Source organism: Rhinatrema bivittatum, chromosome 8 (genome assembly GCF_901001135.1).
Source record: "Rhinatrema bivittatum chromosome 8, aRhiBiv1.1, whole genome shotgun sequence".
Lineage (NCBI taxonomy): Eukaryota > Metazoa > Chordata > Amphibia > Gymnophiona > Rhinatrematidae > Rhinatrema > Rhinatrema bivittatum.
Window position 1 is genome coordinate 158,475,505 of NC_042622.1, and position 68,998 is coordinate 158,544,502.

At 44.2% G+C, this 68,998-nt stretch overlaps 2 long non-coding RNA genes across 2 annotated transcripts; both read right to left on the minus strand.

The window, feature by feature from the left end:
* Positions 1-13,072: 13,072 nt before the first annotated feature.
* Positions 13,073-49,978, minus strand: LOC115097791. The gene is made up of 3 exons (XR_003858334.1): positions 49,884-49,978; positions 31,340-31,494; positions 13,073-13,174 (listed from the first exon to the last, which is right to left on the minus strand). It is a non-coding gene; the product is annotated as an uncharacterized LOC115097791 (long non-coding RNA).
* LOC115097790 lies at positions 44,904-48,796 on the minus strand. The gene is made up of 3 exons (XR_003858333.1): positions 48,643-48,796; positions 47,163-47,302; positions 44,904-45,508 (listed from the first exon to the last, which is right to left on the minus strand). It is a non-coding gene; the product is annotated as an uncharacterized LOC115097790 (long non-coding RNA).
* Positions 49,979-68,998: the final 19,020 nt, after the last annotated feature.

A 68,998-nucleotide genomic window follows, 5' to 3' on the forward strand; every position in this document is an offset into this window, starting at 1 on the left:
CTCACACATGGAAAAACATTTTTGGGTGTAAGTTTTAGGTCCCTTTCTTGGGCATTTCACCTCATCATCTGAGCCAGCTAGCTACAAGCAGGGCAGCAACATTTAGGACTCCAATTTCAAACAGCACGCATTGATGTAAACTATGCGGTCACTTTTAGCATGCATGTTCTATGTGAATTTTCAAAGAGAAACTTCCTTCTTTGAAAATTTGTGTAAAGCATGCACATTAAATGTGGCTACAAACTTTGTTTCTGCTTTTTCTGTGGGCTAATTTTGGCTGGGAAATAGCACACTTAGGGCCTGATTTTAAAAAAGCATTTACTAGAGTACGTGGGCTTTTGAAAATTGCTAAAAATATATAATCATTTAATTGTCCATAGGATTTACTCAAGTAAGTTCACTTTACTCAAGTAAATGGCTTTTGAAAATTACTGTGATAGTATGTTACATTTACGCACGCAACTCCTTTGAAAATTATCCCCATACTTTTGAAAATGTCAAGTATGCACACTGATTTACTTCCCCGAACACACCCTTGGGAAGGCCTCTTTTTAACCAGGCTAAAAGTAATCATGTTGTAGAAGCCCTCATGTACTTTTGCCTGGGCTGAGTGTGAGCAATTTTCAAATAGCCCTTTTACTTGAGTAAGTCAGTATTTAACCTGATATTATTTTAGTATTTATTAAGATTTATTGTCCGCACATGTCACATAAAATAGTTCATGGTGAATTACAGAATTAAGTCACATACATTATCATAACAAATAATAAAAGCATAATTTAAAATAGAACAGGCAAGACCAGACAACTAATAATAAAGATAAGAACTTTTAAAACTTGTCCCCTTAGAGCCACCAATAATCCAGCTCAATGTATATAAATGGATATGCACATTGGGGTAGATTTTCAAAGGGTTGCGCGCATAAGATACGCGTGCCACCCCCGAAAACCTCCCCCTGCCTCCTGCCGACCCTGGATTTTATAACATGCGCATGGCAGCGCGTGCATATTATAAAATCGGGCATAGATTTGTTTGCGCCGGGTTGCGCGAACAAATCTACGCCCGCGCACATGTTATAAAATCTGGCCCTTTGTATCATCCAGCTAAGCTTTACCTGTTGATGGGAGCTCACAGATGAACAGATTGAGGTTATCGCAGTTCCAGTCTTTCCACTGATTGCCAAAGAATCCTAGTAGTTGTACACAGAGCGCAGCATGTGGGTAACCATACAGCCAGTTACTGAACAAAGAAACAAAAAGAAAATAAGGCCTAGAAAGCAGAGATTTAGTTTACTGCTATGCTCAATAGTGCAGTTAGCTGCACTTTGAATCAGGAGGGTTTCAGAAGGTGGGGAGGGTTTGAGGGAGGGGGTGTTACAGAAACATTCTGAGGTATTCATAGTAATATTGACACTTGTTTTACAAATCAACTCCTTTTGTTATATTTTTCCTTCATTATAATGACTACAAATGTTTAGTGCTGAATACCTCAGAATGTTTCTGTAACACCACCCCCAAACCCTCCCCGATTCAAAGTGCCTGTCTACAGTAGTACATATATAGAAAAGTGTCAGACGCACTCTACGCAGAGGTGCTCTCTCTCTCTCTCTCTCAAACTCAGTATGCAAAGCAAAAAATAGTGCAGGTGAGATTCATTTATCACACCTTGCAGAACTCCCCCCCCCCCTTTTTTTTTTTTTTTTTTAAATCGGGGGTACTATTTCTGCTATGTTTATAGCATTTTGATAAATCTGGGAGTAAGTTTGCTAGCTGGACTATGTCTGAATATGGACCTCATGATGTTTCCCATCCATCCCTCTGCTGTTTGGAGCATTTGATAGCTGCTTATTGAAATGAGAAAGACCTACTATTTTTTTCAGCTGTCCTGCGTGGTAAAACAGCTAGCCTGTGGAAGCTTATCATTCACATCCTCACTCAGAATCCATATATATATATTTTTTTTTTTACATTTGCCATACTGGGACAGACCAAAGTCCCATGAAGCCCAGTCTCCTGTTTCCAACAGTGGTCAATCCAGGTCTCAAAAGGTCAATAGATTCCATGATGCTTTACCCAGGGATAAACAGTGGATTTCCCCAAGTCCACCCTAATAATGGTTTATGGACTATTCTTCAGGAACATGTCCAAAACATTTTTAAACCCAGCTATACTAACAGCTTTCACCTTATTCTCCAGCAATTAATTCCAAGTTTATGCAATTAAGTAAAAATATATTTTCTCCTATTTGTCTTAAATGTTATCTCCTTGAAATTTCATTGAATGTACCCTTAGTCTTTGTATTTTTTGAAAGAGTAAACATCTGATTTGTGTTTACTCATTCCACTCCACTTATTATTTTATAGACCTCTATCATATTCCCCCCCTCTCCCCCCCCATCTGTATCTTTTCCAAACTGAAGAGCCCTAATCTCTTTAACCTTTCCTGATAGGGGAATTGTTCCATCCCTTTTATCATTTTGGTCACCCTTCTCTGTATCTCTTCTAATTCTGCTATATCATTTTTCAGATACGGTAACCAAAACTGCACACATTTCTCAAGGAGCAGTTGCACCATGGAGCGATGCAGAGGCATTATGATAGTCTCTGTTTTAGCCTCCATTCCTATCCTAATAATTCCTAGATATTTGCTTTCTTGGTTGCTGCCACACACTGAGCAGAGGATTTCAACATTTTATCAATGATGTTGCCTAGATCCTTTTCCAGGGTGGTGACTCCCAGTATGGAAACTTGCCTTGTTTAACTATAATTTCATTTGCTCTCCACTACATGTATCACTTTTCACCTATCCAGTTTAAATGTTATCTGCCATTTGGATGCCCAGTCTCCCAATCTTACAATTTCTCACAATCAACTTGTGATTTTACAGCTTTGAGTAATTTTGTATCATCAGCAAATCTGAGCAGCTGAAAATGTATAGTTTGTTTTGTATGCAAGTGAAAAGCACTTATCTTGTTAAAAATGCCTGTACTCTTCCATTTAAAATGATGAGGTGAACTCATATACTCAGCACTGGAAAGAAACTAAAGCCTAACATTGCTTGCAGTGTTTCAAAAAGCAGCATCTAGAATCATGGAGAGGTTCAAAAAAGGCTGTCAGCACCCCTGTTGGGTATTTGCCTTACATCTTTCTCAGTAAAGACTGATGCAAATAATTCATTTTATCTCTCCACTACAGCCTTGTCCTCCCTTAGCATCCTGTTAACTCCTCGATCATCTAATGCTCCAAAAGTCGTACATTCTCAACTCAACGATTATCTTGAGACAAACAACATCCTATCTCCATCCCAATATGGCTTCAGAAAAAAGCTAAACACAGAATCTCTCCTCATCTCCCTAAATGACATTATCATAAGAGGCTTTGACAAAGGTGAAAAATACCTGCTAATCCTCCTTGACCTCTCAGCCGTCTTCGACACAGTAAACCATAATATACTGTTGGAACAACTAAAACAAATCGGCTTATCTGGCACCACCTTACAATGGTTCTCTTCCTATCTATCTGATCGAACATACCAAGTCTTAATCAATAACAACCCTTCAAAAATGAACAACCTTATCACTGGAGTTCCCCAAGGATCAGCTTTATCCACAACCCTCTTCAACATTTACCTTCTCCCCATCTGTCAACTACTAAAAGAATACGGAATCACACACTTCCTCTACGCTGATGACATTCAGCTTCTAAACCCCATACAAAATTCGATCGAAGACACATACAAGAAAACATCAGATCTACTTATTTCTATCAAACATTTACTAAATTCTCTGAAACTCATAATCAATTTCGATAAAACTGAAATAATACTCATGGACAAAAAACCCAATCCTTCTCCACTACCCTTGACAATTCAAGACAATCAAATGAAATCCATAATCCCTACAACCCACACCAGAAACCTCGGAATTATCATTGATCAACAACTCTCTTTCAAGAACCACATAGCAAACAAAACTAAAGAAGGATATCACAGACTCCTAACCCTAAGACCTCTAAAACAATTTCTCAACCCTTTTGATTTCAGAACTGTCCTACAACTACTTGTTTTCTCCACCTTTGACTATTGCAACTCCTTACTAATTGGATTACCATTTTCAACGCTGAAACCACTCCAAATTCTGCAGAACTCAGCGGCCAGAGTCCTAACAAGCTAAAAAAAAAAGCCAACACATAACCTCCATACTAACTTTACTTCACTGGCTCCCAATTAAAGCACGCATTACATACAAATCAATGACCATCATTCACAACATTCTAAACAACGATCATCATCAAGGTCTACACACCTTAAACATAATTCCTCAAAACCCTCCAAGAAACCTACGCTCAAATTACTCAGGATACCTGAACGCCCCCCCCATCAGAGATGCTCATCTGGTATCAACAAGAAAAAGAGCCTTTTCAATTGCCTCCCCTGAACTATGGAATAACCTAACCAAAGATATAAGAACACAGCACAACCTAAAATCATTCAAAAAAGATCTAAAAACACTAATGTTTCGCAAATCCTACACTGACCATCATACGTTTGATAACCCCAACTCACAACTGAACTCTCATCTATCAACCTCAACTCCTTCGCTCCATCCAGAATCTTCACAACCTTCTCATGCATCTTAATAATACCTTCTGGACTTGAATTGTTTAATTACTGTCAAATGTTCACTTTGTTATTCTGTTAATCAAATACTAAGTAAATGTTCATTTTGTAAACCGTTATGATGGCTCTACCGAATGACGGTATATAAAACTCATCAATTAATTAATTAATTAAATAAATAAATAAATAAATAAATAAATTGACTCCCTCAAGGGCTTTTTACTTCAAATATACCTGAAAAAATGTTTATTATTCATTTTTGCTTCCAGAGAAAGTTTATTTGCAAATTCTGTCTTTGTCTTCCTTATCAATGCTTTGCTGCCTGCTTAGGCTATTTCCTGTTTTCTTCTTTCAAATCCCTTTTCCATTTTTTGAAAGATGTTCTTTTGGCTAGAATAGCCTCTCACACCTCACCTTTTAATCATGCTGGTGGTCATTTGGCCTTCCTTCCATCTTTTTCAATATATAGAATACATATAGTCTGGGCTTTCAAGTTGGTATTTTTAAATAGCACTGAAAACACAAAATCTCTCTGAAAATTTGTGTGAGGTAATAGTCGATGTGGACACTGTGAGAAACAAAATGACAAATACCTCTGCCATCTTCATCATATTAGTGCAAAATAGTTATTGTTAAGGTTTAAATACTTACACTGGGCATCATCGTGAATGCTCAATCATATGAATATACTCTGCCATTCTTTATAATCATAGGTCATAAAGATGTTTACTGCAAGGTGCTAAAAATGCTTGCTTGTGATTATATAGTGAATTTCATCTTCATGGTACATGAAATAAATTATTTTACTATTTTAAGCGTAATTTGTATCAACTTCTTTTCAATAATTTCAACTTCATTTCAATGCAAAAAGCTACTTAGTTTATTGGAGGAAACACATCTTAGCCCAGCATTTAAATAGGCTGCTTGTAGAAGTGCCCAACACGGTCCGTGTTTCAGCTGTGTACCTTCTTCATGGGGCCAAAGATATCTATAATGAATTACAAAAATGGTTACAATGTATTTACCACTTAAACAAGGCAAAAGAGAAAACTATACTAACATGTTTAGCTTCAGAGAAGATTAGCCATCAGACCGGTGGTGTGTTCCTTCCACTGGAAAAAGCCATAGGACCGCCATTTTTAAAGGTCTCTCAGCCAATAAGCAACATACACATATTAAAGAGGCGGATACCAACATTATTTGAAAACGGCAATGACAGCATATGTAAACAAAATTGAATGTATATTTGTCTCAAATAATGGTGTAACCATTCGATGGCTAAATTTAAGCCTATGGGATGAACACTATTTAATCAATAAATCCATCGTTGTTCTTGAAGATTTAATAGGCTTTGTGGATCACCCCCCTTGCTAGTAATGTTAATTCTGTTGATAACCCTCCACTTAAGATCCACAAACTTATGCGAGAATTGTATGCAATGTGACACTTTTGGAGCTTGTAATTTGGCAGTGGTTAAGCAACTACAGTGTTCTGTTAGACGTGTGCATATAGGGCGTTTGGTTCTGCTTATATAATACTTGTCACATGGGCAAATTATCATGTAGATCACATGTGAGGTAGTACAGTCAGAATAAGACCTTGCTGAATAAACATTGCCTGCATGATCAATCCATGATTGTCCCCGATAATGTTTGTGCACACATTGAACACTTGTGACATGGCCAATGGCCCAATGGAAGATCTACTTGCGATGTAACTTCAGGTGATAAATAAGAATGAGTCAACAGATCTCATAAATTCTTACCCCGACTATAGGCAATGATTGGTAAATCTGCAAATACTGTATGCACTTTCAGAACATGCCAGTATTTGCAAATAATTGTTGCTATATTAGCAGATTTGGAGGAATATCATAGACTGCAAAGCAAAGGAGACTGATCCAAATCAATGGACTTGTCTAGCAATCGCCATTGCCATTGTGCATTCATGGCACACTTAAGAGCTTTTTTAAACTATGCTGGGAGGATATCCTTGATGGAGTAGTCTGCTCTGTACCAAAAATTTGGCTTTTGTGGAGCAAAGCCAATGAAGACGTAGGACTTGTCCTACTGGTAAATTACTTTTTAAACAATGAGGGTGGAAACTAGAAAAATGTAGCAACACATTTCTGTCTTTAGGTTTTCTGTATATTGTAGTTTCAATTGTGTCTTCATTTTTTGTGATTAGAATATCCAAAAAATTAATTTGTTGTGTACTATATTGCATAGAAAAATACAAATTGGAATCCAAAGAATTTAACCAATCCAGAAAAAGATACAAGTTGGTTTCATCCCCATGCCAAAAGAAAAAAATGTCATCAATGTAACGAGTCCAATAAGTGATCTGCCTGAAAGCTGGTACTGGATATAAGTATTGCTCTTCAAAATTAGCCATGTATAGATTGGCCAAGCTGACCAATTCATGACACAGCCATGGCACCCATGGCTGTGTCATGAATCTGTTGGTAAAATTGATCATTAAAGATAAAGTAATTGTCACAGAGAGCAATTGTAGCTATGAATATAACAAATGATGTGGGGATGCGATGGGGGCGGTGTCTAGAATATCCAACCAAAAAAGTGCAGACAAACAAAGCTCAAGTCCCAATCAAAGGAGTTCCAAACAAGAGGTATATATAAGCAAATTGTATAATTTTATTGCGGCAATTCCACTGCGTTCAGTTCCAAAGGTTACTTTTACAGAAGTCCCCCTACACGGTCCCGTGTTTCGCCGGAAGCTGCATCGGGAGGGACCACCCAATTTATAACAATCTGGATGCAAAAACTTACAGCATAACAGGGAGTGCGGTGTCTAGAATCCAAGGCTTGATGCAAAATTTGCAAGGCTTGATCCTGTGGAATGCTAGTATATAATGCACGTATGTCCAGGGTAACCATCACAGTATCCTTAATATTATGAACCAATGAAAGTTTTTGCAACATAGATTTTGTATCCTTGACATAAGATGACATAAGGGGAATCATAGGTTGTAAAAATTTGTCAACGAAGACCGTCAATGGTTCTAAAAGAGATTCAATGGTAGTAACTATTGGTCTTCTTGGTGGATTGTTGATGTCCTTGTGTTTCTTAGGAACCATATATATATGGATGGAGCTCTGTAAAGATTATTGATAAGAAAATAACATTCCTTGATTGTAAGGAACCCTGTAATAAATCCTTCTTCTACCGTATTCTTTATGTTTTGGTACAAGATCGGTCCAGGGTCGTTAGTAATTTATACAAATTACTCTTAAAATAAAAAAATGTATAACATGTACCATGAAGATGAAATTCACTATATAATCACAAGCAAGCATTTTTAGCACTATGCAAATCGTTACAACCTATGATTATAAAGAACAGCAGAGTATATTCATGCGATTGAGCATTCATGATGATGCCCAGTATGAGGTCATTTAAACCTTAACAATAACTATTTTGCACTAATATGATGTAGATGGCAGAGGTATTTTAGTCATTTTGTTTCTCACAGATTTTTAAATAGTATCCATTCCTGATGTAAACTTTTAATCTTTGCAGCTGCTCCTTTCAGTGTTTCCCTAACCATTTCTCTCATTTTCTCATAGTTTCCCTTGTGAAAGTTAAATGTTATCATAGTAGATTTACCTACTTAGGGCCTGATTTTAAAAAGCATTTGCTCGAGTAAAACTGGGTTTTAATCCAGTAAATGGCTTTTTAAAATTACTACAACAGTAGTTACATTTATGCACACAACTCCTTTTAAAAATTACCCCTTTAACATGTTCTGATGTGATATTTATTCAGTCAATACTGGGGTAATTGAAATTGCTCATTATTACTGTGTTGCTAGTTTTATCTTCCCTAATTTCTGTTAGCATTTCATTACCTGTCTGTTCATTCTGTTCAGGTGGATTGTAATACATCCCCACTGTTATTCTATTCCCCTTCTCACATGGAATTTCTATTCGTATACGCCCAGATTTTAAAAGCCCTGCATGCGTAAAATCTGGGCTTTATGCGCGTGACTGGGCCTTGCGTGCGCTGAGCGAATTTTCAAAGGGGCCTGGCCATGCTCATAAAGCTCAGTATGCACAAAAGTGCTGGACTTCTTCAAAGGGGCGGGCCGGAGAGGCGGGGGAGGGGGGGCCAGGACAGCAACATTGTTCACAGTCCTGAAGACTCATGCGCTGGCAGCTGCCCGGCGCACGGAATTTACTTCAGCTTGCAAAACAAGGAAAAATACAAAAAAAATGGTAGGGTTTTGTTATTATTTAGGAGAGTTGTGGGTGGATCCTTGGACCAGTGGCAGATGACCACGCCCCCGGGGGAAGATCCCGAGAGGGACCACCGGTCAGGCTCAGAGTTAGGAAACAGACACACACTAGTTCTTTTATTAGACAGTATACTGAACCACCAGAGGTGGCAGTAGTGACCTGGAATGCCCAGCTGGGCTGTAGTCCCTCAGATAGTGGAACAGCGATCCCAGGAAGCTGAGCTGTAGAGAAACTGAAATATAGTGAGTATGCAGGGTATGCAGAGTTCATGGACAGAACTGATGGTAACACTCACACAATGTCTCTTAGAAGCCCAGGAGCTGGAATGAAGTAGGCCCTCGAGGAGCGAGTACCTGGTTCCAGGGAAAGCTCTGAGAGAGCAATGGTAACTCACAGATATAGTAGGCAGCGATGACTTCCAGGCAGAAGTGAATACGGAGCAAGTGTGGGAACGTGGGCCCTCGAGCGAGTACCGGTTCCAGACTGTCACCTGAAAAACAAAGGAGAGAGCGAGGCCCCCGAGGAGTGGGTACCCCTGGTAAGTCCGAGGAGGCAGAGTAGCTTAGGTAGTGTAACACGAACCCATACTAACTCAATCTGTTAGCAAATTCTAAGACCTTATATATCCGTCACGGGTGACGTCATATCAGGGGGACACCCCTGAGGTTCGCGCCATCGCCGGTAGTTCAGTCGGGGCCATGCCGCGCACGCGCCCCTAGGCCTCCAGGAAACATGGTGGGTTGCAGCGTCTAACCGGTCCGGGGACGCCGGAGGACTTCAGCAGAAGGACGCCGCGGCAGCCAATCTTCCCGCGGGCAAAGAGGGAAGCGCCAAAGAGGTAAGAAGGACGGAGAGAGGACGTCGGGTACCGACGGACACAACAGCTCCACTACATTTTCTCTTCCTGATGCTATTCTTCCCCAGTCTTATTCAGCTTTTCCTCCTATGTTTCAGCTGGAGTATCAATCACAATCCTGGTCTTCCCAGGCAGCTTTTACCCCATTGGTGCATATCAAACCATTGCCTCTTAACTTATCACTATTCCTCTTCTCTCTCCTTCTTCTCTTCCTTTCTTATGCTTCTGTGGAATGTTCACTCATTTTCCAAAAAAGCTTGTCTATATTCATGACCTCTCTATCACTCATATGGTAAAATCAGCACATCTCACCCAGGTCAGGGACAGGGCAATATCTCTAGCAGGACTCAAAATCTGGAATGCATTGCCACTGGACCTTAGATTGCAGCAAGATTTCAGACAATTTAAAAAGGATTTGAAAACTTGGCTGTACACACAGGCTTTCACACATAAGATAGGAGACTCTTAGGGCAGATACCTTTTACTTTTTCCTACCTATTATTTTATGGTTTTATTTTGTATTCTTAACCCTTTTACATTTCCTGTTTTATGTTTTTTAGTTGCTTTTATACTGATACTGTATTAGTTTTGTAGCACTTATCTGGTATATTTTAATATTTTATTATTATGAATTTCTGTATCTCACATTTCATATTTTTCAATGTGGTAAACCGTTGTGATGGTATTACTAAACAACGGTATAGAAAAGCTGTCAAATAAATAAATATATCCTTGCTTTGACTGAGGCCTGGTTTTCTTCTAAGGACACTGCTTTAGTTGCTGATCTTTGTCATGGATGTTATCTTTTCTCCCATACACCTCGCACAATAGGTCATGGTGGTGGTGTTGGACTTCTGTTCTTCCTCTTCTGTAGGTTTCAAACACTTTTTTTCAATTCAATCCCACTCTTATCCTTCATTTGAGGCCCACTCCATCTGCCTAGTCACCCCACTACCTCTCCAGATAGCTATCATCTATTGACTCTGATAAATCCTTCTTTTCCTTTCTCATCAACTTTAATTCCTCGCTTTTCTTCATACTTGACCCATCTTCCCTTTCCCTTATTTTTGGCACTTTATCTTTTAAATTACTGCAGGGAGGTGGGAGGGGAGGGAGGGGGTAGCCAGATTTGGATGCCAGATAAACATGGGGAAGGGGGGGTATCGGGGACATTTTAACATTTTGGGGAGGCATGGCCTGATAGGGCCCTTATTAGATATTTTGAGGGGAGGAAGGGGGGTGGCCTGCTGGCATAGTTATTTGATATTTTGTTTGCATTTTATGGCAGTATTACTTAGTAGATATCTAAAGGTATCCAGTTAAGCAGCACATTATCCAGCCACCCAAGGCTGAATAACTAAAAACCTACCCAGCTATTTTCAAATATAACCGGTTAGGATTTTTGTTAACAAGCTAAATATAGCCAGATAACTTTAAGGTTATATATTCAGCAGGATGTTGTGTTCTGCACCCACAGCCATCCGTGGGCACGCCCCTCTACCTGAGCTGTGGCGGCCGCGGCGTCGTCGTCAGGGCAGACTGAAATGGAATGTGGGCGAAGATCAATGTCGATGACGTCATGAGCCTCGGTGTTGTAGTAATCAAATCCATCGGTGTCCTCGGTGCCAATGAAGGCACCGGCATCGGTGGGCCCACCGGCATCGGTACAACTACCGGCATCGATGCTGGAGGCATCGGCATCAGCGGAATCGCCGGAAGTGTTTGCTCCTTGAGAGCTTGGATGACTGCTTGTCTAATTAAAGTAGACAATTCCGGCTGTACAACTGGTGGAATCAGAGCAGTTGTAAGCGGTGGTGGAGGCTGTAACATAACATCCTGTGAGGAGGTCTGAGGAGTGTTTGGAATCGATGGAGGTAAAGGCCCAGGTGCCGAAGGGGCCGGTATTTCCTGGTCCAGTGGCTGCTTCGCCATCGACTCGTCTTGGGACATCGATGTGGAGGATGACGGTCGACGATGTCGATGCCAATGTTTGGACTTTTGATGGTCCGCCGACTTCGTCGATAGCACTGACGATGGTGAAGACGGACGATCACCGGATCTGTCAGGACGCGGTTTTTTAATTAGGGCTCTTTTAGTCGCTCCAGCCGGAGACGACCTGGAGGATTTGGAAGGGGAAGGAATTAGTTGGAGCTGGAACAAATGTTCCATTTTTTCCTGCCTAGCCTTCCGCCCTTTTGCTGTCATCTCCGCACATTTGGGACATGTCCCCACATCATGCTTTTCACCGAGGCAAAGGACACATTCTAAATGTGGGTCGGTGATTGACATATTTCTATTGCAAACAGGGCACTTTTTTAATCCCGTCGCCATTTTGTTACCAACAGCCGATGTGAATTCGTGAGAAGGGAATGTTTTGAAAAATGAGAAATCAAGGATGAGGTATTCACCAGCCGGTGAAAAAGAACCCCGAGAGACTTCTATGAGAGAGAATATTGAAAAATATCGAAAAATATGACTTTCCAATCAGAAAAGACTTCGTGAAGAACGCAACGGCTCCTGTCCCGCGATGCGTGAAGCAGCGTGGAAAAGCGAAGACTGAAGAAAGACACCTGTGGGAGAGAATATCATGGCATGCTGGGCATGCTCAGTGGCCTCTCAGGGCCAGTCAAAAGTTTCTAGAAACTTTGACAGAAAGATTTCCCGCTCTGGGCTCCGGTGACGTCACCCATATGTGAGGACTAGCATCCTGCTTGTCCTGGGATAAAGAGAACTACAGGACCTCATGATAAAGCATAAATGAGCACATGCTGAAAAATTAAAGAAATTAAATATAGAAAAAAGCCTGAAGAGGCTCAAACTGTGACCTACAGGCTCTGTGGAAAAAGAGAGTATGAACAGACCCTGTGTGGCTGCTAGGTATAGTAGCATACCCAGTGAGGCTCAGTTAAAGTCTAGAAACTTTGATTTAGGTTTTCTATGATAACCTCCACTGGATAATGTCACCCTTGATTGAGGATTGCCATCCTACCTGTCCTCAGAGAATTAGGATTATCTATCTCTAGTGCATAGATTTACACTTGTCTATATTAAATTTCGTCTGCCATTTAAATGAGAATGTCTCTTGCAGTGCCTCACAATCTTGTGTTTTAACTGCTTTGTATGTTTTTGTTTCATCTGCAAATTTGATCACATCACTCGCTGCTCCTTTTTCCAGCTCATTAATGAATAAGTTAAACGTACTAGGCCTAGTACAGAACCTTAGGGCATTCTCCATTGGAAAAACTGACCATTTAGTCCTCCTCCTTATTTGACTTTATGCTTTGCTTCACTAAGAAGTTATTTTTATTACAGATTTAAAGTCCCCACCTGTACCAGCTCTGAGATATTGATGTTTTGTCAACCCATGTTAGTTCATCTGTTGAAGTCAGACGATATAATCCGATCCAGTATGTGCCCACATTCTTTGTGAGTTTCTCCAGAAAAAACTGCAACAACAAAAACATAAAACTCTGCTCAGATTATTAAAGGATTACTGCATATAGGGCCTCATTTTCTAAGGAGTTACCGCACGCGATAAATTCACACTAACAGCCGTAAAGCGATTTGCAAATGCGGTATTCAGGGGGCGGAGTCTATGTAAAGTGAGAAACAGTTATCGTGTGCAGCGAAACAGCCACAGCTCCAACCCTTTCATTTGTGTTACATACTGTGCTAGAGGGCAGTGCATGACATTTCCAGACAGCCTATTTCAGGAAAGAGAGAGAGAGAGAGAGAGAGAGAGAGAGAGAGAGAGAGAGAGACAGACTTCCTATAATGCCTATGCCCTAGACAGGTATTTGTATCCCTATGGGAGGGCCACCTAGTAACTCGAGGTGGGGATTAGGTATGAGCGTAGGGGGTTGTGGGCCACTTTCACATTCAACATGAGACCTACCGAAAGAACAGTGGTCTCTAGTGAAGATTTGCTGGCCGTCGGAGTGAGGACACTCACTCCAAGAAAAGATTTGGGCAACGTTCTCTCAACCTAGCTTGATGGACCCTCTACCTGGGCAACAACAAGCTAGGTTGAGAGATCGTTGCCCAAATCTCTTCTTGGAGTGAGTTTCCTCACTCCGACGGCCAGCAAATCTTCACTAGAGACCACTGTTCTTTCCATAGGTCTCATGTTGAATGTGAAAGTGGCCCACAACCCCCTACGCTCATACCTAATCCCCACCTCGAGTTACTAGGTGGCCCTCCCATAGGGATACAAATACCTGTCTAGGGCATAGGCATTATAGGAAGTCTGTCTCTCTCTCTCTCTCTCTCTCTCTCTCTCTCTCTCTCTCTCTCTTGTGGACTGTGATGATTCATTGGTTGTTTTATCACGATGTTTTCACGATTTGCGACTCCATGCGTTACCACTGCGATATTGGAAAATGAGGCCCATAGGCAGCTATGACAAAAGAATGAAAGAACCAGCTCAGCCTGTGCCCTTACAGCCTCCCATACACACTCTCTTCCCCAGAGTCTATGCTCAGCACTAGGCAAGCACAGCTGTCCATCTACACTCCCCTAACCCAGCAGCTCGGCTCAGCACCTGCTGTAAGAGCTCTCATAAGAACAAAAGACCTGCCTTATTGGGTCAAATCAAAGGTCCACTAACCCAGAGTCTTATTTCCAACAGTGGCCAATACAGGTCACAAGGACATGGCAGGATCCCAAATAGTAGGTAGAGTCCAAGCAGCTTATGCTGAGGAATGAGCAGTGATTTTCCCCAAGTCTGTTTATGGACTTGTCCAAATCTTTTTTAAACCCATCTATGTCAGCTGCCTTTACTATATCCTCTGGCAATGAATTCCAGAGCTTAATTGTGCATTAAGTGAAAAAAATATTTTCTCCAGTTTATTTTAAATGTGTTTATTAAATTCATGGAGTGTCCACTAGTCTTTTTGGGGCCAATTTTCAAAGAGTTTAGGCTTCTAAGTTTTGGAATTAGGATCCTAAACTGGCCTTTATAAAAATTTACTAGGGCTAAGTTCCAAAATTTAGGTTTCTAAATTAGGATCCTAAAATGTGGGTGGCTACAAGGGCAGAGTTAGGGCATGGAAAGGCCTAAATTTAGAATTCAAACTTTTAGGGACCTAAATTTATGTGAATTTTCAGCTGAAAACTTAGGGAATTAAGTTCAGCTGAAGATAGGTTCCTAATTTAAGAAGCTAATTTAGAGGCCTAAATTTAGGAGCTCAGCTTTTTTTTGAATATGGGCCTCTTTACTTTTTGAAAAAGTAAACAGCCTATTTGCATTTATCCCATTCCACTCCACTCATAATTTTATAGAAACATGATGGCAGAAAAAGAACATGTGACCTATCTAGTCTGTCCATCTGGCTAATTTAGCTTTATAATTTCCATCACTTCTTTAGAGATTCCCTGTTTTTATCCTATGCTGTTTTTGAATTCAAATACTATTTTTCTCTCCACCAATGCCACTGGGGGCCATTAAATACATCCACCACCCTCTCTATAAAGAAATATTTCCTAAGATTATTCCTGAATCTACCCCCTTTCACCTTTATCCCATGACTCTTGTTCTAGATTCTCCTTTTCCATGAAAGAGAATTGCCTCCTGTGCATGGAAACCTATCATATCTCTGATATCTCACCTTTTCTCTAGGGTGTACAAATGTAGACCTTTAAGTCTAACCCCATATCCTTTAGAACAAAGACCACTGATCATTTTAGTAGCCACCTTCTGGCCCAACTAAATCCTGTTTATTATAACCATTGAAAGGTGCAGTCTCCAGATCTGAACACAGCAAGGGATACATTTTTTGAGCCGCTTGTGTCCATGTGCACATGGTTCCTGGTGCGCGCATATTGACAGCTAATTTTATAACACGCGCGCATCACCGCGCATATGTTATAAAATATGATACCTGTGCGTGCAGGGGGGGGAATTTTTTTTAACACACGCACGGAGACGAGATCAGGCCATTCCCAGTTCCCTCCCAATCCAGAACAAGAAAAACAGCTGATTGATAAGAATGCACCAAACTAGAAGTTGTTACTTATAACATACAAATGCATAGTAATGTTAAATACAATCCGCTTAATATGTTCCTAATATTCAAGATTAACTTACACATAGGGGTAGATTTTTTTAAAAAGCGCGATCGCGTACTTTTGTTTGTGCAGCAGGTGCAAACAAAAGTATGCTGGATTTTATAAGATACGTGCATAGCTGCACGTATCCTCTAAAATCCTGGATCGGCGCGCGCAAGGCTGCCGATTTTGGGCAGCCGACGCACGCTGAGCCGCACAGCCTGCCTCCGTTCTCTCCGAGGCCGCTCCGAAATCGGAGCGGCCTCGGAGGGAACTTTCTTTCGCCCTCCCCTCACCTTCCCCTCCCTTCCCCTACTAACCCAACCCCCCCCCCCGGCCCTATCTAAACACCCCCCCCCCTACCTTTAATCCATGGATTTACGCCTCCCGGAGGGAGATGTAAATCCACACGCGTGCCAGTGGGGCTGCTGTGCGCCGAGACCCGACCTGGGGCTGGTCCGGAGGGCGCGGCCACGCCCCTGGAACGCCCCGGCCGAAACCACGCCCCTGGACCCGGCCCCCGAACGCCGTGTCCCGCCCCCGAAACAACCGCGTCGTTCGGGATCCCCGCCCCCGACACGCCCCTAAAAAAAAACCCGGGACTTACGCGCGTCCCGGGGCTCTGCGCGGCCGGCGGCCTATTTGCATAGGCTCGCGTAAATCCGCCTGGATTTACGCAAGCAGGGCTTTTAAAATCCGCCCCATATAGTTTATTATATTAAATTGTTACCGTACTATGATAGCACGATTAAGTTGTAATCTATACCACCCATTTTTTTTTTATCGTGCCTTACTGTAACCGTTGTGATGGTTATCTAACTTAACGACGGTATAGAAGAGTTTTTAAATAAATAAATTAAAGAACGGACTGGGGGAGAACTTCCCTATCCCCCCTAACTAACCTTCCCTCCCTTTTCCACCTCTCCACCCTGACCCCCTAAACCCATCCTACAGTGTTTTGTTTCAAAACTTACTTGCGCCTCCGAGCAGAAGTAAGTTGTACGCGACGGCCAGCTGCTGGCACAGCGCAAAAAGGCACAATCCCATCCGGCCCCGCCCCAACCCGCTCCTTTTCACAAACCTAGCACTTCCACGTGTACCATCAGATATGCGTGTGGCCGGGCCGCTTTCAAAATGTGCTTCCCGCACACGCAGCCCAGCCACATGTATCTGCTGGTATTGGCGCCCAACCAGCGTTTAAAAATTTCCCTGTAAATGAGGTCTCCCTAGGGAGCTATACATAAGCAATATCATCTCTCTTTTTCTTCTGACCAAGCATCTTTCTGGCTTTTACCATTACCTTATCCATAGGTTTGGCCACCTTAAGATCATCAAATACAATCACTACCAGATTGCAATCTTCTTTCAATGCTAAAAGATTTTCACCTCCATACTGTACCTCTCTCTTGGGTTTTTGCATCCTCAGCAGTCTTTTCACTAAGCTGAAGATCTCTAACCTATTTTGGTTTTCCTCTCAGGGCAGACTTTTATCATTTTGGTAATTCTTCTCTGTACCTTTTCTAGTTGCACTAAATATTTTTTTCAAATGTGGCAACTAGAATTGCACACAGTACTCTAAATGTAGTCACACCACTGAATGATACAAGGGATTATGATATTTTGTTTTTATTCTCCATTCCTTTCCTAATAATTCCTTCTTTTTGCTTTATGCTATAAACTGAGCCAAGGATTTCAACATATTGTCCACCATGATGCCTAGATCCCTTTCCTACAACTAAACTTCACCCGGTGTATATTTTTATGTATGTTTTTTTTATCTAGGTAACATTCCTATATACCTGCTTAGCAACCAATTTCCATAATAATTGCCTTACTTATAAATGATTTTATTACTTACAAAAAATTTTTTGGAAAGTGGGAGATGGTTTCATTATATTATATAACACCATCCAGGTGTCAATGTTTTTTTCTTTTAATCATCACACACCTTCCACCTCCAATTATTATTTGAATTTTTGTATTAAATGCTAAGCTGGGTTACAGAGTGTTAACCCCCATTTTTCTTTCTAATTTTTATTTTTCCATTATTAAAATATCTTCCTTCTTTCTGTGGCTAGCACTTTTTTACTTTTTCTTTTCTAGCCGTCCCGGGACCAACCATAAATTACTTAGCTTTAAAGAATGTCTCTTTTACTCCTGACTTGCGCAAGTTTCGACATTTGCTGGTTGCTGTCTTCCTCAGGGGTCTGCTTTTTCCTTAAAAAGTAATTTTCTTCGTAGAGCTGATGTTTTAAATATTCTCCGGAGCTCCATAGAACCTCCGTTTTCTCTACCATTCCCGGCGGCGTTTGTGCTATATATATCCTGTTTCCTGTGTGGTTTTTAAACCCTCCTCTCGGATACTAGGTCGACCTATCAGCTGTTCCTAAATCAGAGAAAACCAATCCAATTGGTCATTAACCCTGTAGGTTGTTCTGTGTGTAGTTTAAATATCCATGACTGTTCTCGGTGGTTTAACACAGATGTCCTCCCCCATTGTCCATGATACTATCAATAATTGTCCATTTCAATTGTTCATATGTATGCTGGCTATCAATACATGTTGAACAATAGGGGCTGTGATAGTTGCGTTATTATTATTCGAGACCGATGTTCTGCTATTCTCAATTTTACTGCTCTTTTTGTACGTCCCACGTATACTTTTGGACAATCACAGACTAATACATATATCACTGCCTTTGTAGTACAATCAGTGTTCGTTTCCTATATATTTTGTACCCCGGTCACCGGATCCGTCCAAGTGTCCCCCTCTATATGTGTTTTCACAAACCGTACATTTACCACACTTTCTATGGTAACATTTTGCTTCCTTCTCATTATTTTTTAATCGTGAATGGATCACCTGATCCTTGATGTTTCTCCCTCTACTAGTTGTTATAAGGGGTACTTCTTGCAAACCACTATGTAGTGCCACTACGTGCCAATGCTTCTTGATGGATTTGGCAATAACTTATACACCGGGTGAAGTTTAGTGTATGTAAATGTATTCATAATCATTTGGTGAGGATCTATATTTAGTTAGATTGTTAGATCCCTTCCTGGCAGGTGACTCCTTATATGGAATCTAACATCAGAAATTGCCATGCTGGGTCAGACCTAAAGGTCCATCAAGCCCGAGCATCCTGTTTCCAACAGAGGGCCAAACCAGGTCACAAGAACCTGGCAAGTACCCAAACACAAGAAGATCCCATGCTACTGATGCAATTAATAGCAGTGGCTATTCCCTAAGTAAAATTGATTAATAAGCAGTTAATGGACCTTCTCCTCTAAGAACTTATCCAAACCTTTTTTGAACCCAGCTACACTAACTGCACTAACCACATCCTCTGGCAACAAATTCCAAAGCTGAATTGTGCATTGGGTGAAAAAGAATTTTCCTCCGATTAGTCATAAATGTGCTACTTGCTAACTTCATGGAATGCCCCCTAGTCCTTCTAGTATTGAAAGTGTAAATAAACCGATTCATATCTATTTGTTCAAGACCTTTCATGATCTTAAAGACCTCTATCATATCCCCCCTCAGCCGTCTGTTCTCCAGGCTAAACAGCCCTAACCTCTTCAGCCTTTCCTCATAGGGGAGCTGTTCCATCCCCTTTATCATTTTACTGTTTCTGCCTTCTGATTCATTGCATGGTTGATGGATATGTAGAGTATGTCCAATGCTATCCCATACATTGCAGATATGGAGGCAGGTTAATATATTTTTAAGTAAGGATAGTATAAATCTATTTCTTGTAACCCCTATTTATACTAATTCTGATATTTCTGGATGTACCTTTTTGCACATGGTAAAAGAGGGGATGACAAGGGCCTGCTCTATGAAGTGCGCTTGTGGGACAAGAATGGTTTTAAAGAGTTTTTCGAGCTCAAGAGTGAATTTGAAGTAGATCCTGGTTCTCGAGCTAGTTACTTTCAATTGCGACAGGCTTTAGAAGGTCAACCTGGACTTGGTGTGACCTATTCGTCCCCTAAATGGTTTGGAAAATTTCGTCACTGGGATGGGCTCTCTCAGGAAGGGATTGCGGTTATAAATTGTAGTATTTTGGCTGATAAATTTAGAAAGGTCACTTCCCAGAAGCTGATTGATGCATGGAATATGGATTTAGACCTACATCTTGATTTTAGAGTTTAGAAGATTATATGGATTAATGCTCATCATAGTACTATTTGTATGAGCTGTACAGAGTTTATGATTCATCTGCTTCACAGGACTTACCGTACCCTGATGTTCTATGCACGGTTTTCTGCTGAAGGGAGTCCAGATCGCTGGAGGGGATGTGGTCAAAGAGGTTCTTTCATTTACTTGTGGTGGTTTTGCCCTGTGGTTTGAAAATTTTAATTCCAAATTGCATAGGAAATTACAGATGTTATAGATTCTGCTGTGCATGTTCGGCCCCAGTTAGGTCTTCTTGGGAAATGGGATGGTCCCTTGGTGCCGGTGAAGTGCAGGAAACTTGTAGGGCAACTGTTGTTGGCGATATGTTTCACAATTGCAACCTCTTGGAAATCTACTCCAACTTCTGACTTATTGGAGAACCCACGTTCATGATATTGCTGATTTAGAAAAGTTGCGCTTTGACCTTAACGGGGAATTTTACAAATGTGAAAAAATACAGGGCTTTTATCATTTACATTATGGGTATCCTATACCTGCTATGTCATGAGGTTTTTTTTTTCTATTTACTGTACTGTGTAAAGATTGTGCATTGAATGTTTATATATGTAATGTATGCCAAAAAAATGTGTTAAATAAAGAGTTAAAAAAAAAAGCTCTGCTGAAATCCAAGTAAACCACATTGAACACTTTTCCTTGATCCTGCTCTTTTGTCAACAAATCAGATTTGTTTGACAGGACCTTCCCCTGGTGAATCCATGCTATCTTAGATTGGATTGGAGTTAGTTCACTATCCTTTCCTTCAGCAGAGTCTCCATTATTTTTCCTACCACTGAGGGTGAGGCTGAGTGGCCTATAGTTTTCACCTTCCTCTCTGCTACCAATTTGTACAGCAGGACCCCAACTGCTCTTCTTCAGTCCTGTGGCACCACTCCATATTCCAAAGATCTATTGAACAGGTCTTTCAGTGGACCCACCAGCACATCTTTGTGTTCCTTTGGTGTCCTGGGATTTACCTCATCCAGTCCCACGGCTTTGTCCACTTTCAGTTTTCCTAGTTCTTTCCATACATTCTCCTCTGTAAATGGGATTGCATCTATCCCACTTCCATCCATAGTCTTGTGAGCCAGCATCATTCCTTCACAGGGGTCTTCTTTAGTGAACACTGAACTGAAGTATTTGTTTAATATTTCTGCTATTTTCATCTTTCTCCACACATTATTTATTTATTTTATTTATTTATGCAATTTTTATATATTGTTACCCCCCGGAATGCAAGGTTCCATCTTTACAGTTTACAATCAATTAAGAACAGAATAATACAATAAAATCAATTAAAAAATATAAAATAGTAAGATTATTAAAAAAAACAAAATTAGCATTAATATAGATAAGACTATAGAAGAAGAATCAATTAAACTGTGAACTTAAATATCAATCTGGGTGTTATTTTCGTAAGCTTGTAAAAAGCACCATGTTTTTAAGTCTTTCTTAAACTTCTTCTTTAGACTGACCTGCAGTCTTAGTTCTAATGCAAACTGTTCCAGAGTTTCGGACCCGCAACTGAAATGGCCCTTTCTCTTACTTCACTCAAATGTGCCGACATTGCTTCTTGTCACCTTTCAATTTTAGTAAGCAGAGTTTCTTAACTGTAACAGGTGTTCTCCTAGGACAGCAGGATGAAGCCCTCACACTTGGGTGACATCGTCAGACGGAGCCCTATCACGGAAAACTTCTGTCAAAGTTTCTAGAACTTTTGACTGGCACACTGAGCATGCCCAGCATACCATAATCCCTATAGCCACAGGGATTTCCCTTCAGTCTCGTTTGTAGCAAAAGGTGTGAGCGAAAAAATAAAATAATAAAACATTTCGGACCTAACTCCACGGAGTGGGTTTCGTGAGGACTACATCCTGCTGTCCTGGGAGAACACCTGTTACAGGTAAGCAACTCTGCTTTCTCCAAGGACAAGTAGGATGGTAGTCCCTCACATGTGGGTGATTAGCAAGCTACAGGCTGACTCATATTTAAATTGATCCAACAGCACACAACTTGTGCAACAGGCAAAACAACTGGTGTACTGTTGGGGAAAAATGAGACAGCCTGAAAATCACAGCAGATGGATGTGAAAGGAGTTGGGATTATACTGGAAATAAGTTCTTCAAGACAGATTGGCCAAAGGCAGAGTCTTAACATCTTTTCTTGTCCATGCAGTAATGTGCTGCAAATGTGTGAAGAGAGCTCCATGTTGCAGCTTTACAGATCTCAACAATCGGTACTGAACGATAGTGTGCTACTGACGTTGCCATGGCTCTTACTGAGTGCGCCTTCACTCGTCCCTGGAAAGGAAGGCCTGCTTTCTCATAGCAGAATTCGATACAGTCCGCCAGCCAGTTGGAGAGAGTTTGTTTGCCCACTGCAACTCCTGGTTTGTTTTTATCGAAAGAAACAAAGAGTTGGGTGGATTTCCTATGGACTGCAGAGCGATCTAGGTAAAACGCAAGTGCACGTTTACAGTACAAGGTGTGTAAAACTCTCTCATCGCCCTGGTGAGAGTAAGGCCTTGGGAAAAAGGTGGGCAAGACTGTAGACTGATTCAAGTGAACGTCAGTAACCACCTTAGGAAGGAATTTAGGGTGAGTATCACATACTCACCTTGTATAAGGTGAGTATGTGATAAGTGCTTGTAACTCACTAACCCTTCCAGCAGATGTAATGGCTACTAGGAAGAGTACTTTCCATGTAAGAAATTAACATCACAGGAGTGCAAAGGCTCAAATGGGGGAGCGCATGAGCCTTGTAAGTACTATGTTTAGGTCCCATTCAGTAACTGATGGCCGTAGAGGGGGGCTTAAGATTGTAGCAGGCCCCTCATAAACTGACTCACAAGGGGTTGCGCTGTTATTGGGGCATCCCCTACTCCCTTGTGGTGTGCTGAGATGGCACTGAGGGGTACCCGTACCTAGGAAGTCTGGAGACCAGAGTCTGAAAGGTGCCAGAGATAGTCTAAAAGGGATGGAGTGGGGCAGGAAAAAGGGTTGATACCTTTTTGCGTGCACCATGTGGTAAATCTAGCCACTTAGAACAATAGGATTTTCGTGTGGAAGGCTTTTGTGAAGCTACAAGCACTTGAGAGACATCAGTTGAAAGATTGAGCGGTTGTAGGATCAAGCTTTCAACATCCAGGCTGTAAGGGATAAGGTCTGAAGGATTGTATGGCATAACATGCCTTGGTTCTGAGTTATGAGAGTGGGTGCTGTGCCCAGGCAAATTGGTTCTCGGATGAAGAGGTTGAGAAGCATGGGAAACCATACTTATTGAGGCCAATAGGGGGCTATGAGTATCATTGACCCTTTGACTTGTAATATCACGAGAGCTTTGGCTATCAGCTGTATCGGAGGATACGCGTATAGGAGGGCCTGTTGTTCCAGGGGCGAGCAAAGGCATCCACGGCTAACATGTTTTGTTGCCGTGCATGGAGCAAGATCTGTCCACTTTGTGATTCAGTTCGGATGCAAAGAGGTCGATTGTTGGAAGATTCTGCTCATTACCACAGGATCCAGAGACCACTCGTGGGGGATGGAAAATGTTGACTGATCAATCTGCTACTACATGTCTGTATGCCTGCCAGATAAGTGGCCGCGGAGAAGATGCATGGAGTTGTGCAAAGGCCCAGGCCCAGATCTGTGCAGCTTCTTGGCAGAGCAGATAAGAACCTGTTCATCCCTGTTTGTTCAAGTACCCACATTGCAACTGTATTGTCTGTCTGTATGAGAACAGTCTTGTGTGAAAGGCAGTCCTGGAACGCATATAGAGCATACATATGGCTCGAAACTCTAAGAAGTTGATCCGAAAATTTGCTTTGAGTTGTCCAAGTCCCTTGAGTTTGAAGGTTGTTCACATGAGCTCCCCAACCCAAGCTGGATGCGTCCGTGGTTAAGGTCACTTGAGGAACTAGTTGCTGGAAGTGTATACCTGTTAGCAAGTTGGTCTTGTGTGTCCACCAGAGAAGCGAGAGACACAGCTGGTTGGATACATGGATCTGGGATGAAAAGAGGTTGAGTGGCTTGTATCCACTGAGATTTCAAAGTCCATTGAATTATTCTCATTGCTAGCCTTGCCATAGGAGTGACATGGACCGTAGAAGCCATGTGGCCCAGCAACGTGAGGAATTTATCTTATTTATTTATTTTTATTTGTAAGTTTTTATATACCGAAGTATTGGTGTTGGCCTTCACTCCGGTTTACATTTATAACAACAGTGTACGTTAAAATCAGAGGAGCACTAGAAATTGATGGGTTGAGGCTGTTTTCTTTGTACGCAGAGAAGTAGCCAGTTTGGAGACTGTGTCCTGCGCAGGTCTTTGGGCAGGAAGGCCTTTGCGACTGTGGTGTTCAAATTTGCTCTGATAAAGGAAAGGAAAGGAGTTAAGATGGATTCAGGTGGGATTTCTGGTAATTGATGAGAAACCCCAATGAGTGTAGCAGATTGATAGTGAGCTTTAGAGCATTGAGAGCTCCTTGCCTGGATTGGCTCTTGATTAGTTATTGCATCCATCACTGCTCTCTCCAACCCTCTTTACCGCTGTGGCAACTCCTCCCTCCGGGCCTGATGGACTGCTAGCTGCTGTGGCGTCTCTTGCCGTCTCCCTCCGGTGTCCCCTGACCGGCACGACGCTGTGGATCCGCCATGTTTCCTGATGACGTAGGGCATGCATGTGCTCCCATTGATGTACCAGCAAGGGTGCGAAACTCGGGGGCATCCCCCGAGATGACGTCATCCCGCTTCCAATAGTAAAAGGTCTCAGAAATTGCTAACAGATCAGTTAGCAAGGACTCAATGGATTCGAAGGACTCGCAAGGATTCTTCTACTACGGATTCATCCTAGCCTTACTCTGCCTCCTCGAACTTACCAGGGGTACCCACTTCCGCAGGGGCCATCGCTCTCTTTTCTTATTTCAGATTGCCATTGGGAACCGGTACTCGCTCCTCGAGGGGGCCATGTTCCTAAACACTCTGAAGATCCCTCTACTGCCTGGAAGCTATTGCAGATACAGACAATTGTGATTGCCACCACTCTCTCAGAGATTTCCCGAGACCAGGTACTCACTCCTCGAAAGCCTAACCCTTTCCAGCTACTGAGCTTTAAAGACCCTTATGTGAGTTGTCACATCTAGTTCTGGCTATGTTCATCGCATACCCTGTCTACTCACTATCTATAGTTTCTCTACAGCTCAGCAACCCTGGAATCGCTGTTCCAGTTCCTGAGGGACTTCAGCCCTGCCGGGCATATCAGCTCCTACTCTACTGCCACTCTAGTGGTTCTACTAGAACATGTCTAATAAAAGACTATCTGTGTCTGTCTCCATACCCAAAGCCTAGCCGGTGGTCCCTCTCAGGATATCCTCCTGGGGGTGCTGTCATCTGCCAATTGGCCCAAGGATCCACCTATCTACATTCCTCTACAGCTGAGTGTCCTCTCCAAGCACTCCACTGGTAACAGGAGTCATAGCATTCAAGATTGCTAGCTCCCTAGCGGTTCACAATAGATTGCCTACTCCTCTTCCTCAGGAGTCATTCTACAGATTCTAACTCCTCCCCTCTGCAGGAGTAAATCTCTCAGATTGCTAAGCTCCTCCCTTCTTGGGAGCAGTTTTCATGCAGATTGATACCTCCTATCTGATGCTCCGTCCACCAGGCATCAGATTTACAACAATTAGCCAGTCGTCCCGGTAAGGAAAGACGTGTATGCTGTTTTTGCGTAGATGGGCTGCAGCCACTGCTAGGCATTTTGTAAATACACGGGGTGCCGAGGCAAGTTCGAAAGGCAGAACCCAGTACTGAAAATGTTGATGCCCCACTATGAAACGCAGGTATTTGCAATGATGTGGGGATATGGGAATATATGCATAGGCACCTTGAAGATCCAGAGAACAGAGCCAGTCTCTTTGCTGTAGAAGGGGAAGCATGGTGCCTAGGGACACCATCCTGAATTTTTCTTTTTGTAGAAATTTGTTGAGATTGCGGAGGTCTAGGATGAGATGGAGGCCGCCTGATTTCTTTGGAATTAGAAAGTAGCGGGAGTAGAACCATCTGCCCTGCTGTGCCAGGGAAACTGCTTCCACAGCCCTTGCGCACAGTAGAGTGGACAGCTCTGACTCTAGAAGACTTGTGTGATCTCTTTGGATCCACAGAGGATTGGGTGGTGAATCTGGGGGGGTACCATGAGAAAATTTAGATGGTATCCTTGGGTTATGATGGATATTATCCATTGGTCTGTTGTAATGCAGTGCCATTTGGGTATGAAGTGGTGTGACCGACCTCCTACAGGCAAGTCTGGTCATGGATTCATAGAGTGGCTGGTGTTCTCTGGACAGGTTTCAAAATCCAGAGGCTGGGCCCGTTTGTGGGGCTGGTTGAGATTTGGAAGTCTTGGTCTGACGTGGATGTCCTATTTGAGGTGGTCTGGCTGGTCTCACGCAAGATGTAGGTAAGTAGTACTTCTGTGAGCGATAAAAAGGTCTTCTTGGATCCCTTCTCGTGGTTTTTCCAGCAGAGGAGGGAGCTTCAGCAGTGACAGTGGAAAGCTGACGCAGGGTCTCATGATGATCTTTCAATTGAGCCACTGCATCCTGTATCTTGCCGCCAAAAAGATTATCTCCAGTACATGGGAGATCAGCGAGCTTATAGAAACATAGAAATGACGGCAGAAGAAGACCAAATGGCCCATCCAGTCTGCCCAGCAAGTTTCACACTTTTTTTTTCTCATACTTATCTGTTACGCTTGGCTCTTAGTAACTTTTTGGTTCTTTTTCCCTTCCACCCCCACCATTAATGTAGAGAGCAGTGTTGGAACTGCATCTAAGTGAAATATATAGCTTAATTAGTTAGGGGTAGTAACCGCCACAATAAGCAAGCTATACCCATGCTTATTTGTTTACCCAGACTAAATAATTCAGTCCTTGTTGGTTGTTGTCTGTATATAGATCCACTTTTCTTCATTCCCCCTGCTTTTGAAGCAGAGAGTTATGCTGGATATGCATTGACAGTGAAGTATCAGACTTTCTTCCCTGCCGTTGAAGCAGAGAGTTATGCTGAATATACATTGACAGTGAAGTATCAGACTTTCTCCCCTGCCGTTGAAGCAGAGAGCTATACAGGATATGCATGATGTATCAGCCTTTCTCCCCTGCCGTTGAATCAGAGAGCTATGCTGGATATGCATTGAAAGTGAAGTATCAGGCTTATTTGGTTTGGGGTAGTAACCGCCGTAACAAGCAAGCTACTACTCCCCGCTTTTTTGTGAATGCAAATCCTTTTTTCCACGTTCCTCTTGCCGTTGAAGCTTAGAGCAATGTTGGAGTCGCATTAACCGTGTGCATGTTTATTGAATAAGGGCATTATCTCCAGGTAGTAGCAGTCATTCCCATGAGCCACCCACTCTTCATTCACGTCCTCTAGACTTATGGATCCACAGTGTTTTATCCCATGCCCCTTTGAAGTCCTTCACAGATCTGGTCTTCACCACTTCCTCCGGAAGGGCATTCCAGGCATCCACCACCCTCTCCATAAAGAAATACTTCCTGACATTGGTTCTGAGTCTTCCTCCCTGGAGCTTCAAATCGTGACCCCTGGTTCTGCTGATTTTTTTCCAATGGAAAAGGTTTGTCATTTTCTTTGGATCATTAAAACCTTTCAAGTATCTGAAAGTCTGTATCTATATCACCTCTGCTCCTCCTTTCCTCCAGGGTGTACATATTTAGATTCTTCAATCTCTCCTCATAAGTCATTTGATGATGACCATTCACCTTTTTTGGTCGCCCTTCTCTGGACTGGCCTCCATCCTGTCTCTGTCTCTTTGGAGATACGGTCTCCAGAACTGAACACAGTGGTGAGGCCTCACCAAGGACCTGTACAAGGGGATAATCACTTCCTTTTTCTTACTCGATTTCTTCCAGCCTTAAATCAGAGGCCTTAAGCCAGGCCCATCTTCTGGCACTGATTCCTGTTGCTGATACACGCGAAGCCATCTCAAAGAAATCATATGCAGCTCTGACCTCAATGTTTCCTGCCTCAAGGCCTTTCTAGAGAATGGCAGTGAAGTTCTCCCTGTTGTTGTTGGGGAAGGGAGTCTGCTATGTCCTGGACTTGCTTCCACAGATTCCTCTGGTACTGTATCATATTATAACCGATAGGCAGCTATGCGTGACACTAGCATAGAGCCCTGGAAGACTTTCCGACCTCGACCATCCAAAAACCTTTGGTCTTTTCCAGGGGGAGCTGAAGAATGAGGGCGCAATCTCTTGGCCTTCTTCTGCACAGATTCCACTACCACTGTTTGGTGAGGTAGCTGTGGCTTCTGAAAACCTGGAGGGTGTTGAACCAGATATGTTGCATCTGTCTTTCTATTAACTGGTGGGACAGTGCAAGGATGCTCCCATAGGCGATGTTGCAGGTCCATGAGTATTTCATGAACTGGAATGTCCATAATTTCCTTGGGGGCTTCTACGAATTGAAGGACTTCCAACATCTTGACACTGGTGACCTCTTCGGTGACCAGGTCAAAAGGGATAGTTTCAGACATTTCTTTTATGAAGTTAGCGAAGGAAAAGTCTTCTAGAGGGGACCGTCTCCTTTCTTCTGGAGGAGAAGGCTCTGAGAGTATGCCCTCTGTGGAAGTGTATGTGTCAACATCCTCCAATGAATCATAAGGGGGTCTCCGGTTGAGATCCCAAGGGAGGAAGAATGACTGATACTCCAGGACATGCAGGCATCGATGGCGGTCTCGATGGCCTCGATGGAGGATGCAACAGCTTTGATGGAGACTTAGGCGGCATTGATGGCATCGAAGGGAACCATGGGTGCTTCGATCCCGAGAGCCATGACGGACCAGGAACTGGTTCCGGCATCAATGGAAGCGGAGATGAAGTAGGACTAGAGCCCATGTCCTCATCCTCCGAGGACCCCAGAATGGGTATTGGGGGCTTCAGAGGTTTGGAAGGTCGACTTCGGTTCCGATGGTACAGGCTGAGTCGGAAGGGCACCAATGAGGGTGTCAAGGCAGTTGAGGCAACGGTGTAAACATCGATGGCTCTGGTGTCGGTGCTGGTATGGGGACCGGCATCGATGGCAGATGCAGGCTCCAGAAGGCATTGAGGACCACCTGGCGGACAAGGATGTTTAACTCCTCCTTGGAAGCTGGTATAGGTAGTGCAGCTATAGGAGGAAGCAAGCTAGGCCATACTGCCACCTCCATAGGAATCTGTGGGGGCTTCATTATCTGTCACAGATATCGGTGGGGAATGCCTCAGAGTCTCGGATGCAGAGGAGGATGGGGCTCCTCTCCCCGGGCCCTCTTCACAACCGGTTCAATAGCCATCGAGGCCGATGCGGTGTCGGTGCCGGCACCAGGTGTGGAATTGTGTCAGTGCCTTTGACAATGTTTCCCTCGATGCTCAGTCTGGTCCTTCTTCAGCACCGAGGAAGATGCTACCAATGCCCTCGATGGTGTCGGTGACGGACGGTCACCGCTCCTTTGCTGCTCCCGACGAGCTTTATCGATGGATTTTGAAGATGTTCCTGCTGGTGATGACTGGGTGGAAGTTGATGGAGTTAATCTTGTTTTAAAAAAAGACTCCATTTTGTCCAAACGGGCACGCCTGCCCTTCGGGGGTCATTTGAGCGCAGCTAGGGCATGTTGTATTGTACCCGAAGCTTAGCCAGAAACAGCAAAGAGAAACTCTCCTGTATAACTCGGAACATGATGGCATCATCTCTCTTCTCTGGGTGGCCATGTGTGCAGAAAAATCACTGAAAAGCAGAATCGTGCATAAACATGGAAATGAATGAAATGAAAGCACATCCCTAGAAATTAGGGATGGGCATTTGGTAGAAACGAAATAGGGAATGGGATGATATTTCCTATTTCATTTCAGATTGTTTCAGAAAGGAACAAATTAAATTCTAGCAAAATTTCATAAGAATCTTGTTTCATTTTGAAAACTTTTTTTTTTAAAAGTCATTGGACGAGCCTCGCCTAAGGATTAGGCTGAAAACAAAAGCAGGAGTCCCGGCCTACACCCGAATGTGACTATGGTGCCTCAGCCTAGGCCTAGGCCCAAAGGCTGGGCCTCACCTAGGCATAGGCAGCGACCGATGAAGGGACCATGGCCTACACCCAAAGCATATGCTGGGATCTCAGCCAGAAATCTGGCCCAATGCCAGGGCCTAGGCTAAGTCCTGAGCAACAGCCTGGGACAGGGAAATTTCCCATTGACCCCACCCTACACTTACCAAATTTGACGTCGCATCCTGACCCGGTTCTGATGCCAGGGCCTTGGCCCTTACCCAGGCCCAATGTCACAACCTGGCCTGGGTAAGGATTGAATGCTAGGGCCTTGTCCTGGACCCAGACTCACCAGCAATTTTGCTTCTTGTCTTCTCTTCTTCAAAAATTTTAATTGTTCAGTCAGCTGACAGCTTACCTTGCCATATTCAACTCCCCTTTTCTTATTAAGCAAAAAGGGGAGCCAGCTATGGAGGGGGACAGAAAAGAGGGAATCAGCATCATTGGCTTTCTTTCTCCCCCCTAGCCATTGGGCCAAAGCAGCCAGGAGCTGCTCAGCCCAACTTCATTAGAGGGAAGACTCTAAGGCCTGACCTTCTAGGAGCAATTGCCATCTTCACAAGCACATCTACCATCTGCTGGAGCCAGAGAATTACTAAGTTATATCTTCCATCTGCAGGCAGGAAAGCATAACCCATGAATCTGGATTGATCTGGTTGATGAAAAGAAAAAAACAACAGAGCAGGTTCCTCTTCCCAATAACCAGGTAAATTTACATGATTATTTTAGAATGGATATTCAGCTGCACTAACCTGGCTAATCTTGTAGCTAAAAATCTGACTAAATCTGCATGCTCAAATATTCAGTGGGTAGATTTAAGCCTTCTGTTTGTGCAATTGGGGTTATCTAGCTATATATAGTTAGTACTGAATATCACACTAAACTGGCTAAATTTGTAACCTCATGTAGTCCCTAATTTTCCTGGCTAAACTTGGGCAGTTTGCAATTTTAACTGTTCAAATGTAGCCAGTTAAAGCCATATTTTAGCATTTATAATCTAAGTGGCTTCCAAACTGTATAAAGCCACTACTGGGGCAGAAAAATCAAAAGAAAATAAAAGATTGAATTTTTATCTTTGAAAAATTATTATTAACTACTAAAAACTAAGTGACAGAGTTTTAAAGCAAAGACACACTTGAGTTCACTAATTAATAACATGAGGGATCACTGGTGAAACTCAAATTAGATCCTCCCATTTTACCCACCAATTCTGCCAGTCCACAAATGTATTACAGCTTTGTACTGATCATCCTAGGACTCAGAGAGCCTCAGTGTTGTTCTGATACCACTAGGGAGATTCTTACTTGCTTGTTGTGATCCTTGATAACAATTAAATCTGCATTTCTCTCCAGACAATATGTTCTTGAATCATTCCAGGATAAGCGTAGACCGTCAACAGGAATGTAGAGACAATGTGAAGATCTGTAGGGCACCCAGAGCGACGGACAGATTCCAAAAGCTGCCAGGAGAGTACATGAAAGCTTTACAACCAACCAAAAAAAAACCCCATTTGCAATTGTTTGCTATCAGGCTCTTCTAATTGTGGACCCTCACCCTCCATGCATAAAGAAGTTTATTAATAAAGGTTAGAATGTCCCCATCAGAAGGAAGACCTAAGCCCAGAAATAATACTCAGTATTGCTATTTCCATGGTATGCAAATGATACAAAAACATAACTCCTCCACAAAGTTACTTTTATTTTATGCTAAAAAATGCTTTGGGATTTAGGGGGATTTACATGAGTTGTTGCAGGTGTGTACCTGCTTATGTGGGTACTTTTTTTCAATAAAAAAAAATAATTCATCGGAGTTCAAAATGCAATATAAACACATTTTTCCCTCCCCAACCTAAACATGGCCACCTCCTTTAATGCAGGGGTAGGCAAACTATGGCCTGCAGGCCAGAACCAGTCTGTTTGCCCCCTGTTTGCGGCCCGCAATCTTCATTGTCTCTGGCACACTGCTGCTCTGACCCCTAACATCAGCAATGGCCCCATTAGCAGCTGGAGACAACTCAATGAGTTTTCAACATCACCTATGCCTGAAAAGGGCATTTCTAATTGATCATCTCCAGATCCTTCCATTGGTTGCAATGGTAAGGTATTGAAAATTGATGGAGATGGAGAACCTGGCACAGGCTTCACTCACAGCAACATATCGTCTCTCAGTGCATAAGCAGTACTGGGCAACTGAGGAGACCTACAGTAGTGCCATCTGTCAATACGAGGCCCTAATCAGCAGCCCCGCTCTCAGCACAACTCAGGGGCCGATGCCATACAGTGTGCTCAGCCGGGCACACTGTATAACCCACAATTGGACGCAGGTTAAATAGGCGCTAATCCACCCCTAATGCAATAGGGGGATTAATGCCTATTTAACGCACGTCTAACACGGAGAGAATAAGATAGCGCTCATCACATCCAAATGCACGTGAACTGAGGCTATTACTCATATCACTCCAAATGCAAAAAAATAAATGTGCATCTCAGACGCACATTTATCGCTCCGCTATTAACGCCTGCCCTAATGATCCAAAGACAACGACAAACCTTTCCATAGGAAAAAAATCAGCAGAACCAGGGGTCACGATTTTAAGCTCCAGGGAGGAAGATTCAGAACCAATGTCAGGAAGTATTTCTTCACGGAGAGGGTGGTGGATGCCTGGAATGCCCTTCCTAAGGAAGTGGTGAAGACCAGAACTGTGAAGGACTTCAAAGGGGCGTGGGATAAACACTGTGGATCCATAAAATCAAGAGGCCGTCAATAAAGAGTGGGTGGCTCGCCAGAATGACGGCTACTGCCTGGAGATAATACCCTTATTCAATAAACATGCACATGGTTACTGTGACTCCAACATCGCTCTAAGCTACAACAGCAAGAGGGAAATGTGGAAAAAAAAGGATTCACACCTCACAAAGTGGGGAGTAGCTGGCTTGTTACGGCGGTTACCTACCCCAAACCAAATAAGCCTGATACTTCACTTTCAATGCATATCCAGCATAGCTCTCTGCTTCAACGGCAGGGGAGAAGAAAAACTGATACTTCACGCATATCCAGCATAGCTCTCTGCTTCATCGGCAGGGGAGAAGAAAAAAGGATTCGCACTCACAAAGCGGGGAGTAGGGGGCTTGTTACGGCGGTTTACTACCCCAAACCAAATAAGCCTGATACTTCACTTTCAAAGCATATCCTGCTTCAACGGCAGGGGAGAAGAAAAACTGATACTTCACGCATATCCAGCATAGCTCCCTGCTTCAACGGCAGGGGAGAAAAAAAACAACCAATAAGGGCTGAATAACACAGTCTGGGTAAAACAAATAAGCATGGGTGTAGCTTGCTTATTGCGGCGGTTACTTCCCCTACTACCCGTAACTAATCAAGCTTGATATTTCACTTGGTTGCAGCTCCATCACTACTCTCTACATTAATGGTGGGGGTGGAAGGGAAATAGAACCAAAGAGCTAAGAGAAACAGATAAGTATGAGAAAAAAAATGTGAAGCTTGCTGGGCAGACTGGATGGGCTGTTTGGTCTTCTTCTGCCGTCATTTCTATGTTTCTATATGTTTCTATAAAAGCAGAAAAAACTGCTTTTCTGTACTTCTTTAAAAGTAAAAAAAAAAAACAAAAACCTCAGCCGGCCGCATTGAAGACCAACGCTGATATGCTCGGCATCGGTGTTCATAACCAGCAGACCGCCTGTAACCGCGGGGTCGCATTAGCAAAGAGGCGCTAAGATCGCGCAAGCGACCCTAGCGCCTCCTTGCTTGCGTGACCCCCTAATTTGTTTATTGCATGTCACCCCCCTTGCAGGTACCATGCACGCATTAAGAAAGCGGGCGCTGAAAAGTCAGTGCCCGCTTTCCGCATTTAATATTGCATCAGCCCCTCAGAAAGTGAAAGTCAGAAACAGAAGTGGGGGTGGGGAGAGAGGGCTAGATGCATGTTGTGCTGGGCTGTGCCATGTCTTGTGTGCTCTCTTTAAGAATTCAGGATGTTTGTAGACTGTCAGCTATTCTTCATCCCCTGGTATGTTAGTGGCTGCTAGAATGGAGTTAATTATTAACAATTTGTATTTTGATTCTTTTTAGACATGTGCTTATTTGTTCCTCCTGATGCAGCTTCAGCGAAACACGGTCCTGTGTCAGGGGACAGAGCTGTATTTGAACTCATATTAGTTACATATTCATTGTAACTTGGATTGAAAATCCCTTCTTTCCTTTATATAAATACTACCATTTCATTTTTTGACTTTATTAGAGTTTTTTCAGACCGCTAAACCTCCACAACACACAATTTGCTCTCCCATTTGATATATTAGTGTGTTTTGCACTCCATTCCACATTTTTTCGGGATGTGTCCTATGCCCCACAATGTATCCTACCCAGATTTTCTTGTCACACACTGTCTTTTTTTTTCTACCCTCCTAACTCTTTGTCTTCTTAAATCAATATGAATGGGAAATAGCTGTTGACAATTACACTTCAGACCAACAAGTTCTGATGATTCCTTTAAATCAGGTCACAATTTTATTCCAGTCTTTTTACCACTGATGAAAGAGTGAGGGAGCCAGTTAATTTGATCATCAAGGCGAGACCGATTGATCTCAGCTAGAAGCTTTGATCTAGAATCCTGAAAAAGCACATGATCTTGGATGTCTTGCAGAGCTGAAGCTGAGAATTTTCCAGCTTGCATATGTTCTTTGAAATGTAGGTGTTTAAGAACTATATATTTGATTTCCTCTTTGAAGGTCTGTGCAGATAGAAGCTGGAAGCCTTCATCAAAAAAGCTGAGCCTTAACTATAAGGATAGGCTGTGTGAGCATGGAGGAGTAGGCTGGATACAGGTCATTAATCAGACACTAGTTTTAAGCCTGGTAGGCTTTCCATCTCTGTAGTATTTACCACATTACAATTCTTAAAAGTTATGTGTATGGGGCATGGAAGTAACTCATTAGACCTTTAAGCTATAGCCTGCTTCAGGGGAATTCAGCTCCTATCAATTACTCTATTTCACACTTCAATTCTATTATGAAGTGTCATGATTATGAAAGGGCCACATCTTGTGGGCTCCATATTTTCCTGTGCTGTGATTTAATTGAAGGGGATATGTAACATATTACTTACTTAATATGCAAAACCCTTTCAGGAGGTAAGTAGTACCAGTGGATATATATCATTGGATTTGTGATCTCCCTTACAGGTAGCAGTTTTAGGGGTGCAAGGTTATCACAAGTAAACCAAATACATTTGCTTATGTAAGGGTAGGTAAGAGGAATCTAACATATCTTGGCCAAACCAGCATGGCAAGCAACATGCAGGACTGTATGTAGTTCAGAGAGTTATGGCTATAGGATATACTTGAAGGGACATTACTATTGTAGCAAAAAACCTTTGTATGTATATAAAATGATGGATACACACACCTAAAGCATATATACATGTAGAAAACTTTAGATGTTAAAAATAAACAACGAAGGAGGAATGACGTCACTTCTCATGACAGCAGCCTAATCTTTGGGCTCCTCGGGACCGTAGGGCTATAAGCCTGCCTTTCACGCTTAGCAACTAAAGCACCCTGGATTCAATCGGCGATGTCCTCTAAAAAGAAAACTGCTGACTTGTACAAGTTTTCGTTCTCCTGTGGCGAAGCTCTAGCAGATCACAAGCAAAACAAAATGGCATCGGACGACCCGATAGCCGAAATGGAGGAAGCCGATGGAGACACACCATTTTGGATAGCGCATACCCCACCAGGTCAGAAATGCGAGAGTGGTTTGGGGAACTTCGGCAGGACATTAAAATTATAAAGTGGAAGTCTCTGCTCTAATTGCCGAAAATCCGGGACGACACTGCAGAACTTGGTCGTCGGGTCAAAGAGGCAGAGATCCGGCTGAACACACAAGGGGAGGGGTGGCATTCTCTGCAAAAAGAGCATGCTGGCCCTACAGAAGACCTGCCAAAATCTTGCGGAGAAGCTTGAGGACATAGAAAACCGCAGCTGGCACAGCAATTTAAGAATAAGAGGAGCTCGGGAAATGGAAGAATATGCTGATTGTACTGCGAGACGACAGCGTATCTGGCATTGGGAAGGCCATGATATCGCCATTTTCGCGGACCTTGCAACTGCTACCTTGAAAAAGCGCCAGGAGTTCCAGTGTATCACCACCAAACTTATTGAAGCCAACATCCGCTATTAATGGATGTTTCCAGGAGGGCTCTCCTTCATGTTACAAGGTACTACTCATCGCGCTAAGACGGTGCAGGAAGCGGCTGAGATGCTAAGGGCGGCCGACATTTCTGTCAACATTCCCCAAGCGCTGCTCAGCGAATCAGTATCCTCTACCCGCATGGCAGCTTTCCAACCCTGATGGCAATGAGTAACAAAGGGAATAAGGCGCCTGCAGAGAAGCCCAGCAGATTGTGAAGGTGGCGAAGCCCCTGCTTGATGGGACAAAGTGTTATACATATGGATTTTCGTCCAGATAAATTCTGGGAGAAAGCCACACTGCAGGTGACTATCAGACAGGAATCTCAATTGCCACTTCTTCTGTTTTAAAAGTTCAGGTTCAACATAGCCTTACTACTGTCGGAAAGGCAGTTCTAATTGAAGTAAAACTGCAAGCCCAAACCGGGTGTCATGAGGAGTGTCGAAAGACTTCCTACATGGTTCTCAGAAGCACAGAGAGAGTGCTTCGGTTTGTGGAGGAGGGGAAGGGAGGAGGAGGGGGTGGGATCCTTGGGAGGCTACTGCGAAGGTACTTGTGTGTACTATGAAGGGATGGGTAATCATGATACTTATGGATGACAATTTATTGGACGAGAGGATGGAGGGGTGGTTTTCTATGCAATGGCTACTATTAATTTTTTTTCCCTGAATGTAAAGGGTCTAAACAACCCAAGAAAGAGGAGATTGCTGTTTAAAGAGCTAGAGCGCATGGGAGCGGATGTGGTTCTCCTTCAAGAGACACATCTGCGGAAACGATATCAAGGTCTGATGAGGCATCCGAAATTCCCCTACCAATACTGGGCAGTGACCTCTGTAACTTCTAAATACTCAGGAGTGGGGATCCTGATACACAAAAACCTTCAATTTGTGCTTGAGGAGCTTTATGCCGACCCTTTGGGTAGACTATTATTGGTTAAGCTCACTGTGGGCGGGGAACATCTTTTCTCTGATTTCTATTTATGGACCAAACACACGTAAAGTGGAATTTTACCAATCTCTTCCTCAGACCTTGGCGTCAAGGGTGGAGGGACAATTAATCATTGGGGGAGATTTTAAACTGTCACTCAATCCCAGTCTAGATACCTCTCCCGGTACTAGCTCTGAACCAAACTGGCTCGGTCTGCTTTAAAAACTCTCATGCGCAGCCAGGGCATAATGGGTATATGGCGATCTCGTTACCCGAGGTCGAGGAACTACACTTATTTCTCCGCTCCACATGGCAGCTATTCCCGGATAGATCTATTTATGTGCAGTGCGAGTTTACTCCCCAGGGTCAATAAGGTGGATATTGAACCTATCATTTGGACTGACCATACCCCTGTCTGGTTCACTCTACAGATTAACTATGATAGAAGCAATAGGCTTTGGAGACTCAATGATTCCCTTCTTAAGGACTCCAATACGTGTCACAGGTTGAGTCTGATATTAAGGACTATTTAGCAATGAATGACTCTGGGCATGTAAACTCTATGGTGGTGTGGGAATGTTTGAAGGCGGTGCTTCGAGGGAAATTCATCGCACGGGCATCCTTCTTAAAAAAAACAACGGGAGAGTGAACGAGTAAGGAGATGGAGTGAATTCACAAACTCGGGGATCAATCTCAGGTTTTTTCTGCACAATTGGAGGATCTTAGAATCCGCATTTCCTCACTGGACACACAGGCTATAGCCCACCAGCTGGAAAAAACACAACAGAAATATTTTGAAGGAGGTAATAAGGCGGTAAAAGTGTTAGCCCAGCTTTTAAACTGGAGGCAAGCTCAGACTACTATCATAAAGATAAAGAGTCAGGAAGGGGTAGTGCTGACGGATAATACGTCCATAAGGCAGAGGTTCCATCAATTCTATTTTGAATTGTACGCAAGGGACGATGCAATAGATCCAGGAGATATAGACAGATATCTTGAAAATACCCTACTCCCAGAGCTTGAGGAATCCCAACAAAACATAAAAAATTGGGATATATCAGAGCCGGAAGTTTTTGCGGCTATACAATTCCTCAAACTAGGGAAATCCCTGGGACTTGATGGCTACACTGGGCGGTTCTATCAAATTTTTCCCAGACAGCTAGCGCCTGTAATGGTAAAATTTTTCCAAGCCTTGAAAGAGGGAGTCCCACTTTCGGCATCCGCAAACACAACTGGTTTCCAGTGTGCAAACATACAAATCACACATTTAAATACAAATTCAGGCAGCCAATTTCGGCAGCCGAAATCAGTATAAAAGTATAAAAGAAAAGTTCAAACACACAAACTTATAGGTGACATCATCAATTATGATAATCAGCAGAGCACCCTAGGGTGCTAGTACCTAGGATCCGAGGAGGATACAATGATTGGCTAAGGGGTTTGGCTTAGAGAAGCCATATTAAAGCGGGAATAGAGAGAGACGCCGGATTTTAAAGTGAAGGCGCCGCTCATGCAAAGGTTTCAGATGCAGTAATAGTAAGTACCGCATACTTGAACAGTGGTTTAGCACTAGTTATACGTAATGTAAGATGAAATTGACTCATTATTTAAATGTTTTAGCAGGAGTCAAGTGCTTTTTTGAATGGCAAATCTGTAAACCAGGATATCAAAAGGGTTTCCCGTGGCCCCTGAAGCAGGCAGCAATCTGCCAAAACATGGCCCTTGTCGGGAAAGCGGAAGAGGACCCCCATCAGCAGCGGCAATAAATAAGCAGACACTAAGTTAAGTGGCTTTTTAAAACAAGAATTTACAGTTGAAATCGGGTCTGCCCGCAGAACGGGAGCGCCACAAAGCACTATTCTTAAAAAGGCATAGAAAAAATATTAAAAAAGAAAATAGAAAAAAAGTTTTGTCAAGTAAATATTAAAGAATAAAACCGCGGGAGCTAGCCCACAGGGTCAAGCCAAGATAGACGCTGACGCTACGCTAGCTACCGCACAAAAGAAACCACGCAACAAGAGGTTCCCTTGAATGTTTGTTGGTTGTAGAGTTATTGGACAAGGGAACGAGGTTGGTTATTGATTAGTATCAGAGCTATTTGACAGACTACAAGGAGCTCAAATCTTTTCTAAATTGGATCTGAAAGGAGCCTACAATTTACTTCACATTTGAGCTGGTGATGAGTGGAAGATGGCCTTCAACACTCGGGATGGCCACTTTGAATATCTAGTGATGCCCTTCGGCCTGTGCAACACCCTGGTTGTCTTTCAAAATTTAATGAATGACATTTTCCGGGATTTCCTCTATAAGTGTGTTGTTATTTACTTGGATGACATCTTGATTTTCTCTCAAGACATGACCACTCACCTGGAGGATGTTAAGAGAGTACTACAGAGGCTCCGTGAGAACCATCTCTATGCCAAGCTATCCAAATGTGAATTTCACAAAGAGTCCGTGCCTTTCCTAGGCTACATCGTCTCCAACCAAGGCTTTCAAATGGATCCACAGAAGCTGGAGAGTATCCAGAAATGGGCGCAACCCACCAGGTTAAAAGCTCTCAGGCGCTTCTTAGGTTTCACCAACTATTACAGGACCTTCCATCAAGAATTACTCTTCACTTATAGTGCCGCTTACAGCTATGACGAAGAAAGGTGCCAATGTTGCTAATTGGACTCCAGAGGCTATAGCCACATTCCAGAAACTAAAAGATGCCTTTTCAAGCAAGCCGTGTCTTCGATACCCAGATCCCTCCAAGCCTTTCAGCGTGGAGGTCGATGCCTCAGACGTTGGTGTAGGGGCCATATTAAGCCAGGCTGGTGATTCAAAGGTTCCACAACCATGCTCATTCTTCTCCCGTCGCTTCTCTCCTGCAGAGAAAAATTACGGAATAGGAGATAAGGAGCTTCTGGCTATGAAGCCCAACATCAAGTAATGGTCTTCACAGACCATAAGAATCTGGAGTACCTCCGCCACGCACAGCGCCTGAATCATTGACAAGCCAGATGGTCTCTGTTTTTCAACAGATTCAACTTTGTGCTCAAATATCGCCCTGGAGATAAGAATATCAGAGCTGACACTCTATCTCGCTCATTCCTCTCTGAGGACATTCCAGAGGAACCGCAACAGATCATTGACCCAGAAAAGGTCATATTGGCAGCTACCCACTCAGTACCTGCAGGAAAGACCATCGTACCCAAGAACCTCAGAAAGAAATTATTGGCTTGGGCCCACGACTCTAAACTTTCAGGACACCCTGGCCAACATAGAACCCTGTCTAAACTTCAGACCTATTACTGGTGGCCCACCATGAAGGAAGACACATTCTCCTATGTCGCTTCCTGCGCAAACTACGCTAAACAGAAGATGCCACCGGGTTGTCCATGGGGGTGTACTCCAACCCTTGCCAGTGCCAGAAGAACCATGGACACATATTGCCATAGACGTCATGGTCGATTTACCATCTTCAGGAGGAAATAACACCATTTGGGTAACCGAAGATCGGTTCTCGAAGATGGCTCATTTTGTGGCTCTCCCAGGCTTACCCAATGCCATGGAGCTCGCCAAGCTATTCATTACGCACATCTTCCGCCTGCATGGCTTGCCTAAGCACATAGTCTCCGATCGAGGAGCCCAATTGACGGCTAACTTCTGGAAGGCACTATGTAAGAAGTTTGATATTTCCCTCAACTTCACATCGGCATATCATCCTCAATCCAACGGGCAAACAGAGAGGATGAACAGGACCCTCAAGCAGTTCATTCGTGCCTACGTGAACACTCGCCAGAATGATTGGAGTGAACTGTTGCCCTGGGCAGAATTTGCCATTAATTCTCATCCAGCAACATCCACTGGATCAACCACTGCCACTTCCGTTATCAGTGTCGTCCCCGGCAGCTCAATCTACTGCCAAAGATATCCAACAACTTTGGATTCAGACAAAAAAAATGCTTGTTAAAGCAGGACTTCGAGCAAAGAAAGGATATGATGTTCATCACTGTAAGGCTCCAGACTTTAAGCCTGGTGATAAAGTCTGGCTTTCCACGAAGCACTTAAGACAAACTTCCTTCAACTCACTTTGCTCCGCGTTTGGTTGGACCATTTCCCATTCTCCGACGACTGGGCAATCTCATCTACAGTCTGAAGCTACCATCTACTTTAAAGATCCACAATGCATTCCACGTCTCACTATTGAAGCCATTGATCCTTGGTGAGTTCTCCAACAAGATACCTGATGGTACATCTATAGATGCAGAAGAAGACATTGAATATAAAGTAGACGCAGTTCTCGATGTGAGAAGACGAGGCAGAGTATGGGAAAACCTCCTGTCATGGGATGGGTTTGGCCCTGAAGAAAATTCTTGGACACCAATGTCTAATATCCTGGATAAAGAGATACTACAGGACTTTCATCACTTGCATCCTCAAAAACCAAGACCTGGTAGGAAACAGCGTGGACACCCTTTGAAGGGGGGTACTGTTGCGTCCGTCGGTCCTCGACGGACGCAACAGTACCCCCCATTTGCCTCAACTTATTCATGGCTCCTCCCACTTACCTGGGCAAGATGGCTACCACCACGTCTATAAGCCGACCTCTCTGGCATCCCCGGAATGGCTATGGTGCAGCCTCCCGCCATTGTTCCTCCCAGGTACCTACTAGGGTAGTGTGCGCAACCCACATCTTTGTACCACCCTTGACGCGAACCTCGAGGGCGTTCCCTCATGCTGACATCATGCCATCCGTGTATATTATCTTCACTCATTTGCTAGCTCCCCGAGTTAGCAAGGACTCGAATCCGCTCTTGTCTACACTACTCTGCCGCTTCTGTGCTGCCGCAGGAAGCTCTCTCTCTCTGCCCTTCAGGGTTTATGCTAACCTGGGTACCCGCTCCTTGGGGGCCCTCTGCTTTATTTCAGATGCCTTACAGGGAACAAGTACTCGCTCCTCGAGGGCCTGCTCTACCTGCCTCGGTGCCTGTACCTTCTACAACAGACCTGGTGGAATCGCATATCAACAGCAAACACCTAGTGAGTACTCTAGCTCTCAGTCTATCTCATCCACAGTATCTCCTTGCTGGGAGACCTGATGAGGAACCTCCTGACGTCATCAAGGAGAGAAGGGCTCCCTCTGCCGAGGTCCCTGAGACTGCAACTACGAGACTGCCTCACTACTGCCACCTCTTGTGGTTCTCTTCAAGCTGTTTAATAAAAGAATTCTTGTGTTTGTGTAGTAAGAGTCTAGCCCAGTGCTGTGGCTCCTCCCTGTGGGCGTGGTCACCTCCACAGCACCCAAGGATCCACACACACACATAATTACAACAGGCACTTCTCTTCAAAACTGTCACTCTTTGCATACAACATACTACTTATGGTGACTGAACCTGAGTCTTCTCTCCCACATTTTACTGCAGCATTAGAGGGCTTTAGTAAGGTTTCGGGCTTCCGGATTAACTGGGAGAAGTCAGAGATACTCAATATTTATTTATTTATTTAAAATCTTTTCTATACAGTTGTTAAACGTGTGCCATCACAACGGTTCACAATAAGGCACAAAAACTATATGTTGTATAAAGTGTCTGGAATTCTAACTCTTAAACATGTGCCATTAAAGTACTGTAACATAATTTCACAATACAATATTATTTGGTGGGTGTTATAAGTCATGTCCAGTTTCCTCTTGCTCAGCTATAAGATATAGTACTACTTAACTCTAGTTCTTTGTTGTTTGAAAATAAAAGGGTTTAGAATATGAAAAAATATCCCCGCCGCCTTAGAGATGGTTCTCAAACAAAGATATAGATTCAAATGGGCTGCGTATAAATTGAAATATCTCAGAGTCGATATTAGTGCCACACAAGATTTATTTATCTTGAACTATGATACATTGTGGTCCAAGATAACTAAGGAGTTGGAGGAATGGAACAGATATAAGATATCCTGGATAGGCCGCATAGCTGCCGTAAAAATGACGGTTCTCCCTAAAATGTTATATCTTTTTCAGACATTACCAATTGACATCCCTCGAAAGCGAGTGGCTCAATGGCAAAAGCGGTTATTGATTTATGTGTGGGGTGGTAAACACTCGAGAAGAGCTCGCAAAATTCTTTACAAGTCTAAAATATAGGGAGGCCTGGGTGTTCCCGATCTTCAGAGATACTATCTGGCTGCTAGGTTTAAAGTGTTCATAGATTGGCATCGGCAGCTTCCACAGAAGCCCTGGTACAATTTAGCCAGCAACTCATAAGTGAGGTTCCCTTGTCCAGTCTGCTCTGGCAGCCCAAGAACACCTGGATCAATAGTCCGGATGCCATTCTTCCCCCTACTATGTTGCTATCACTCCACTTATGGACAGCCAGGAAATCTACACTGGTGGGTACCTGGAATACCATCTTGGTACTTATCTATACACCAATAATAGCTTTACCCTGGGGTATAGATCACTCATCTCCCGGAAATGACAACTAAAGGGGATTTCTAAGTGGGCCCACATATGGGGGATGGGAGGTCTTATGCCGTTCCCTGCTCTCCAACTGAAATACAAACTGAAGGGGCCCAATCTATTTTTGTATTTACAATTCCGTCATTTTGCTCACAGTACACAGCTTCGTGGTCATCTACAACAAGGAAGCTGATTTGAATGTATCTATGTCACAGCAGGACTGGGAGATGATTTTCAGGCACCCTGGCAGGGGTTTGATTGCGTCCTATATGATTGAGAACTCCTTAAAACTGCTTCTGAGATGGTATTATTGCCCGACACGTCTGCATCGCATGTTACCAGCAGTTTCCGACCAGTGTTGGAGGGAATGCGGTAATACTGGTAGTTTTCTCCACATGTGGTAGGACTGTCCCATTCTCTCTACTCTATGGGTATCCATAGAAGCATGGACCCACTTGATATGTGGGACTTCAGTAAAGATTCTGCCTCAACATGCTCTTCTCGGGATGCCCTTGTTCCCTGGCATGGACAGTGACAATAGACTGGTAAACTATATCTTTACAACTGCCAGGTTTGCAATAGCAAAGAAATGGAAATCATCTCGGATTCCTACACTCGCCGAAATTCAAGCTAAACTTGAGACTGTATACCGTCTGACAGAAATCACAGTGCATGTCAAGAAAACTTATGGAAAATTTCGGGACACTTGGCATCCATATGGTCGATGGAAGAAGGGTCTCCATGGACCCGTTGCCGTATGAGGGGTTTCTTTACATTTACATTTCTATCATGGTACATTCATGGGGTTTCCCTTATATTTCCCATATGTCTTATATTTCATATCTATTGTTGTCCTGGAGCACTGTGGTGCCATTTCCTTTTCGCATTCATTCATTCATTCATTCAATCATCCAATTATTCATTACACATACGCAGTAGCATGGGTCGGGGGGGGGGGGGGGGGGGAAGGTCCTGGGGGGGGGGTCTTTGTTTCATTAGGGTCATAATAATGACTATGACTCAAGGCTTTTTGATAATGTTTGTTTTAATTGCTCTCTGTTTTGAGTATGGTTCTCAGTTATCAGTGTTATGTATTTGCAATGCTTATTCAGTCATTATGCTCTATACGTGTAAAGGACTGTACTGTATATCATACTGCACTACTTTTGAATTTGTTCCAGGTTACACGTGTATTATTGTGATCTGACAATAAATAAAAACAATTAAATTTAAAAAATAAAAATAAATAAATAACAAAACTATTTGCAACCTATTTACAATATGAAACAAAAAGGGACAGGAGTGGGGCAATCTAGGGTACAAATATTTACAGAAACAAGGCCCATGAAATTTGGAAGGTTGGGTGCATCAGACTGGTCAATGTGATGGGAGCCTTCTAGCTATAAAGCTGTACTGTCTCAGTGAGATGCTTGCTGTTGCATCTCACCGAGGTGGCCCACCACATCAAGCAGACTCCTGAGCCCACTGAGTTCATCACCTGGAGAGCATGCTCCAGATGATGAACCTGATTCAGGAGCCCTAGGCAAGTCAGCAAATGATGGTGGAAGAGGTAGAGGGTGATTCATGCCTCCCTCAGTAAGTAAAGGATGGTTAGTCTGAGTCCCGATATCCCTATGTTCCTGGACAAAATAGGGAGGTGGGCCTAGGAGAGGTATGGTTTCTTCTTGGGGCCCTGGGCCCACCTGTTGGGGGTGGAGGGGGCTGGAGAGCAACTGCTGGGTACCCTGGGGGTAGAGGAGGTGGGCAAGGAGTGTTCTGCTCCTCCCCAGTGGTGGCATTAACTGACTGTGCAGGAGAAATCAGGATCTCGCCACCGCTGTCTTCCTTCTTTTCCTCCTCCTCTTCTTGTCCCTCCTCCTCCGATAGTGACAATGAGTTGTTATCTGTGAAGAGAACAGCAAATATGTATTATTAAGTGTGCTCAATTTCTCCAGGGTGTGATGTGTAAGATCGTACAGGCAGTTAGAGAGCATTATTGCTATTTTGGGAGGATGGTAGACAAAAGGAAGTGCTCCAGCTAAGGGACAACCATGGCAAATAGGTGGTGGAAAGGCCATACTGTGGTTCCTTGACATACAGAAGCTGATTTCAATGGTATATAACTTGATGGTGCCTGGCTCGTGATATGGGTAAAAAGATAGACTCTGTGTCATGATTTTAAGCATTGGATTGTGGTCTACATAGCAAAAAAAGCCAGGTAGCTTCAAAATGTGTCATGTAGAGGCATGCAATATCTGAGGCAGGGTAGCACCCATGGCAGTACCTTTCATTTGCAGGAAAAAAAAAAAAACACCTTGGAAACAGAAAAAGATTTTTGTTAGGGCAAGGCAGATATGATCTACCAAAAAGATAGTGGGTACACGTTGATCTGGAGGCCTCCGATCTAACACAGACTCAACAATGGTGATAGCAGATTCTTGTAGAATATTTGTATACAGCGACTCCTTACCCAATGTCACAAGAATATAAGAATTTACCATACTGGGTCAGACCGAGGGTCCATCAAGCCAGGCATCCTGTTTCCAACAGTGGCCAATCGAGGTCACAAGTAACTGGCAAGTAAAAAAACATTAAAGATCCCATGCTACTAATGCCAGTAATAGCAGTAACTATTCCCTAACTTGATTAATAGCAGTTTACGGACTTCTCCAGGAAGTTATCCAAAACTTTTTTTAAACACAGCTACACTAATTGCCCTAACCATTTCCTCCATCAATGAATTCCGGAACTTAATTGTGCATTGAATGAAAAAGGATTTTCTCTGATTTGTTTTAAATGTGCTACTTGCTAACTTCATGGAGTGCCACCTAGTCCTTCTATTATCTGAAAGAGTAAATAATCGATTCACATTTACCAGTTCTAGTCTTCTCATGATTTTATAGACCTCTATCATATCCCCCCTCAGCCATCTTTTCTCCAAGCTGAACAGCCCTAACCTCTTTAGCCTTTCCTCATAGGGGAGCCATTTCATCCCCTTAATCATTTTGGTTGCTCTTCTCTGTACCTTCTCCAGTACAACTATATCTTTTTTGAGATGTGGAAACCAGAACTGCACACAATATTCTAGGTACGGTCTCACCATGGAGTGATATAGAGGCATTATGACATTCTCCATTTTATTCACCATTCCCTTCCTAATAATTCCTAACATTCTGTTTGCTTTTTTGACTGCCACAGCACACTAGGCTGCTATTTCAATATATTATCCACTATGATGCCTAGATGGGTGGTAACATCATGTAACTACAGCATAGGTTATTTTTCCCTATATACATCACCTTGCACATTAAATTTCAATTGCCATTTGGACACTCATTCTTCTAGTCTCGCAAGGTCATTTGTCCCAAGATGTTAATCAAATGACCAGAATCCCATACTGTATTACAGATATAGCAACTGGCTGTTGCCCTTTTTATAGGCCACATTGCCCCCCATGCTCATCCTGTCCTTACCCCACCTCCAGACTCTGGAGACGCTCCTAGTGACCCCATATACATCCTGATCTGACTCTACATGCCCTACCCACATTCTACTTACACCACATAAGTAGGAAGCTCCGCAGTTGAACAGGCTTTACAACCTTTCATGCTCCATCACCAGGGATGCCAGGCAGTTGATGCCCCTAGCGATGAAGTTGGGCTGCCGTGCAGAATCCAGCATTGCTGCAATAACATGACCTTGAAGAACCAGATGTTGCGCATCACAGAAGTGCGCAAATTTTCATGTAAACCACAAACTACGTACAAACGTATGTAAAAAACCATGCAAAATACTGCACATATAGCTTCATGAATTTTAGATTGTGCATGTGCATTTGCAAACATGATATATTTTATTTATTTTAAAATATATGTTACCCACCCATCCAACGTTCAGGGCGAGGTATATCAGAATATACATAATTTATAAAAACAAAATTACATAAAAGCACGATAAGTAAAATACATAGTAAAACATACATATAAAATAGATGTGCATTAGTGTACAAGCCCATTTGCGCTTACATTTGGGCTCATGCGCAATTATTTTAAAGTTATCCTCCTTATGGGAATAATGTGTACTATGAGTGTACACTAAAACGTAACTTTAAAAAAAAAAATAATTTTGTCAAAATTTCTATTTCAAATTATGATATGAAACAAAATAGGCAAATTTTGTTTCATTTTTAAAAACTAAATAAACAAAATAAACATTAAAATGAAAGTCGTGAGGAATTCCCCTAAAAATAAATTTAAAAAATGTTTTACTTCTCCCCACCCCCAATCTCTACAACCTTACTAACTACCTCCTACCCTCTTTTTTGGCCCTCGCTGTACAATTTCCCTATCTTCTCGTTCTCTACTCCAGGAAGACAAATTCTTGCATTGATACTAGAACTGGAAATAGATTTCTTTTTCTTTGTGATTATAAATGATCTTCAATCAATGTTACTGTAACTGATTTAAACTGGATTTTAATCTGCTTTGAGGCCATTCTTGGCATAAGGAAGAGTATTAAATGTTCATAAAAAAAAATAACAATACAACATTTATTGTAGTTCTGTATATTGTGACCTGTGAAATGGAAAGCACATCTTCAAAGAGAAACCCCTCTTGGAGTTTCCCTTTGAAACGTGGGCCAGCGTGTGAATCGGAACCGGTATCGGTTCTGATTCCGGTTCCGATTCACATCGTGAAATTTTTATCTTGCAGTCCGATCAGGTTTTTTTTTTTTTTTAATCGGCTGCGCCTGAGCTGATAACCAAAAAATACAGCCGACTCTTTAAAATGAGTTTGTTAGTATCCCCCCACTCTCCGGACCCCCCCCCCCCCCCCCCCAAAATTTTTAAATACCTGGTGGTCCAGCGGGGGTTCCGGGAGCATTCTCCTGTGCTTGGGCCGTCGGCTGCCAGTAAACAAAATGGCACCGATGGCCCTTTGCCCTTAGCATGTGACAGGGTATCCGTGCCATTGGCCGGTCCTGTTCCAAACTACGTAAGTAGGTTCGAATGTGGACTCTTGGTCCAGAGGGTACTCACCAAGGCGCTGGCCTGATGAGTTCTTCTCTGGAAGGGGGAATGACGAGGTCTAGGCGGACGTTAAAGGCAGATCCAGATCAAAGCAGAAGTCAAGGCAGGCGGCAGGCAAACACAAGTCCAGGTCCAAGCAGAGGTCAATGCAGGCGGCAGACAAACACAAGTCCGGGTCCAAGCAGAGGTCAAGGCAGGCGGCAAGCAAACACAAGTCCAGGTCCAAGCAGAGGTCAAGGCACGTGGCAGGCAAACAAGTCCAGGTCCAAGCAGAGGTCAAGGCAGGCGGCAGGCAAACACAAGTCCGGGTCCAAGCAGAGGTCAAGGCAGGCGGCAGGCAAACACAAGTCCGGGTCCAAGCAGAGATCAGGGCAGGCGGCAGGCAAACACAAGTCCAGGTCCAAGCAGGGTCACAGCAGGCGAACAGAGAAGCACAAGAAGCAGCCACTCTGGAACCTTGTTGCGAAGGCAACTGCTAAGTCCCAGGGAGAGGTTTAAATCTCCCTGGGTGATGACGTCATCTTCCGGGGCCGGCCCGGCCCTCGCGCCCTGGCCCCTTTAAGAGGCGGGGTTTTCCGCAGTCTCCCCAATGCTGCTGTACTAACGCCGGAGAAGTCGCATCGCGGCCCGTGTGCTGCCCGCTGCGCCGAAGGACGGTCCCGTTCCGCCGCACAGAGAGAGGTAGGGGGTCCTGGCCGAGGGTTTCCCCGGTCAGAAGTCGTAACAGGTCCCTGTCACATGGTAGGAGCAATGGATGGCCAGCACCATCTTTAAAACGATATTTTCAATCGTCAGATAAATGATTCACATCCCTAGTATTCACATCTGTTCACACTTGCTATAAAGTTGATGCAAATGTCCCTGTAGAAAGTATATGCAGGCATTTCAAATGCAGGTGTTTTCTTTCATCCAACTTAACTCCGCTCCCTTCTCCATTACTTTTTTTATGTGGAAAAAAGTGCCTGGTCTGTGAACAGCATGGTTACTTTTAACCATAGTGGGAGGGGGGGGGGGGGAGGGGAGGGGAGAATTTTCAGCTGGGTTTTTTACATGATTAAAGAGCTGTTACTCATGTAAAAAAAGCTTGGAAAAATCTCCTCTATTGTTTCCAAAATGAGAAATGTGCATGCAATACAATATAATTTTCCATGCACTTATAATAATGCAATGAGAATGTTATAAATCATGCTGTGCATATGGACATATAATCTATAGAATACAGTGGTGATAACTGCCCTACATATTCTCACCATAGGAAGCCAGTAGTGCTAGCTCCAGTAAGGTTCTCACCCTTTCCTGCCAGCATCTTCCTTCTACCATCTTCACAGGAATTGGCTGCTGTGACAGATGGGATATCTGTATTGAAAAAAAATATTGCAAATCTTTATTTTTCATGAACTTTCTCTGATGTGGTTTCAGAAATGTGCACACACCATCTTTAGATAACTCTTATGTTGGTCCAATAAAAACCTGCAGAGAAGTCAATTTACTCCAGGAGCTAGATGACTATTAGAATTCTGCATTCCATACACTAAACTCCAAATAAAGATGTACCTTTTCAGAGGTTTAGATGGGAAGCAAGCAAATAAAAATCAGGGATTCTATAGACAGACTGGCTGAATCCACCTAAGTGGATTTTCAGCCAGCTAAAAGTATGCATATACAATGCTTGTACTTTTAGTTATTTTCCATGAAGTGCAACAAGGTTGGGAGAGAAAACTATGAGCATACATTTCATTTTAAATTAGCAGATGGACAAGGGTACCTGTCTCATTAACGTGTATATGTCTCTGGACTGAGCAGCACAAGGACTTTAAATTACTTAATAATGACAATCTGCTTTTAAGCTCCATGCAGGGAAAATATCCATCAACTATGACAGCCCTTTACTGAGATAAAAAGGATTTATAGAAAGAAAACCTGCAGAGAACTGACAGTGAATGCAGAATAAATGTTCACTGTTCTTCAAAGACTTTCCCTCCCCTCCTGAGGACAGCCAAGCTGTGATATTGCAGAAAGTAAGTTGGACCAATGGGAGCCTCAGAACTACCCGGGAAGCAAAGAAGGTTCTGAGCAATGGGGAGAGAGGAAAAGGGGATACACTGGCTTCTACTGAAAGGAAAGGACAGAAGCAACAGGGAGCTAGCAATGAAAGGAGACCAGGATCTGGCTTTTGCGTGAATCCTATGTAAAGAAAAACCTCAGAGAAGTGTGCTACACCAAGGGGAGCACTGCTGAGCACCAGTGAAAGGGAAAGAATTTCTCAACAGAGGACGGGGTAGAGCTGGAAATAAACTCTTCCCTTGCTGTCCTTCCCTATGTCAGGAGACACTGGCTGTGGTTTCTATGGAGAGACTGTCATTCCTCTGCTGAAGGAGCCAACAGAGATAAGTAAATGACCAACAAAACAATTTAAACTTAACTCTAATAGTGAGAACCAGAGGGTGTTCCCTAAAGGTGTATTCCTTTACTAGATGCTACACAAAATGTACTGTGCTAGGAGTTTTGCCCTACACTTGAAAAGATTACAGGAGGCACAGACTGCAGGGGGATTTCAATCCAGAGAAACCTCTGTACTATAAACACTAAAAATGGCTGCCTGCTCAAACAAATACACAGTTGGAACTAAACCCATTTATTTTATTTATTTATTTATTTATTTATTTATTTATTTAAAGTCTCTTATATACCGATGTCCGTTCGCACATCGCATCGGTTCACAATGAACAAGAACTTTTAGGCAGAGCCCTTACATAAAACAGGAGATATACAGATAAATTATAGGGAGGAGCCCTTACATATTTTCACAAGAGAGTCCATATCAACCTGCCACAGCAGCCTTGTGTGGACATTTGGTTTATTCCGGAACTCCAGGGCCCTGCCACGCTTTTATTTTTTTTTCTTGTGCATGTAAGACAAGGACTGGGAAAACCATTTTTATTTCTAGCAGCTTACACTGGGGTTTTAGGACTGCTTGCATGCCTTTTACAGTTTCTGGGGTTGCAGTTATGAAAAGTGATATCCTGCTATTGATATATCTATCTCTATCTATATACACACACACACACACACATACATACATACATACACATACATACATACATACATACATACACACACACATACACACACACACAAAACTGTTGTTCCTGTCTGTTACTGTGGGGCATGATTCTGCTGCTGTTTTGATTGCCATTGCTTTTATGTCTCTTCACCTTTGACAAAGGGTAAAGTTGTGATGAAAGTTTCAGCATCTTGTGATGTATCCTGGGTTGCTGGCTCAGGAACATGGGTACTAAATGCATTGAATCCAAGGTGTCTGGGTCATTTCCCTCCAGAATATAAAGAACCCACAGCCCCCATCTGGCCCTATTACATGGGGGCTGAAGAAGTCTCCTGCTGCAGCACACCTCCAGCTATTAGTGGCAGGTTTCTCCCCATATCGCCTGGTGGTGGCGCTACATACAAAATGCAATATTCTAGATAGTCTTTTTCAAATACTGTATACATCCTCTCCCCAATGCAATTCTTATGGAGAAATCATTAACTTTGCTCCCACCTCCCCCAAACTACTCAACAAATTTAAAAGGGTCAAAAGTCTGATCTCCCCAGGGATCTACTCCTGCATAAAGTTTGGTAGAGGTTATTCCAGCCATTTCAAATGTATAAGGGGAAACACACACGCAAACTGCAATACACAGATATGCAGTAGGATCTGATAAGCCTCAGTTCATATAGAACCAAGGCTAAAAAGGAATACAATGCATTTATCTTATACTGCAATACACACCTTACATTCCTAAATTTGTTGTGTAGAAATCTCAAAATAAATAGTATTTTAAATTGTATTTCCAGAGAGAGAAATGCGCTGCCTTTTATGGTAAAGCAAACTTGCTTTTCTTCCGTCGATAAACAGGGCTGAATTAGCCATGATCTGTGGGGAGTCCCAAGCTGAGGGTTGCAGCATAGCATTTCAGAAATAGCAACCTGAACTCCACCATGGAGAGCAGATTATTTGGAAACTGCATGGTGCAAGACTACTTCTCCCATTGCATTGTCTGTGACTGCTAAGACATCTAGGCAGTAGTGAGATGTGAAAGTGTGAACAGATGACCAAGTTGCTGCTTTACAAATGTCTTTTATGGGAACTTCTTTGAAATGGATGATGCTGTTGCTCGCATTTGCACGGTAACTTTCATACCAGTGTACAGGCGCACATTGGCGTGTGCTAGGGTTGCCAACTTTTCTATAAACCAGAACTGGCACTTGAGGGCCAGAGGCGGGGTGCTCCCAACTCATTTGCATAAATTTGCATATATTTCAGATCCTGGCACTTGGAACCCATTTGGTGTTAGGCCTACACTGAAATGCATGTTGGGTATGGACCTGGCCTTCAGAAAGCAATGAGTATACTGAATTACAATTACAATATAGTAAACCTCTCACATCAAAACAACTTGGATGGATCGAACAGAATTGATTTAACTTTCTGTTTTGTTCTGTAGCACAGAGATTTATCCATGGTTGAACCTGGTGTTTGAACAGGCAATCAACCATGCTCTGTGATAGGGCCCACTTCTATGGGCGGAATATCCTGTGACTGTCCACCTCTTGAGTTCACTATAACTGGTAAGTATGTTGCCTGCATTGTTGCTCCATTGTATTCTCCCCACTGCTATATGAGAAAGGCTTCTTGAAAGAGGATCCAAGATTCCATACCTCTTTATTTTTTGATATAGAAACATAGAAACATTGTCCGTTTGAATCAATGTTCTTTCCCTGCAGAATGGGCTAGAAAGCAGTGAGAGCATTGTGCATCACTCTCAGTTCTAGTAAGTTGATTTGTAATTGTCTTTCCTTGCTCAACCAGATTCCCTGCCTTGCAGGTGCCATGCGTGCATTAAGAAAGCGGGCGCCTAAGGTTGCAGCCACCACCATATCTTTTGTTTCATTTCATCATAAAGATAACCTTGGAGTGAAGAGGTTAGAGTAATTGGCTACATTGGTTCCTGAATCTTTATTGTAAGTGATGCATGTGCAATTGTGTTAGAGGAACCATGTGATTCCCCGCAGCCAAGTGTCCCAAAAATACTAATATGAAGCTAGTGGTTGTTGACGTTTTCATTAATAACGCATTTGCTAATTTCCAAAGGACTGTTACTCTGTCAAGGGGGAAAAATGACCTTGACAATGTGGAATCTATCTGTGCTCCTATGAGCTGAAAACATTGAGTGGGTTGCAGAATGGACTTCTTGAAGTTGATGAGAAAACCTAGGGATTATAGACAATTTATATTGAACTTGGTATTTGATAGGGGAGCATTTCTTGCTGGTAAAACTATCTGCCAGTCATCCAAGTAAGGGATTATTCATATACCTTGGCAATGTTTCTGGTGGAGGCTCTGGTTGTTCTTCTGAAGGGTCAGAAGGATACCCTGTGCAGGATCCCAGTGAAGTGGAAGGTTGAGGGGAAATATCACCAGGATGAGGAGAAGTTGGTGGGGGTGGGCCAGGAGGAGAAGGACCTGGACTGAGGCTTTCCTGTGGCGATCGAGGGGCCTCCAGGCATATCTCGCCTGGATGTTTTCCTTGCTGCTCAACCGTAGTGAGAAACCAAGACAGGATGAGTGAGATCTGAGACACTGCCTTTGAGGCTAAGATGTCCTGAGGGGCAGGCATAGGTTCCCTATGAGCATCCCTGGATGGTACTAGAGTCAGCAGGATGTCGGAGTCTGGACCTCTTGGTTTGAGTGTGTCCTTGGTAGGCCGCTTATCTTTCTTTTGTAATGGTTCCTGGAGGCCTAATTTTGCCCTTTGCTGTGAGGCAGTGGACAGGCCAGAGTAAACACTGGATGAGGCTGAAGAACTGTGAGAGACAGCTGGAGAAGAAGGCGCCGCATCAGAGTCCACCACCAAGAGTGGGGGGAAGGTTCCCTGGGCTGTTTATGCTCTGACAAGTGCTTCTTTGGTGTGTTAGTGGCACTGTGCGTCGAGGGCATCTGCTTCGCCGTCGACTTGCTTTTCTATAGCAGGACCCACACACTGGAACTCTATGCCAACAGACCTTTGGCTTGAGACAAGCACCAAAAATTAAAAAAAAAAAGCTAAAAACTTGGCTTTTCAAACAAGCCTTCCCTGAGTAACCTTTGTGCCCTCCTCAATCCCCCTTAACCCCCCCTTCCCCCATTATGCCAGCATCCATAGCTGCCTTCCCTTCTTGTAAATATTAACTGCAATATCTGGGTCTTCGTGTAAATATTAATCTGCAATGTTTGATTCTTCCAATGTTTTGATAACTTCCTTCTTCACCCCCCTCCAAGTTTGCCTTCGCCCTGTTCAATGTAATTTTCCCTTTTTGTTACAAGTTACATGTAAACCGATATGATGTTACGACGAATACCGGTATAAAAAAGCGTTAAATAAATAAATGCGTCGTCAATGCTTTATGCTTGTGCTTCAGTACCGAATCACGTGGTTGTCTCTTCGATTCAGATACGTTGGTGGTGCGTCGGTGGCTTGACGCTGATCGGTGCTGATGGCATCTTTGGTGCCGCCGATGCATCCCTTCATCGTACATCGGGACTGTAGGAGCTTGCTTCGGCGCTGGACCGGACGAACCGGGAGGCCCTACTGAGGAAGCTCAATGATGCGTAGACGCTTTGGAGGTCCAGGGAGGTCCCAGAGAAGACTTAGTCAAGTCTTCGGAAAGGGGCATACAATCCCGATGCCGCTTCCCTTAGTTTCGTGTTCCTGGCAGCCCTCTGTCGCTGGGCTTGGGGGGACATGCGTCCGCAGTGCTAAGGTAAGAGGCAAATATAACATTTTGCGTGGCCATCGGTCACCAATGTGATTTTGCTGCACTGGCAAAATTTGAACCCCGGTGGCTGCAGCATTTCGGCTAAAAAAGTAGTTTTCCTCCAGTAGAAAAAAATTCCTTCAGGAGAAAAGAGCTCTGCGTGCCGTTAGGCGCGCGGAAAAAGATCGACTGAGGGAGACTGGGGCTGCGCTTGAAGATCCACGCAGGTGCACTATACTGAAAAGACTCAGTGTTCTAAGAGAGCTCCGCCACCTAGCCGCCTGGAGGATGTCCCAGATAGCATGGCTAATTCATGCTGCTTATCTACTGGAAAAAATACAATTGAAGACAGGAATTTGCTTCAACATTCATTTCAAAGGTCATAGTTTGTTTTAATATTCTAGTGAAGATTGTAACAATATCATCTCAGTGGAGATGACGGCAGTTTTACATTAAAGGAGGACATAATTGATGACATTATTGATACTTTTGTATGAGAGTGGGGTTTTAACATTTTATCGCAGATTTTATCACAGATTTGGCTACCCTCAAACATTAAGCCTTATACTTCACTTTGATGCAGCTCCAACATTGCTCTCTGCATCAATGGCGGGGGTGGAAGGAAATTAGAATCAAAAAGTTACCAATAAGTGCCCTGAACTCAGCGGTCGGAGTAACAGATATGAGAAAATAAGTGTGAAACTTGCTGGGCAGACTGGATGGGCCTATTGGTCTTCTTCTGCCATCATTTCTATGTTTCTATAATTGATAAAGCAAATGTTGCTTACCTGTAACAGGTGTTCTCACAGGACAGCAGGATGTTAGTCCTCACATATGGGTGACATCATCAGGATGGAGCCCAATCACGGAAAACGTCTGTCAAAGTTTCCAGAACTTTGACTGGCCCCTACTGGGCATGCCCAGCATGGCACTAACCCTGCAGCCAGCAGGGGTCCCCCTTCAGTCTTATTTGAAAGCTACAGGTAGTGCCGAAAAATAAAATAACAAAATGTTATGAACCCAACACCGCGGGGTGGTGGGCAGGTTTTGTGAGGATTAACATCCTGCTGTCCTGTGAGAACACCTGTTACAGGTAAGCAATATTTGCTTTCTCACAGGACAAGCAGGATGGTAGTCCTCACATATGGGTGAGTACCGAGCTGAGGATGTCCGAATATGCACCAAAGGTACCCAACGGCGTGCAACAGGCAAAACAACTGGGGTGGAATTTGGTAGAGGGCATCCTGAACCCCACCAGGCAGGCGGAAGGGTGTAGGTACGACACATTGGAAATAGGTTACGCAGGACAGACTGGCCGAAGATGGAATCTTGTCTTCCGGCTTTGTCCAAGCAATAGTGGGCTGTGAAAGTGTGGAGAGAACTCCAAGTGGCAGCCCTGCAAATGTCAGGAAGCGGCACCAATCATAGGTGTGCTACTGAAGTCGCCATGGCCCTCACAGAGTGTGCTTTGACACAGTCTTGAAAATGAATGCCTGCTTCCTGATAGCAAAGAGATATACAGTCCGCCAACCAGGAGGAGAGAGTCTGCTTACCCACAGGTTGCCCTAATTTATTGGGATGGAAAGAGACGAATAACTGAGTACTCTTCCTGTGGGCAACTATACAGTCTAGGTAGAACGCTAGAGCCCGTTTACAGTCAAGGGTATGCAGAGCCCGTTCCCCTGGATTGGAATGGGGCCTGGGAAAGAAGGTAGTTAGTATGATGGATTGATTAATGTGAAACTCCGAAACTACCTTAGGTAAAAATTTAGGGTGAGTGCGGAGTACCGCCCGGTCCTGCAGGAGTTTAGTGTAAGGCGGATAGGTAACTAGGGCCTGTAACTCACTAACCCTGCGAGCTGAAGTGATAGCCAAAAGGAAAATCACTTTCCATGTGAGATATTTTAGGTCACAGGAGTGAAGAGGCTTGAATGGTGGTTTCATGAGCTGACCAAGAACCAGATTAAGGTCTCAAGAAGGGGCTGGAGGACGTAAAGGTGGCTTGATATGGAGCAAGCCCTTTAAAAAGCGTGTTACGAGGGGTTGTACTGATATAGGAACATCCCCAACACCTTTATGGAAGGCAGCTACCGCACTGATATGCATTCTGATTGAAGAGGTCTTTAAACCTGACTCTGACAAATGCCAGAGATAGTCCAAAAACCTTGGGATTGGTCAGGAAAAGGGATCAAGGGACTGCGAAGTGCACCATGATGTGTACCTTTTCCATTTATAGGAATAAGATTTTCTTGTGGAAGGCTTTCGCGAAGCAATCAGGACACGAGAAACCGAATCTGAAAGGTTAAGTGGTTGAAGGATTAACCTTTCAACATCCATGCCATCAGGGACAAGGCCTGAAGATTGGGATGGCGTAGGCATCCGTCGTTTTGAGTGATCAGATGCGGGTCCATTCCCAAAGGAATGTGCCTGCGGATGAAGAGATCCTGGAGTATAGGAAACCACACTTGGCGTGGTCAGTGAGGTGCTATCAGGATCATGGTACCCTTGTCCTGACGTAGCTTCACAAGAGTCTTCGAAAGAAGAGGAAGTGGAGGGAATGCATAGAGCAGACCGGTTGCCCACAAGAGGGAGAATGCATTTCTGGGCTCCAAATGAGGCAGCAGTAGTTGTCCACTTTGTGGTGCTGAGGGGACGCAAAGAGGTCTGTCTGGAGGTATTCCCCATTGGCGAAAGATTGAGGTCGCCACCGAGGGGTTGAGAGACCACTCGTGTGGTTGGAAGACACGACTCAGTTTGTCTGCCAAGACATTGTCCACTCCCAGCAAGTAGGTGGCCCTGAGGTACATCGAGTGGGAGAGCGCTTTCGACCAAATCTGCGCAGCTTCCTGACACAGAAGGAAGGAGCCTGTGCCTCCCTGCTTGTTGATGTACCACATGGCCACCTGGTTGTCCGTCTGAATCAGGATGACGTGATTTGACAGGCGTTCCTGAAAAGCCCTGAGAGCATATCGCATCGCTCGAAGTTCTAGGAAGTTTATTTGATGTTTGGCTTCCCTTGGAGACCAAGATCCTTGTGTCTGTAGATTGTCCACGTGGGCTCCCCACCCAAGGTTGGAAGCGTTGGTGGTGAGAATGAGTTGAGGATCTGGCACTTGAAAGGGCAGACCCTGGAGGAGATTGTTGTGATTTGTCCACCAGGCGAGAGACAGAGTGAGTCGGTGATGTGGACAATGGTCGACAGAGGCTGAACAGCTTGAATCCATTGTGACCTCAGAGTCCAATGCATGCGTCTCATGGCCAGGCGGGCCATTGGTGTGACATGGACTGAGGACGCCATGTGACCTAAAAGGACAAGGAATTGGCGAGCTGTTGCTGTATGCTGAGACTGCAACTGGTAGGCGAGAGACACGAGGGTTAGCGCTCGTTGTTGAGGGAGAAAGGCTTTTGCCCACAAGGTGTCCAAGTCTGCCCCAATGACGACAAGGTTTGAGATGGGACTAAATAGGATTTTTCGTAATTGACGAGAAATCCTAGAGAAATTAGAGTGTGTAGGGTCAAATTGAGGGACGACCCAGCAGCTTGCTGGGTTGGAGCCCTGATTAACCAGTCGTCCAGATAGTGGTAGGCGTGAACACCTTCTTTCCTGAGAAAAGCTGCGACAATAACGAGACATTTGGTAAAGACTTGTGGTGCCGAAGCTAGGCCGAACGGAAGCACGCGATATTGATAGTGCTTTGGGCCTACTAAAAACCTGAGGTACTTGCGATGAGCTGGAGTTATCGCAATGTGTGTGTATGCGTCTTGAAGGTCCAGAGAGCAGAGCCAGTCTCCTCTTTGCAGAAGAGGTAGAAGTGAGCCTAAGGTTACCATCTTGAACTTCTCTCGCTGTAGGTACTTGTTGAGAGCACGTAGGTCCAGAATTGGACGAACTCCCCCGGATTTTTTGGGGATCAAAAAGTACCGGGAATAGAACCCTAGGTCTTGCTGCAAGAGTGGGATGGGTTCTATTGCTCTTAACTGGAGAAGAAGGGAAACCTCCTGCTCCAGAAGGACAGAATGGTCGGATACTCTCCATGCTTGCAGAGGTGGTAAGTCCAGTGGAAGAGCAAGAAAGTTTAGGGTGGCAACCCTGAGCAATGATTGCTAGCACCCATTGGTCGGTTGTGATTAATTGCCACATGCCGTGAAAGTGGCACAATCGACCTCCCACTGGTATGCTTGGCAGAGGAATCAGGCTGCTGTTCTCCAAGTGAAAGTCAAAAACCTGAAGCAGGCCCCGGCTGGGGAGCTGCTTGCGGCTTTTGCTTTCGGGCCTGGCGAGGCTGAGGTTTTTGAGAAGGCCTCGTAGTTTGGGACCTTGCTGGTGGAGGATAATCCTTCCTTGGACAGAAGAATGACTTCTTAGAGTCCTTCCTAAAGGGCTGTCTTGAGGGGAAGTCGAAAGGTATCGATGAGAGCTGTTTAAGAGTCTCATGATGGTCCTTTAATTCAGCCACTATTTGCTGGATCTGTTCACTGAACAGATTGTCTCCTACACATGGTAGGTCAGATAGCCTGTCTTGTACTTCTGGCTGAAAGTCAGAAGATTTGAGCCAGGCCCATCGTCTTGCCGAAATGGCAGCTGCAGACACTCTAGTAGAGGTGTTGAAGATATCATAAGCTGTTGTTATCTCATGCTTTCCTGCTTCAAAATCCCTTGTTGACAAGGATTTGAAGCTGTTGTTGGAATTGTTCAGGGAGGGGTTCAGAGAAGTCCTGTATCTGCTTGAAAATGACCCTATTGTATTGGGTCATATACAGCTGGTAAGCAGCAATTCTGGAGATGAGCATGGCCCCTTGGAACACTCGTCGACCAATATTGTCTAGGAACTTGTATTCCTTAACAGGAGGGGTAGATGAGTGAGGCTTCGTCCTTTTTGCTTTCTTCTGAGCCGATTCCAGCACAACTGAGTGGTGGTCGAGCTGAGATTTTTGAAAGCCAAGGGCTGACTGTACTAAATAGGTAGTGTCAGCTTTTCTGTGGACTGGGGCAATGGATCCTGGGTTTTCCCAATTCTTTTTGAGGAGGTCAAGAAGAACTTGATGAATGGGAATAGAAGTGATCACTTTAGGGGCATCCAGGAATTGGAGGAGCTCCATCATCTGGTGCCTATCATCCTGCTCCGTCTGAAGATGAAAAGGGACCAACTCAGACATTTCCTTCACAAAATTAATGAAAAAAAGGCCCTCTGGAGGAGAACACTTTCTACTTTCAGTAGGAGAGGAGATGAAGGTAAGTCATCGGTGTCTGTGGAAGTATCATCACCCCAGGTGTCATAAGGATCAGCAGACTGACCTGTATGACGAGAAGGGGGTTGGATATCCGAAGGCCCCGGCTGAGGCTCCAAGAAAATCGAAGGAATCGCCGGGGGCACCGTGGACAGCCTGGAAGGCATCGGTGCCGTATCGAAGGCATCGATGGCGCCGATGTGCGTATTGCTCCCGATGAATGAATCGGTGGCGAGGGACGAAATGGCATCGATGGCTGAGGCAATACTCCCAAAGGAGGAATGCAGAACGGTGTTTCTCCTCCCGATGAAACTGTCAATGGGGAGCGCACCTGAGCCATCGGAGACCCGGGAATCACCAGTGGAAGGGCGGTCATGAGCACCTCCATCTGGGATAGCAGTGGTGCCAGCACTGCTGTCATCGGGTCAGTGGCCGGTTCCACTCTCGGTGCCGGTGTCGGTGCCGGAGGAACCTGGAGTCGTTGCATCGCCTTGTCGATGGCCTCCTGGACCAGCCGATCCAGTTCTTCCCGGAGACCTGGAGCAAGCAGCCCCAGCTCCGTGTCAGAAGAGGGAGGCGGAGGCCCAGTCGGAGGGACCACCTTTACAGGCGGAATCGCGACTCCCAAACCCCGATCGAGTGAGGGTGGCCTCGATGCCCCGGTCACAGGAATGGTCGATGCCATTTCTGGACAGGGCTTCTTCGATGGTGGCTCGGACGGTGGCAAGGTTGATGATTTCGCTCCCTCGATGGTCCAAGACTTACGATGCCGATGGCAATGTTTCTCCATACGATCCCCTCGATCTTGAGGGGGAGTAATGGGAGTCGATGGCCGTGAAGACGTCGATGGTGGACGGTCACCGGACGGAGGTCGATGCTGGTGCGACTTCGACGGTGCCGGTTCCGATGACGTCGATGCGATGGACGGCGTCGGGGTGTGAGCACGGAAGAGTAGTCCCATCTTCTCCATTCTGGCTTTGCGACGTTTTGGTGTCATGAGGGCACATTTGGTGCAAGTCAGGACATCATGCTCACGGCCTAAAACACATTACACAGACTCCATGAGGGTCTGTGATAGACATTGGTACGAGTACAGTCTGGGTACCAACAAAACCCTGACGCCATGGCCATTGAAAAAAATCGAGCCGCGGTACAGTCGACGGCCAGTAGGCTGCGAGGGCCAAACTTGACGGTAATCGACAGAAAACGGGTAAAAACTTACCGGAGTACCGCGGCCTAAGAAAAGTTAGAGGAGGGACCCCTGTGGGGCAATTTAAGTTTAATTAACTCCGTGAGGAAAATTCCTGTCAGGAATCTCTTCAGAGCTCCTAAAAACCGCGAGGCTACTGCTGCGTGGAAAAAAGAAGACTGAAGGGGGACCCCCTGCTGGCTGCAAGGTTAGTGCCATGCTGGGCATGCCCAGTAGGGACCAGTCAAAGTTCTGGAAACTTTGACAGAAGTTTTCCGTGATTGGGCTCCATCCTGATGATGTCACCTATATGTGAGGACTACCATCCTGCTTGTCCTGTGAGAACTTTATTTATAATGTGACACTTGTATCCATTTATGATTGTTTGTATTTTGAAGTACATTGTGTTATAATTGCTCTCTACTTTTGTGATATGCATTGTGATACAGAGTTTTTAAATACCTTGTTTACAACTCTAATTTAGTTTAATTAACCTTGTACATGTGCCCTAGGACTATATAAAGAAAACAAGTCAGGAGTGGGTAGAATGGTTTTTTTTTTTTTAGTGTCAAGGCAGTTCAAAAACCAAAACTAACTTGCTTGAGTGAAACCCAAAAGCTCTTATTCACAAGACGGTGCAAGGAAACTTAAGAAACAAAAAACATCTTAATTGCCCTCAGCAGATTTGATATGAAAGTAGCACTAACTTTCCTAATACACTTATTTCAAATTTAAACAAGGAAAAGAGCAAAAGGTTTTCTCCCCCAATTCTTCATTATTTTATCCATTTTCTTCTTCTCCCCATTCTTCCATCTTCTCTCTACCCACCATCCATTCTCCCTTTTCTCTCTTTTCAATATTATCTCTCTCCTCTATAAACATTTCATCCCCCATCATTCCTCCAAACATTCTCATCTCCTTCTCCCTTCCCTCCAGGTATTATCCTCTTCTTCCTACTCCATCCATTCTTTCTGCTCTTTCCAGGCACTAGAGGTGGGCATTCATTTGAAACAAAACAGGAAATACCAATGATATTTCCTATTTCGTTGCATTTTGTGTTTAAAAAAAAAAAAGATTAAAAAAAACATGAAATTGTGTTTTTTCTATCTTTTTTTTTTTTCAAAGAAGCCATATTTAATTTAAACAAATACATTTACAGAATCCACCCTCAACCCTTCCCCTTTATGAAAATATTTAACCCCACAAACATCCCTGAGGTCTAGTGGGGACCTGGAAATGAGCTCCCACTCCCAGGTCTGGTGGCTGCCATTATTCAAAATTGCATCTGCCAGCCCTTTGCACCTATCAAGTAACAGGGGCTACTGGCACTAATAGCCCTTATCATGTGATGGGGCAAAGGGTGGCCACTGCCATTTTGAATAATAGTAACCACTGGGCCCAGGAGCAGGAGGTCATTCCTGGTCCCCCACTAGATCACCAGGAACATTTTGGTGAGTCCTGGGGGGTTCAGGAGGGTGGGATCAGGTGGGCCAGTTGGATAGGGTTGAATTTTTTTTAATGTAGAGGAAGAGTTGCATGCGGGTTCTGTGAGTGTTTGGGTTTTTTTGTTTGTTTTTTAACAAAATGAAATAAAAAACAATCTGGGTGGGGGACCCGAAATGGCCCATGCCTACCAAGCGCTCTCTCCCCTTTTCTCCCCCTCCCTCCAGGCATTCTCTCCTCCATCCACCTCTCCTCCCTCTCTCTGGGCATTCTCTCCCTCAACAAGACATTTTCCCTCCTTCCCCATCCCTCCAGGCATTCTCTCCCGAACCTGATCAACAGGTCCTGTGAGGACCTGTTCTGTCTGCCTGCCAGCAGGGGAGCTCAGTGGGCCTTTTGATCTTTGTGCCTGGTCGTCCCAGTTCTATGTCATGTTCATCCTGCTGGGGCCTATGCTGTTCCTGTGTGGACCTTGTTATCTTCCAGCCTCATATTATGTACTTTGACATAGCTTGATCCTATTTATGGTCCAGTATTGATCCTAGTTATGGCTCTTGTATTCTTGACTCTGATCTTGTTTGACCCTAATTTGAGGCCTTATATTGGCTCCATTTTTGTGCCATGTATTCTGTGTCTTTGTTTTGACTGGTCCTTGTTTTGTTTCCTGAGTCTTGTCTTGTTTAGTGGACATCTTTTTATTCCCTGGCTCTGCAGCAACTCAGCCTTCTTCTTGTGGGCACCTTTTAGTTCCTGGTAGGAGTGTTCCCTATCACTCCTGTGGTCCAGTCCTACTGCCACCAGCACCTGAAGGCTCAGGGAGAAGAATCTAGTATCCATTCTTGCTCTAGCCAGCCTTGTCAGTATTCAGCCCACTCCTGCTCCTGGCGTCATCACCTTGGCTGTATGCCCTGACACTTTCAGGTATTCTCCTCTTTCTTTACCTCGATTTCCTCTCTCTAGGCATCCTCTCTCTCTTCCCTTACTACTGCTCTCAATGTACATAACATACAAATGCTGGAATCACCTCAGTAAAAGCAACACAAACGCTCCACTACCAGGCACTTTGGAAATAATATAAAACCCAGTAAAAAAAAATTTCCATACCTACAGAGCAAACTTGCAATTCTGAAATGGCACTAAATGGCAGGACTCAAATATCAAGAATCCTCCTATGAAAGGCAGCACTGCAAATAATACACTGGGCCCTATAACCCAAAACACTTCCTATTGAGAAAACAGGATAAGTCAGACTGATACAGATCCCTACACAAAAATTAACCACTAGTAAAATACCTAATCTCTGTCACATATGTAAGACCCAGGCAGAACCTCACCTAATACAGAATACAGGACCTCAAATTAAAAATAGAATATTGTAGATAAAAGCTGAATTGGAGACTCCAAGAAGCCAGATTCTGTATGCAGTGGAACATAGAGAAAGAGAAAGAGAAATTAACTTCCTCCTGTACAGTATAAAATATAAAGATATCAGAGATGCACATTTCCTAAAGCTGAAATATTACAATCACTAAACTTATAATAATGTTTCTACGTTTGTTGTTTGGGCATGTTTTGTTTTTTTTAATAATTGTATTGGTTATGGTCTTTTTTCCTGCCTTTGGTGCCTCTCTCTTCTCCATTTTCCTTTTTTGGTGTCTTTTCCATTTTATTTTTTCGTTCACTTTATTTCCTCCCCTACATCTGACTCTAACATTGATCTTTTCATTTCATCTCATTTCTCCACTTCTCTGTTCATTCATAGCTAGATTTCACACCTCGAGTTCCTGCTGCCCTATTTCCCTAACTCTCTTTCATTGTTCCCCCTTTGCTCTCCAACTCCTCCTCAGTGATTTTCAAATAGATTCAATTGTCCTTACCCCCCTAACTGCAGCCTCATTCCCCACTATCCCCAAGCTGACTTTCTCCTATCATTCTTCTCAAGCTTTCTTTTACCCATCTTTCTCTTTCTTTGCCATTTCCTCATCTTTTGTTTCATAAACTCCCTCTCTTCCCATCCTGCCTATCTCTACCCCATTTTCCCTCCCAGTCCTTACATCTCCCTATTTTCAACTTTTATTTAACTATCAGCATTCTATCTTCCAATCTCATCCCCTTCCTAGCCTTTCTTCCCCTTTCTCTCCCATTCCCTCAATTTTCACTCCTTCTACTGTCTCCCATTTCCATTCTCTGTACTCACCCCATCTAGAGCTCTCATCTTCTTTCTTCTGCTTCTCATCCTCTCACCAATCAAGCCTTCTTCCCTGTTGCCTACCCTCTTTTCTGGTTCTATTTCCTGTCTTCTGCCACTTCAGTTCCTTTCTCCTTCTTTGTCATCCCTCTCCAACTCCATCTATCCCCATGTCCTCTCTACATCCCCCTTTTTTCTGCCTCCTTTTCTCCCCAGATTTGGTCTGCCCCACTCTCAGTCTCTCTCTCTCTGTTCCACCTGTCCTAGTCCCTACTATCTATTGCCTCTCTCTCCATTTCTCCCCAACCGGGATCTTATCCCTCTATCCTGGATCCTCTTATTCACTTCATGGCCGTATCTTAAGTCCTCCCTCCCTCTCCCTGCCCCTCACCCTATATACAGTCTCTCTCTTCTTGCCTCCACCACTCCATGTACAGTCTCTCATTCCCTCCATTATTCCATATGATGTAGTTCCCCTGCTCTGTGCATCCAATTCCTGGTACTTTATATCTTCCCCCCTCCTCTCCCCCACAGCTGTATCCCTAGCTTCTCTTTGGGCTCCCCATGGGCAGCAGGAGCAACATTTATCAATCTAGGTAAATGAGGCTTGACCGACGTGCTGCAAATGCGCAGTAGAGAGCAGCTGTGCATGTATGGCATAGAGCTCTGAGCGATGTGCTAACGTGCTGAAGTTATGCCCCAAAGCAGAGAGATCAGAACAGGGTGTCACAGAGGGGAGGAGGAAAGGGCAGACGAGCCGCCGCTCCAAGAAATGGCTCCTCCGATATGTTAACAGCCTGAGCCTGTCCCTCCGTCGCTGGGGAAGGGGGGAGGGAGTAGGGATGGCGACGGAGGGACGGGCTCAGGCTGTTAACATGCTGCAGTTTCGTCAGCAAATGCTTCCTCCTTTAGCCTGGTCTCTCCCTTAACTTTCCTGGCTGGCACTGAGGAGGCGGAAAGGGCAGATGAGTCGCTGAGCCCATCCATCCGCCACCGGGGAAGGGAGTAGGTAAGGCGACGGAGGGACGGGCTCAGGCTGTTAACATGCTGCATTTTCGTCAGCAAATGCCTCCTCCTTTAGCCTGGTCTCTCTCTTAACTTTCCTGGCTGGCACTGAGGAGGAGGAAAGGGCAGAAGAGTTGCTGAGCCGCCGGGGAAGGGGGGAGGGAGTTGGGACGGCCGGAGCAGAGCTAAATCTTGCCTGTTTTAACCAGCACGCAAAAGGACAACAGCAGGCCCTGTAGAAGAGAAAAAGAGGGAGTGGGAAGGGATTGTGGATGAGGTGAGGGGGGAAGGAAAAGGAAGACAAGAGGGGATGGAAGGAAAAGGGAAGAGAATATGAGTAAGTGGAAAGTGTAAGAAGTTGTGCTGAAAAGAAAAACAGGGAGTGGAGGAGGGCTGAGGGAGAGGGAAGGGATTGTGGATGAGGTGAGAGGGGAAGGAAAGGGAAGATGAGAAGGGATGGATTGAAAAGGGAAGAGGATATGACTGAGTAAGTGCGAAGGGTAAGAAGCTGTGCAGAAGAGAAAAAGAGGGAGTGGAGGAGGGCTGAGAGAGAGGGGAAGGAAAGGGAAGACAAGAGGGGAAGGAAGGAAAAGGGAAGAGGATATGAGTAAGTGGGAAGTGTAAGAAGTTGTGCTGAAGAGAAAAAGAGGGAGTGGAGGAGGGCTGAGGGAGAGGGAAGGGATTGTGGATGAGGTGAGCGGGGAAGGAAAGGGAAGATGAGAAGGGATGGATTGAAAAAGGAAGAGGATATGACTGAGTAAGTGGGAAGGGTAAGAAGCTGTGCAGAAGAGAGGCGAAGAGAGCGGCTCTGACCGACGGAATCTCGCCCTTTTGAACGGGCCTAACAGCTTGTAGTGCCTAAGCTTTCTCTGCTGCACAGGACCAATCTCACAGTTTGAGCTGCAAGATTCCAGAATCGTACAATTTACATTGCAAGACAAACTAGCACAGTAGAGGAAGCCAATGAGATATTAAGCATCACTCCTCCTGCCAACTGCATGCATGAAAGGGGGCATGGGAGCACACCCAGTCCACCAGGATTTGGGGAGGCTATGTTTCCTTAAATCTCATATTATACTGGGCATCTATGATCACTGCTGCTGCCCAGCCCATCAGCTGAACAGCCCAACAGATGATGCTGACAGCACCCAAAGCACGTCTCATCTTATGGCATCCTAGGCAATTGCCCTGTTCACCCTACCCAAAGGTTAGCCCTGCCCAGGACCATCTCACAGACTAAATAATTAAACGTTTTTAGGGATGTGAATCGTTTTAGGACGATTAAAATTATCGTCCGATAATTTTAATATCGTCTTAAACCGTTATGGAACACAATACAATACAGATTCTAACGATTTATCGTTATAAATCATTAGAATCGTGAGCCGGCACACTAAAACCCCCTAAAACCCACCCCCGACCCTTTAAATTAAATCCCCCACCCTCCCGAACCCCCCCCCCAAATAACTTAAATAACCTGCGGGTCCAGCGGCGGTCCAGAACGGCAGCGGTCCGGAACGGGCTCCTGCTCCTGAATCTTGTCGTCTTCAGCCGGCGCCATTTTCCAAAATGGCGCCGAAAAATGGCGGCGGCCATAGACGAAAAAGATTGGACGGCAGGAGGTCCTTCCGGACCCCCGCTGGACTTTTGGCAAGTCTCGTGGGGGTCAGGAGGCCCCCCACAAGCTGGCCAAAAGTTCCTGGAGGTCCAGCGGGGGTCAGGGAGCGATTTCCCGCCGCGAATCGTTTTCGTACGGAAAATGGTGCCGGCCATACGCGTATGGCCGGCGCCATTTTCCGTACGGAAAATGGCGCCGGCAGGAGATCGACTGCAGGAGGTCGTTCAGCGAGGGTTCCGGCGCCTCGCTGAACGACCTCCTGCAGTCGATCTCCTGCCGGCGCCATTTTCCGTACGAAAACGATTCGCGGCGGGAAATCGCTCCCTGACCCCCGCTGGACCTCCAGGAACTTTTGGCCAGCTTGTGGGGGGCCTCCTGACCCCCACGAGACTTGCCAAAAGTCCAGCGGGGGTCCGGAAGGACCTCCTGCCGTCCAATCTTTTTCGTCTATGGCCGCCGCCATTTTTCGGCGCCATTTTGGAAAATGGCTCCGGCTGAAGACGACAAGATTCAGGAGCAGGAGCCCGTTCCGGACCGCTGCCGTTCCGGACCGCCGCTGGACCCGCAGGTTATTTAAGTTATTTGGGGGGGGGTTCGGGAGGGTGGGGGATTTAATTTAAAGGGTCGGGGGTGGGTTTTAGGGGGTTTTAATGTGCCGGTTTTTCGATTTTTCGATTTTTAACGATTTTTCACGATATTTTACCCCCCCAAACGGCAACAATACGATTCCCTCCCCCTCCCAGCCGAAATCGATCGTTAAGACGATCGAGGACACGATTCACATCCCTAAACGTTTTATTTTTCCTAGGGAGAGGGCATATTTTTGCTTGGAAAACAAATTTCACATGTAGAAGTCACAATCTGCTCTTCAGCCTACATCAAGTATGCAAGCCACATC